This window comes from Ictidomys tridecemlineatus, chromosome 9, assembly GCF_052094955.1.
Source record: "Ictidomys tridecemlineatus isolate mIctTri1 chromosome 9, mIctTri1.hap1, whole genome shotgun sequence".
Taxonomy (NCBI): Eukaryota; Metazoa; Chordata; class Mammalia; order Rodentia; family Sciuridae; genus Ictidomys; species Ictidomys tridecemlineatus.
The window spans coordinates 120,129,039-120,201,127 of NC_135485.1; the positions used below are offsets into that span (position 1 = coordinate 120,129,039).

A 72,089-nucleotide genomic window follows, 5' to 3' on the forward strand; every position below is an offset into this window, starting at 1 on the left:
AGTAAGAGGAAATCTCTCAAATTTCTTCAATTGCTGGAGATATTGAACATTTTTTCATATATTAGTTGAGCGATTGATTGTATTTCTTCTTTTGTGAAGTGCGTGTTTAGTTCCTTTGCCCATGTATTGATGGGTTGTCTGTTTGATGTTAAGTTTTTTGAATTCTTTATATATCCTGGCAATAAACTCTCTATCTGATGTGCCATTGGCAAGGATTTTTTTCCATTCTGTAGACTCTTGTTTTGTATTCTTGTTTCCTTTGCTCTGAAGAAATTTTTAGTTTGATTCCATCCCATTTACTTACTGATTCTCAATTTTACTTCTACACTTTAGGAGTTCTGTTGTGGAATTCAGTTTCTAAGCTGAAATGATGGCAAATTGGGCCTAATTTTCTTCTAGTAGGCTCAGGTCTTCAGAGACAATTTTTAGGAAAAATGTCAACTTGGATTTTCCAGAAAAACATAACCAAAATGTTGATAGATTTTTTTGAAACAATAAGAAATATGAGAAGTAAAATTAAAGAAAAATGGGGGGAGGGGTAAATCTTTTCCAAAGTAGAAGTTTTGTCATATGAAAGGAAGATTAGACTGCGAATAGAATTAAGATAAATGCATAGAAATGGAGAAGCTTATTTTGATCACGAATGACAAATAAAATTGTAATAGAGCTGCCCAACAATGGAACTAATTCAGTCCATGTCATTAAAAGCTGTCAAACAGGTGTTTCCCCACATTGTCAAAGAAGTTTGTGTATCAAGAATTATATCATTCTATCCATGGCATTCTAAGATTTTTAACCGCACAGTAAAATCCTAGTTTTAGTGCAGATACGACTAGATAGTCAAAGTCTCTAAACGAAACATAATATTATTCAATTTGTCTAAAAGAAAATAGTCTAAACCACACTTTAAACTTCAGATTTATGCTCATAAGCCAGATGTAAAATTATGTTTCATTATTTCATTGTCTACCTTAATTTTAAATAGTAATACTTCGTTTTTTGGGTGGGCCCAAACTATCTATAGATTTAGATATTGAAACATAAGCTTCCTCAAAAAGCTTTTGTATTACTCATATCTCTTCAAATATTGCCTATTTTTTTTTACTCAAAACCTCCAATCCCAGAAACACATCACTACAAAATTTAAAACAAAACAAATACAAACAGAAGAAAGAACCAGAGTTACTGATAGTTAACATGGAAAATTGATTTTAACTAACAAATCAAATATTGACTATTTAAAGGAAATATCGTGTGGGCTTTGCTTACTGAAGGAAAGAGACACTGTAATACATATTGCAGGAGAAAAGTCTGTATAAAAAATTTACAGGGCACATTCTTTATTCTTTATCAATAAAAGAAAAAAATAGTTGGCTCTGGGTTGCATAAATATGCTGCTATAAAATGAGAAGTTGACATCTGGATCCAAGCCAAAGAATAAAAGCATCACCTTATAATATTTATGCAAGACTATCAAAAAGTTCATTTTAAGGTTAAGAAGCTTGCATAATAGAAAAATTTTATCAAAGTTTACTCTTAGATTGGCTACAGCATATGCATATAAAATGCCAAAAGCCAAAGACACATTAGGCAATGTAATGCCTTTGAAGTTCCTTAAAACACTTAGTAATGCCTTAGCATACATCATTGCTCGTTTTAAGCATGAAAAGCTTTAATTTACGTTATTTTCTTTCCTGTTACTTAATGGATTTTCTCAACAAAATTATATTAAATGATTAATAGGAATAATAATTATAGGAAGAAAGTAAATTTAAAATGAACTTTATTTTTATTCTCAGAAAGTAAATTTAAAATGAACTTTATTTTTATTCTCAGAATTCTCAGAATTCTCAGAATCCACTTACATTTAATTTCTTTCCTTCATTCTTTAATACTTGATGTTTCATTGTTAAAAACTGAAGAAAATGATATTTTACTTATAAGTTTTAATTTTTATCTAATTGTTCATGTTAAGATGTGAAACTATTTTTAATGAAAATTTTAATTTGGCTTGCGCAAAACAGAAAAATTTAAGAAACAAAATTACATCTTATAAAGGTAGGAAGAGTCTCTAAATAATTAATAAATGTAGGTGGAAACAATTCTCATGATATTCATGATAGTGCATATTTTAAAATTTTTCTATAAGGCATTTTTTGGCAGAATGTACAATAAGAGTTAATGTATATACACTCTGACTTAATGATTCTATTTGTAGGATTTTATTCTAAATTGATAAGTAACTATGTCACGTTTATTTAAGAATGCTCCTGAAAACTTGAAACCCCATCCATACTGATTTTTAAAGGACCATCCATACTGATTTTTAAATATGTATGCTTGTACATAATGCATGATTCAGTTTTTTATTATTATGTGTAAACATTAAAATGGAAAGAACTTGTTATAGAAAAAAAAGTGTGTTAAGTAAACATTTTATGTGCATGGAAAATAATTCTAATTGTTAACAGGGATCATAGATGAGTTTGGAGAAGTAGTAAAAAGTGTTGGGAAATGAACAGCTTATGTTGTCTTTCAAAAATGTTAATTTTAAAAAATATTTTCTTGTCACACTAAATGGTACATTTCTAAGTTAATAAGTTAAAAATCTGATAATTCAAAAAGATTTATTAGATCATTTTTAAAGTAGTCAAATTTTCAAAGTACATTTTAATCACTTTACAGAAAATAAAGTATCCTAAGAATAGTAACGATTGCATGCATGCTATATCCTGGATGGCAAATCCTTTGCTGCCATCTTCTGGAACTTAGATACTAAAGCATGCCATAGGATTTCTTCAGAGGGAGAAACAAGAGGAAGAGGAATTATGTTTTTACATGAGTGAACTGCTAACCAAAATCAGCTTTTATGCATAGTGTCAAATAATTTATTTCACTATCATGAACCTACAGACCTACAGTTGGGCTCTGGACTCGCCTTAAAATTCCCCAAATGATTGATCTTTTACAAAGAAAGTTCCAGTAAATAATACCTTGGTTTCCTTCAATGCTGGATTTTAATTCCACAAAATCTCATGTATTTAAAAATGCAAATAATGATAATTGATAAAAACCTAATGATTTTTAATCAATAGTAAACATGCAAATAAGTGATTATTCCTTTGTATCCTGAAGCCAGGTTCATCTTAAAGTGAAGGTTCCAAGGCAGGAGGGCAACAAGAAATTCCAGAAAGATCCATGAAATGGGGAGCTACATATGGAAGAACAGATGCATAAAAATCCCTTATGCAGTGTGTGCTACGAGATCAGGAAAGAAAAAACTAGATTAATCTCTCACACAAGAATAATATAGTTCTGTAAATGTGAGAACTTTTAAAAAGATTTCTTAAAACTTCAATAATATAATAAAGGCTATTAATCCATGTTGTCTGGGACATTTACAAGTGAAAATAATACTTTCTTTAAAACTATTTGTGTCCTAAGATATTACTGTACCTCGTTCTTTCCCTTCACCACTAACTTTCAGAGAGAATATCTGCTCTAGCCTCCAACTTCCTTATCTCCCTTTCACTTGCAGATAATACAATCTTGCTTCACCTCCCTTCTCACCCAGTTTAGTGCTGGTGAATGTTTAACTTTTGGGTGGAGGTTGGAGAGGCAGTGAATGCCTTGATTTTTTTGTGTTGTAGTATTTGCCAATTTCAAACAATTCCACACATGCAGTTGCTTCTCTATAAGGTGACTAATTAAATAGGATTGGCCGCTCCATTACTGGCAAACCATTCTCCTCTTTGGGTTCTCTTTCTATTTCTACAGCAATTGCTTGCCTTCCTGTGCAACCCACCAACCCTGCCCTCGGTCCAGTTTCCCAGGATTCCATCCAATGCCCCTCTTAGTATCCCAGCCTCACATCCACCCTGTATGTCACAGTCATCTCAACATTAACAAGTCTGTCCCTCTTTCCTCTTTCCTTCCCTAGAACGCACATATTTAGCTAAATTTTCAGCTGTATTATTTACACTGGTTTTTCACAGTATCTTTTTTTTTTTATTTGTACAGCCATTGGCTGATTAAGTGACCATGTCATATCTTTTCTGAGCAAATGCGTAGCTTTCTGGGTGACATCTTCTAGCTTCCTTCAAAGTTCATTTTCCCACCCCAATTCACCTCCCATCTAACTGTCAAGATTATTTTTATTAGGAAAATCCAGGCATAACATTTTATGTTTTTCCCCATCTTTTTCCTGAACATGAAATAGTAAGTGGACAGGCTGTGATTCTCCCTGCTTCCCTGAAGTGTGTAGCAGACCCCAACAGAAACTAGATGTATTAATATAAAATTGCCTATCTATTGCCTAGTACTTGTCATTCTGAACATCAGAATCTTGATTGAAAAAAGTCAGCCATTTAAAAAAAAATGAAGTATAACGTTTATATTTCCTGTTGCTGTCACAGCAAAATTACCACCAACTAGGTGGTGAATGACAATGGGCATTTATTCTCTTGTAGGTTAAGAGACCTGAAAGCTCACTTCTGGAGGCTTTAGAGGAGAATCTGTTTCCTAGACTTTTCCATCTTCTATGAGGCTGGCTGTATTCCTTGGTTATGGCCCTGCATCATCTGACCTCTGCCTCCTTTATAATATGCACCTCCCTGCTCTGAATCACATTCTCCTGTCCTGCCTTTTAAGGACCCTCCTGATGACACAGGACTTGCCCAGGTAATCCCGGATGACATTCTCATTTTGAGACCCTTAATTTAATCACATGTTCACAATGCTTTTGGACACATAAAAGTAACATGCAGCTTCAGGGAATCAGAACAATGACTTTTTGATGAATAGGCAGATTACTGCAGTGGTTAATTAAGAGCCGTGGCTCTAGTCAAGGTCCAGATCTTTTTTACTTAATAGCTAAAATACTTTTTCTAAAGTTTCATTTTATCACCTACAAAATGTGGATATAAAAGCACAATTTTCACAAGGTTTTATAAAGAAGAAATTAAACACTATGAGTAAAAGCACTAAGTATTATTCTAGGCTCAGTACCACTACCATTACACAGGTAATATAAATGGTGTCCATCCAAATCATGTATCTGATTAAAATACTATCTGTAGAAAAGACTAACTGAAGACATTACCTTCATAACAAAAATTATTTGCTTAAGATAAAAGTTCTGATTTAAAATGACTAATTATGTTTCTCTTGGTGCATAATTATTCAACTATCTCTACACAACAACCAAAAAATGCACACCATTTGTTTTAGTCAGCTTTTACATGCTGCGACTAAAAGACATGACCAGAACAACTGAAGAGGAGGAAAAATTTTTATTTAAGGGCTCACAGTTTCAGATGTTTCAGTCCATTGACAGCCAGTTGCCAGAAGCAGCTCACATTGTTGATCAGCAAGGGGAGAGAGAGAGAGAGAGAGAGAGAGAGAGAGAGAGAGAGAGAGAGAGAGAGAGAGAGAGAAAGGGAGAGAGAAAGAGAGATCCCCACTCTCCAGATATATAAAAAAAAATATCTCCAGATATAAAAAAAATTCCCCCAAAGGCATACCCCTAGGGACCCAACTCCTCCGGCCATACCCTACCTGCCTACAGTTACCTCTCAGTTAATCCCATCAAGAGATTAACAGAGATTAGGCTAAGGTTCTCATAACCCAATCATTTCTCCTCCAAACCTTCTTGAATTGTCTCACACATGAGAATTTGGGGGCACCTAATATATAAATCATAATACCATTATGACTGAGGTGTCAACCAAAATAAAACATAGAGGGATTCTCCCAAAAGTAATGAAATTTACTTGGTAATAGCAGAACATTGGAAGAATAGAAGAGTATTGCAATGGGAATAAGCATGCCATAGTAAATGATGCATATATTCAAGGAAGTTAAAGAAAAAGGAAATTTTTAAAGACAAAAAAATAAAGAAGATTTCATCAGATATTTGGAAACAATAATCTTTGGTCACAATGAGTAATAACAGGAGTGGTTTTATTCTGAGGTTGAACACACAGTTTTGGGGCAGGTGTGCTTGTAGAAATTCTTTTTACATAAGATTGTGGTGGCCTCTACAATGATGTGGTTCTGACTGTCTTTCCTGGAGTTAATATCAGAAGATCATGCATAAGAACACTTCCAGAATCTAGGTTAACTTCCAAGTTTTATTTACTTTGTTTGTTTGTGTTTAGATTAGGATTGACACAAGGGACTCCATTTTGGTTCTGACAATTTTCATATTTCTTTGAGAGTAATCATGCTGTTTTTCCTCACTTGTAAGAAACTATACTCTTAACCAATGTAGTTGATCATGTGGGTTTGGATATTTTCTATCAGTCCTTTCTTATAGAAGTTCTCTTCCCACATGTCAGCAATAATCTGTGTACTTGTATATGGGCTCTTACTCTCATTCTCTTTTCTGACATAGGGGTTCAGTGCTTAATTCAAGCACAGTCTTTATCATGGACATTTGTGGAGACTTGTTGTTTGTAGTATACTTCTTGAAATTCTAGTTAGGTGCTTTAATTATTCAGCTAATTCTGGCTATAAGTTTAAGATCCTTTGTCTCTATTTTTTTGTTTTTAACCTCTAAGGTGCACTGCCGGCCACAGGATCATAACCATTGTCCTAGGTAGGGACTTAGTCTGTTTTACCTTTGGACTCAAAATATGACCCTCAATATGTTATTCATGTGGGTATACTAAATGAATGAATGACTAAGTGGGTGGAGACAAGGCAAAGAAAGGAAAAGGTATTCAATTCAAAGGATGTATAAAATATATATACATAAAAATATATACATAAAATCTAGAGAAAAACGTTACATAAAATACTGTAGAGTTTTTTGTTTTGTAGTACTTTAATTATTTTTAACTGAGCATCTAGGAACTTCTTTTGTAATGCTGTAAAAGTATTTTTAATTTAAAGTGCTATTCATTTATTCATGAATTCATTCATTCAACAATTATATTCAACTACATATAATATATATTAGTATATTATAATATATATTCCTAACTATGCTTTATATAAAATGATACTATTGATTCAAATATTATATAATGTTACCATTAACTTATACTGAAGATGATTGAAAATATTCACATAGCACTTAAGGTTATGCAGCTTTAAAATAAGAGAATAATGGAAAGATATTGTGATTTGAATCCTGTGGAGTAATTAACCATTTCAGATTAACTGTTTTTCTTTACTGTAGCTTTCTATAGCATAACTTTACATCAACTATTAATTATTATCTTCTATTAATTACTAAGTTGAAAATAAAAATCCAGTTTGTTCCATAGAAAAATAGAATGTTTTCCCAAGGACTCTTTTTATTAATATTTTTTGAGTTTTATTCCTTAAACCATGTCTAAGTGAAAACTGTATTGGTGAAATGAATAAGAAAGAAATGAAAAAGCATATACTTGTACATAATTATAATTATTTCAATACAAGCAAATTAGTATATCACTTTTAAGGAAAGTGTGGATGCTGTCCTCTCAGTGTGGGCATAGGTACCATACAGGAATCATATTTGTCAGTTAATAATTTACATGGGTCAGAAAATTAGCAGTAACTAGTGAAAATGAAAAATCCTTCTTTTATGCAGATATTTACTCAGAAATATTTAAAAACATCAAACCTAAGCAAATGTTGATCAAACTGAGTTTCCCAAACAGTAACAAGTGGACCGACATAAACTGCACATTTCTTCAAAGGTAGATCACAAATATTGTTAAAAGCATTATTTTTTACTAAAGTTTTTACTTCTTTTATGTGCATTTTTTAATGATTTTAAAGTCTATATGTTAATGTGATTTATTTATAAATCATTTTTGAATAAGTAAAATGTTAATGTATTGCAGAGATAAGGAAAAATGCCAAGTTTAACTACTAGTTGATGAATTCATTAGGCAATTTAAACAAAACTGAACTCTTTAAAAAATAAAAATATAGCATAAATAGAAATAAACTAAAATAGCATGAAATTTATGCTATTTTAGAAATTTTAAATATGTGTTTTGGGGTTTTATTTTGTTGTCTTTAAAGTATAACCAATGCTAATTAGATAATGTTGACTTTCCCCTTAGTGACACCCTCTCCTCCATCACTTTGTCAACTGATTAGATTTTAACCAGATTATACACTAAGTATACAAAAGGGAAGCTTTAAATTAAAGCAGGATCTGAAATGGGCTCTCAGGTGTGTGCACAAGAGTTGACTTCTATCCAGGCCTTTTGTGGCTTAGTTGCATAAAGATCATATCTAATATCGACTGAATGCAATTCCAAGCCCTCTTCCAAGTATTCCATCTGTATTATTCTCTCCAATACAGCAATCCTTCAAGATGGCTATTATTATTATCTCTTTTTCTTTTCTTTTCTTCTTTTTTTTCTTTTTTAAGGAGAAACTGAAGTATACAGTCGCTTATTTGCACAACATCCACTTGCGTAGGGAAAGGTCATCAATACTAAAATGTGCAGGTGACTGCGGTGTGCAAACGTCACTACTCTGCTAGTCTGTCACATCCGGTCACACTCTACTCCTACACGGATTCACAGAACTTCATGTCCTAATTCCGGCAAAACTCTGTGTGTACGTTGCCTCAGGCACAGCTGCAGATTTAGACCCTCGCTCAGCAGCAAGAGCAAGGAAGAATCCCTGGAGCCGGGGCGAATCCTGTCTCTAGGCAACACAGTAGCGCGCAGAACCTCTCCTCGAAGACCTAGACAGGTGATGTCACTTCCTTAGTCTAGCCGGTTGCCCCCGGTGACGCGTTAGGCGGAAGGGCGGTGCTGGGTACCCAAGAGACCCGGCGTTGTAGAAGTCACTTCCTCCCGGGGACGCCGTTGCCTAGCAACTGCCTCCCGCCTACGTCTTTGGCCCCGCCTCCTTGCTTAGTCCGGGTTTCCGAGCGCTGCCAGGCCCAGACTGAGGCTAGAACCTCCTGCTCCAGGCGAGTGGCTTGGTCCTCCAGGTCTCTGGGAGCCCGCCGTGCGACTGGCGTGGGTGGGTGCAGAACGCGGGACTTCGGGGTCGCGACGGATGGCGGCGGTGACAGCCTCGGGTTGTGCACAAGCTGGGCTCATGCTGGGGGCCCTGGCGCGTGAGCAGCGGGTGGGGACCTGGAGGGCACCTGGCCCAGCCAGGTGTGGTACTGGGACGTGCGCTGATGCGGGTGATCCTGCGGCCCTGGTCTAGGCCTTCAGCTTGGAGCTTGAGCAACAGCGATGTTAATACAAGCATCGCGGAAACCTCGTTTTGTTTTTCCCAGCCTTGTTAATACTTTCGTGAGGGACAAAAGTGGCTTGAAAAAATATCGCTGGCTATTTGTGGTTAAGCATTATGATATATATATATACATATATATATATATATATGCATAGAGCTATAATGCAAGCAATTTGTGTATAGGGCTAGTGCTTTTATAAAGTATACAGTCCTCTTGGTGGACTTAATAAAGCATGACTCATTCAAAAATGCTTTGCTTTTTTGAATGGAAAAGGGGAAAAATAGGATGTTATGTATTAATTGTCAACTTTTATTTTTATTAACCAATTTGCAGTCATTTATTTGCTCATCCTTAAAAATGCAAGACTATTTAAGATAACTTCCACTGACATTTTTCTTTTCTTTTTTTTATTTTTTAGAAAGAGATTTGTGATGAGAATTTATTTCTTTACAAGAACTCCACATTTGTAGGTGAAGATGTATTCAATGTTCATATGATACTTTTTAAATTTGATTTGGCTATTTTTTCTTCTTGTTTAGTTTATTTTTTATGTTAAATGTAGTAATAGAAATTTTTAAGCATGCAAAAAGTCTGATTTGGTTTTCATCTCTTTCAGCCACCATCAGAGGTTGAGTGAATTGCTCCAATTATTTATTAGCTATTTGATAAAGGTAACAAGAAAAGATAAAGTATGTCCGATGAAGTTTTTAGCACAACTTTGGCATACACCAAGAGTCCAAAAGTTACCAAAAGAACTACTTTTCAGGTAAAATATTTTAAGGCATTTTGTATTGATTTTGTATTATAAATGTGGAACTTGGTGGTTATAGTAAGTAGTCCTTTATAAAGCAGGAGTAAGTCTTCTGTTCTTTTTGAAGTTTTGCAGGTCATTTATCATGTTTGAGCACCAGTATTACAAATCCTCCTTTGTGACTTTAAGGCCATCAAAATAACCTTAATTGTAGGTTCTTACTAAGTTAAAAGTTAAAATGCAACTTTAAATTGTTATTTTCACATAAAAACTTTTTTTTTTTTCCTATTGTAGCACAGTACGAAGTTTTTTCTCCTGGGTCATTACAGTTTTGAACTTAACCTTTAAATTTTCACTATGGGTTATATATGTTTCTGCAGTATGCTTACATAAAGTACCAGTTTGGGGCTGGGGATATAGGTCAGTGGTAGAGTGTGTGCTTAGCATACAGGTGGTCCTAGGTTCAATCCCCAGTACCAAAAAAATAAATTAATAAATAAACAAGAAAAACTCAATAAACTCCCAAAACAAAACCAAAAAAAAGTACCACTTTCTTCCAAAATGGCAGTTTGTAACAAATCCTATATAAATCAAGTCCCCTCTTACCTATTACTATTTATCTCAAATTATAATCTGCAATTAATTTGTTTGATATTGTTGTCTCCTCCAGTTTAACAGCAGGCACCATGAGGGTGTGCCCTTGGTGATGGTGATTTGCATTGAGTCTCCTCACTCAATTGGGTGCATGGTACAATGTAGGCTTAGAGTTAATGTACGCTAAATAAATGCAACTTGTTTGAAAGAATTATTTGTTTACAAATTAATTGTAGATATTATATTCCATCCTACTTGAATGGAAATTGATTTTAGTTATCTCATTTCAGGATGAGCTAATAAGAGCGATTACAGCTCGCTCGGCCAGACAGAGGAGTTCTGAATACTCAGATGACTTTGAGAGCGATGAGATTGGTATGTGAGAGCATGGAAAAGTAAAATATTATTCTGTATGTTGCTTCATTACATTTAACCCACTCCCCTCCGCCAAAAAAAAAAAAAAAGACTTGTGTTAAAATAATGCCTTTGACTTCATTAGTTTTAGATTTCCAACTTTTAATGGGTTAGAGAGCCAGTCTTAATTTTCAAGAAGTTTTTTGATTGTCCTTGATTGTTTGTGAATATGTATTTTGAATATGTAAATTAACTGACACCAATAAAATGATGACTGGGGGTAAACTACATGGAAGAGGACAAGTTCTTCCTTAAAGTTAACACTAGGAGGCACAACAGCTAGTTGGTAACTGGGGTACAGAAAGCTAAATTTTAGTGTACCTCAGAAGCACTTTTATAAATGCTAGTTATATATCAGGTCTTTGGACTATAATAAGGTGTCCTTTTAAAAACGACAGATTATTCACATTGTATGTATCAATACCATTTTGATATAATTTGCTGTATTTTAATTAGGTAAAAATATTAATACTTTAGGCTTCATTCAAATATTAACTCTGTACCCATACAGAATTCTGAACTTGAAATTCAGTGTTCTACTCCTTGATATATATTCAATCAATAATCAATGTTCTCTGTAAAAATAGTAAATCACTGCTATATTTTTAAGTTAGCATTCTTTATTATCTTTGTTTTAGTAAAATCTAATATTTTTGGTATGGATGCAGTTGCATTTACAACATTTATGTGGAAAACAATCTAGTTAAACTCTTTTGCTTACAAATATTCTTGATTTTATATGATGAAATGATTCACAAATGAAGATTTTACTCTCCAAAACGGAATCTGAATGTCCCAAGACTGATTGTTATTTTTTGGAATCTTTGGATGGCATTTCCCAGAGTAAGTGCAGTACTTGGCACCCTGTGGGCATTCAATAAATACTTTAAATAAATTAATGAAATTGAAAATTTTATTACATAAATTTAAATTCAGAACAGACTAGATAAGCTGTTTTTAAGAGCTGCAAAATAAATTTGCACTTAAACATGATTATAAATTTACTTCAAACCCTTTCTAGACTTCAAGGTAATCTTTCTTTTAAAAAAGATTAATATGACCTTAAGAGATTTAAAATATACTATTGAAAACATTTTTTTTTTGGTCTGTTTTCAGTTTCATTGGGTGATTTTTCTGATACCTCCATAGATGAAAATTCTATTAAGAAAAAAATGAATGATTTTCATATATCAGATGATGAAGAAAATAATTCTCCAAAACTATCTTTTTTGAAAACCAAGAAATCAAACAGTGACATAACCAAAGATGGGCCAGAATTTTCTGTCAAAAACAATGAAGATGTGGCACTTGATGGTTATGAAGACATGGTGGTAAATTCCTCATCAGAATCTCAGGATAAAGATCAAGATGTTGAAAAAGAAAGAATTAAACTAAAACCTAAACCCAGAATTTTTTCGCTCAAAAGCACATCTTCAGGTAGGTTGTTAGATACTACAATTGTATTTCTTGAAAATTTATTTTAAGACAAAATTTCAAAAATCTTTATATGGTAGGTAGTATATAGTAAGAAAAAAATAAGTCATATTTCATTTACAGTTTTATAGAAATAAGACAATTGAACCACAGAGAAAACTCATAATTCTGATATCCAGTTGTATATTCTGTCTTCAATCTCTTCTGGTGCCTAATAAAAAGCCAAAGCACCTATAGTTATATGTAGCTGCAGCTCCCAAAACACATATTCCCATAAGCTTAAATTTTGTTCTTAGGGATGGAAACACAATGGAATGCTTTCTTATTCACTCTATAGTCTCAGTACTAAAACTGTCATTTCCAGAGCTGAGTCGTCATAACTCAGTGATAGAGTATTTACCTAACATAACATGTACATAGCCCTTGTTTCAATCTCCATCACCACAAAACAATCATTTCTAAACCAATATTTTGCCAGAACAGTTTTTTGGCATTGATATATTTTAAGTGTCACTGCTATTTGTTTATCAAAGTTTCCAGACACTCCTTAAGAAAACAGAATCTCCATTTGATCTTTGATAGCATTGGAAAATTTACTAAAATTCAGTTTTCTGAAAGGAAATTCTTGGTGTGATCTGGGAATACAAGAGTTCTCCCAAGTATTCTACTGAACTCCAAGCACAGTGGATCAAAGGTGGAACAAAGCTGGAACCCGCCCCTTGAAGTCCTTTGGAAGATGCACAAAAATTTGTGGATGCAAGGTTAAGAGTTTGATATCTTTTAGTCTTGTTCCTTCCATTTTATAAAGAAAATTTTAGTTGATGCTAGCCTTAGTAAAAATCTCATCAGTAAATACAGTGCTGGTGAACATTTCATACTTTTCATGTTAGATATCACTGATAATATCAGACAAACTTTATTTCAGGCATGCATTAGGGAACTACTTCCTTTTGCCCAGCACACAGAATCCCACTAACTTTGAAAAGAGGGAAAGATGCCAAAACAAAAAACCCTTTAATAATGTCTAAGACACTGAAAAACAAGCCATCATAAATTAGTTATATCTGACTTCAGCAAATAGGTTAAGTCTCACTGTCCTCATAGGGAGAAGAAAACCTGCTCTTCCTGTCCTACAAAATTGTTTTGAGAATCTAATGAATGAGTCTCATAAACTGTAATGCACTACAAAAGTGTAAACACAAAGCATAATGAAACCATTAACTTACTGACATGCTTTCCCAGGGTAATGAGTGAAACTGACAATGGAGAAAGGGAACATACTTGACCTTGGTTATTTAAAAAATATGAGCATTTAGCATGAAAAAAAATGTTCTCAAACACGTGGAAGAATAGAATTAGAAATGAATGGTAGGTAACTAGCAAAATAAAAATTTACCTATCTCATGTTAAAAAGCTGCAGTGAGTTAAGATAAACAAAGACATGTATTTTAGCCTCAAGGTGGCAGCATGACTGCAAATGCTCTACTTAGGCATCTGCAATATTATGATCAGTATATGTAACACAAAAATAGTAGCTTAAGTAGAGAACTTAGATATTTGATTATAAATGTTAAAAAGCATTTGGAAATGTATAGACTTTTTTCTATCTTAGAAATTTTTAGTACTTCTGGAAGAGGAATTTTAGTATAAGATATATTAAAAAGTCATTATTTTCAGGTTTTTTATGTTAAAGAATAAATTTGAAAATTTATTTAGTGTTAAGAAAAGTGCTGTATAGAATTCTTTAAAGACCTAAATGAATATGTGAATGATTCATTCATGAAAGAAGGACTATGCTTTATGAGCTTAGCCTTATTCTTCTATAACTTCTTAGACTTGAAGTGCTTACAACAGTATTGGAATAAATTAAGCATTCTATTATTATTTAGCATCTGTCTATAAGCAAATCATTTTACTTATTCATGCATATACATTGAATATATTATGTCTCATCATACTAAAAGCATTGTGATGGTAAATAAGAATGCAACATTGAAAAGGCTTAGTACCAATCATCTAAGACTACAATTTAGTAGGAGGCATAGAACAACAACAACAACAAAATAAGTTAGTAATGGTGGTGGTAGGGCACATCATGGATCCCTACTTTTCACTGACTATGGTAGAGATATTTGTTAATCCACCAATATCACACAGATGGATTCATGGAGAAACTGCTCCAAAGAACACAGGAGTGATTCACAAACCAAAAGAAAAAAAAAAAAGGCTAAGAAATGTTTACCACCATTGTTCATGTCACTGAGCACTTGTGATATGTCTGGCACTGTGTTACATACTATATATTTTCTTGCCAAGAACCTATAAGCACTTAGAAAATTTTAACTGATTTGAACAGTGGGAAAACTTCAATGTAGATAGAGGTCAAATAATTTATATAAGGATATATAATAAGTGTCAGAGCCACGACTCAAATAAGAGGTATTTAAACTAGGCAAACTTATAGAAACAGAGTAGATTGTTGGTTGCCAGGGTCTTGGAGGAGCAGGGAATGGGGAATTGCTATTCAACAGTTTCAGTTATATCAGATGAGTAAGTTCTAGAGATCTGTGTTCAACATTGTGCCTATAGCTATCGCTAGTACTGTATTACATGCTTAAAAATGTTAAAGAGGGTAGATCTCATGATAACTATTCTTACCACAATAAAATAAAACGTTGACTTAGTACCTTCTTTTAGTCATTGTCCAATATTCTACTTAATCTGAGGTTCAAAAGATAACAAGCATCTTTAGGAGGAGAAACCAGAAGTGGATGTTTTAGGCAGATGAATCAGCTTAGGAAGAGATTTGGTGACAAGAAAGTTGTGTAGCCTGTGTGTTAGTTCACTATCCCAGGAACAGAAATTAGAAAATGGGTGTGCCAGCAGACAGGGCAGCAAGGCACTCAGGGACACACCAGGAAAGCCTTTCATTTTATTCAAAGCTCATTGAGTTTTTATTCTATAGGATTAGATGATGGGGAGCCCTTGTAGAATTTTGTGAAGGGAGTGATGGGGTCTGACTTACATTTTATAGATATCCCTGAGGCACTGTCTAGAAAGAGGAGATGAGGAACTAACTTAGGGATGAAGAGCATAAAATAAAGGAGAGAGATATTTATCAAGTAGAATCATTGGCTGTAGTGATTCTTTGGTTGCAGGCAAAACGGAGGGAGGAATCTAGGAAGATTCTTTGACTTGGGGATGAACATTTGACCAGAGTTTTAGATATAGCTAAAATTGGCAAGGAAGCATTTATAGTGGTACCAGTTTGACAAGATTGTGGAATCCTCTAACAACATTCATAAGCCCTTTGGTAGGTAAAGAAGAGGTATGTGTTAATTAGCCTAGTTGTAAAGTTTTAGAAGAATACATTGGTAGAATAGTGAAGAAGTATGTGTAATAGGTAAAATTTAGGCAAAAAGTATATAAATGAAGAAAAATCAGTGCTTTGAGGGCTAGAAGCATACCAGCATACTGGTTCTTATTTTAAACTGCAACTTGGGAAAAGCAACTGTGAAATTTCGTTCATTTATTTTTTCATTTGTTTGTCTTTGTGGTGCTGGGGATAGAACCTGTGGCCTCCTGCATGCTCAGTTGTGTGCTCTATCACCAAGCTAAATCCCAGCCCTAACTATACAATTTTAATGGACTCAAAGAATGGTAACTCACTAGTCATGTTTTTTCATTCATTCCTCCAGTGAGAGGGTAAGACTTCTATCCCTTGTGTGCCAGTGTCATCATTTTCATGCTTGTAACAGCACTTACCTTTGTCTTGTCCTTGTGTTTGTCTAAGAAGACCAACAATCCCAGCTACTCAGGAGGCAAAGGCAGAAGGATCCCAAGTTCAAGGTCAGGCTCAATAACTTAGTAAGACCCTGTCTTAAAATCAAAATAAAAAATAAAGAACTGGAGATTTACTCAGTGGTAGAGTGCCCTTAGGTTCAATGCCCAGTTAAAACAAACAAACAAAAAACCTTTGCTATAAATGATCTCCCTTCCCAACCTGTTAAGTCCTTGGACAGGGCCATTGTCATTGTTATGTTATGAGGATCAATAGTGTGTACATAGCTTGGCTTCAGGTACTTTAAGATTTGATGCACGGACCTCCTCATTTTATTGAGGCAAGGTTTTATGTTTTTTCAAATGTTTTGAATATTATGAGAGTTCATAAAGTTAAAGAGTTAACTTCTTATAAAACTAAAGTATACTGATTACTTTCAGTATACTTTAAAGTATCTGATGGCAACATTGTTAAAAATTGGGGGCCATGAATTATTCCTTATCTGGGTCTTATTTGAGCTTATGGATAAGGGTGTGGTCTTCATCTGGACTTTCTAGGACATGGCACTGGAGGGAAGTTTGGTGTCTGGGGCAGTGGTCAAAGCCAAAGTGTTTTTTGTTGTGTGTTTTTTTTTCCTCCCAATCATCTTAAAACATTTTATTTTTTAGCAGAAAATAGCAGCAGCCTTGAAACAGATGACCATTTTAAGCCTTTACCTCTGCCAAGGAGCTTGTTAAGAAAGAGTAGGCATGTGGAGGAGAAAGAAAGACTAGGAGAAGATAAAGAAACTGCTCTCAGTGAAGACTTCAATTCTGCACCTTCCCTTCCAAGTCTGGATGGCAGACAATTAGAAGCTGAGGAAAAAACATTCTCTGAAAACCTTGATCTTGAGGTTGGCACTACTGCTGAGCTGTTGAATTATGTTCTTGAATTCAGGCATTTGCCTCTGATTACTAGAAAAATAGAAAGAGAATGAATTGTGTGCATGCATTTATGTGTATGTATGGGTCTTACATGTTTGCTTCTACAATTGATAAGAAAATAATTTTAAGCTTTTTTTTCAATAGACTATATTTCACTGAGTCCAAATCTCCATCAATTATAAGACATACCATTATTTTAAATACCACTAAGAAAGAGCGAGATACTTCCAATTAAGCCATAATTTGTTTTTTTAAGATTCTACCCATTTCAGAGAAAGTAATGTGTTAAAATAATTTTGATCTAATGAGTCTACATAATAGTGTATATAATACTGTATATCTCTAATAATAATGCTGATATATATATATATATATATATATATATATATATACATATATATTGAATTATACAATTTATGGCTAAGGACAATATTAGTGTCATTTTATGCATTTGGTTTTATTCATACAACAAAGTACTGAATGTTCATGACACTGCTTTATATTCTTTGGGATATGCCAAAGTGAAGTTTAGATATGACTTTTTGGGTTTTCAGGAGGAAGTCTGCTATGCAGCATTATTAAGGGAGAACATTTGTCCCTTCCTTTTATATTTCACTATAATGAGTGAACTTCTTTCTTACATTTTGAAGGAGAAAGTATGGGAAAAACATTCATCTTCCATAATCTGTGTGTGGACAGATCAGGGAAAAAGAACTAGACATTACCTGATCAATCTTACCTCTTTTTCTTATCACCTACCTGCCATCTAAGTATGTAAGGATGCACTCTCTGGGGGTGGTGCAAGAGGAATCAAATCAGGATACTGATTCAAATTTTGCTCAGCATTTCTGTGCTGTTTCTTAATTTGTTTTAAAAAATCAAGAGAAGAAACCCAAATAAGTATTTTGTATTTAATTATCTGATCAATTGAAAATTGTATTCATTTCTTATAGACCATATAACAAATGGCCACAAACTGAAAGATTTAAAACAACATAAATTTACTCCCTTAGTTCTGAAAGCCAAAAGTCCTAAATCAAGACCCAAATCAGCAAGACCCTGTCCCTTCAAATGGCTTTAGGAAATCCTAAAATTTTCCAGAAATCCTTGGCATTTCCTAATTTACAGCTATATCACTCTGATCATTGCCTGCATCACCACATGACCTCCTTGTTTCCTTTGTGCCTCTGTTTCTCCCTATTCTTTTCCTAAAAAAGATACCATCAGACATTGGGGATCTAATTCAATGGCTCATCCTAACTACATGCAAGTACCTTATTTCCTCTTAAGGATTTCTGGATAACCTGTATTTTGGGGACACACCATTTAAACAGGAACATACCTAACTTTAAGTGATATTTTTAAACATTTTTATGCCTCTCTTTGATTAAGAAAAAGATTGCTAAAATTATTAAAGTTACATTATACTGTGAGAAAAAAATTAGCAGAAAATATCCAACTATAATCCCACGACATAATAGCAATGAAGTTTACTATTCTTACCCCCTTTAAAGCTGTTTTCCCACATTTTTGTCACTAATGTATCATCGTAGTCTGCATCATGTTTTGTGTTGTGCTTTTTCTATGTCTCTTAGCATTAGGTTCTGAAGCATTTCCATGTTGCTGGGTGATTTTAAGACCACATGCACATTAATGTCTGTAACATAGCCATAATGTACAACTGTTATCTTATTGCTAGTTTCTTCTATATTTAACACTTTAAATGTTTCATATTTTGCAACATGAATGTCTTCCTAACTGTGCTGTAAGACCACTATCTCAGGGATTTCCCATCTAATTTATCTTTTTTTTCCCTATGTATAACAACTTCTGGCTCCTCATGATCTATTCCATCTACATTGAGTCATGCTCTAACTTCTTTATCTTTGTATAAACACTCAATTGAAACTGCACCTTTCCTTCTGCCTTACAGTCAGTAACAAAATACCTGAGATAATCAACTTAAAAGGAAGGAAGATTCAAAAGTTTGGGGAATTTAGTCCTTGGTTTCTTGGTGGGGTTGCTTTGGGCTTGTGGCAATGAAGCGCATCATGGTGGAAGTGCATTGTAGAGATATGTTCACCTCATGGCATCTGGGAAATAGAGAGAAAGTGAAAGGGCCAAGGTCCCAGTATCTCCTTTAAGCATACACCATGAATGATCCAGCTTTCTCCTGCGAGGCTACCTCCAAACGGTTCCACCACCTCCCCATAGTACATGGGCTGTGAACCAGTATCTTAACATATGGGCCTTTGCGGAACATTGAAGATCTCAACTATAGCATAATCCTGCAGATGTCACAATCAGATACTCCAAGGGTGAGCTGTGCAGGCTTCCTCACTGCATCCTTACCTACTCCTACCTTTTCTCTGTGTGTTTGCGTGGGAATGATTGAGGATCATTTTTTAAAATGACCTAGCATCCTAGAATCAACTCTGTTGATCAATACACAGTATTTTATTATAGGATTTAATTTGTTAACATTTTATTAAGGTTTTTACATAAATATTTATGAAGTCTGTTGGTCTGTATTTTTTTTTTCTTATAAGGTTATTATCAGGCTTGTGTGTCAGATGAGTTAGGCAATAACTATTCACCCTTTATTTTCTAAATTTGGTAAGAATCCTTGAGGAAAAAGAGTCACCAGTTAAATGATCTGGGCATAGAAATTTCTTTGCATTAAATTTTATTTTTTATAGATATATTGGTATTGAGATTTTTCATCAGTTTGGTAATTTTTTTTTAAATAAATTTGTCTATTTCACCTGACATGTTAAATTTATAAACATGCTTTTTCTTGATAGTCCCCTGTCATTTTTAAGATCAGGGGTCATCATATCATTTCATCTTTTATTTCTGACATTTAATTTATGATTTTTATCTTTCTTTTTCAATGTTGGTAGGCATTGTTTAGCTTTATGAAACTTTTCAAAGAACCAATTTTGGCTTTGTTAATTTTCTCTATAGTTTGGTTTCAGTTGGGCTAATTGTCAATTTTTATTTCTTCTCTTTATTTTCTTCAATTTGTTTAATTTGTTTAAGCACAGGCTGATTTGTTTATGTTTGAAAATTTTCTCTTTGATTTTTAAGTCTTGAGTCCTCTGAAAACCACTGAAATCTATACATTTTTTTTTATACAGCTGAACATCTTACTTTTTCAATGTCCTTTCTTTCCATCATGATTTTCTTTAACCTATTGGTTATTTTGTGACGAATCATCATTTTTCCCAAATATTTGGGTCTTCTCTAGATTTATTGTGGTCCAAAGAATATATCTTATATGATTTCAGATTGTTAAGAGTTGGTAATGGCCCAGCCTAAGTGTATCCTGTGTTAAGTGCCGTTTGTATTAGCAAAGTACACTTGTTTTTCAGGTATAGGATATAATATTTTACAATTTCAGTTTGATTAAGGTGGTTGTAGTATCACTCATATCTTCTCTATCCTTACTGATTACTTTAAGTGAATGTCTTATAATAACAGTTTGAGTCACATTTTTTTTTAAATCAAATCTGAGAATCTATGCATTTTAATTCTGGTGTTGTGTCAATTTATGAGTGTTTTCTCCATTTGCTTTTAACATAAACACTGATGCAGTTGGATTTAAGACCAGTTTGTTACAGTTTGTTTTCTCTTTGGTTTGTTATGTTATTCGTCTGTTACTCCCTTCTGCCATTTATTTGTGTTTTTATTTTCCATTTATTTATTTATTATTTATTTATTTATTTATTTATTATACTGGGAATTGAACCCACCATGATATATTCCTGGCCCTTTTGTATTTTCGACAGGGCCTCACTAAATTGCAGAGGCTGGTCTTGAACTTCAGTTCCTGAGTCACTGGGATCACAGGAGCATATGCTCAGCTCTGTTGAACTTTAAACTGTCCCTGTTTGCACTATGGAGTTGGTTCTGTATTTCACATTCCATATAGAAGCCTCGTAACAGTTCAGTTCCTTGTAGTGCCTCGTCTATTGTGCTGCCTTTGGCATGGATACTATGTCTACATGACACAATTCCCACAATGTCATGTTATAATTTTCACTAATGAGGCTTTTAAACTTTGTATCTTAGATTTTCAAAGAATTAAAAGAAGTTAAGAATGAATATTTATAATTTTCTTTTATATAGTGATTCTGAGGCTCTTCTTCCTTCCTATATATCCAGATTATCACTTCATGTTATTTCCATTTAATGTTTTTATTTTTTTTTTCCTGAAGGGCAGATTGGTCAGTGATAGGTTTTCTCAGCCTGTGCCTACCTTGAAAGTGCTTATTTTATCTTTATTTTTGAAGGATGAATTAGTTGAACATTTTGACCGAGATAGTTCCTTTCTTTGACCCCTACCTCTTTATCAGTTTCCATTGTTCCTGGCCCCTCCTGTATCTGTCAAGAAATCAACAGTCACTCATTTTATTATACTCCTATATAAAATATAGGAGTTTCTACCTGTTTTCAGTATTATTTTCTGCCTGTTTTCAGTATTATTTTCTTTCAAGATTTGTTTTTCTTTGAATTACAACAGTTTGATTATAAACACGTAAGTCTGATTTCTTTATATTTTCTGTGTGAGGTTAGTTGAGCTTTTAGGATCTACAAGCTAATACCTGCCATGATGGGAAGTTGGTTTTTTTTCTTTCTTCTTCTTCTTTTTTAAATTTTGCTACATTATTTTCCTTTTCTTTCCTTTTGGGGCTACAATTGTATATGCATACATTGAACTTTTTTGATGAATCTCACTGATCTCAGAAGTTCTATGTGTCTTTAATCTTTTTCCTGTTTCTTTAATCTTTTTTTCCACTTGTTTTCCAGATTGAATTTGCATTTCTGCAAATTCACTGATGAAATTGAAACTTGCATTTCTCCAAGTTCACTGATGTATTCTTCCATCTCTGATCTGCTGTTAAGTCTCTCCAGTTAATTTTTATTTCAGTTATTACAGAGTTTAACTCTAGAGTTTTCATGGGTATTTTTGTATTTTCTACATCTCTGTGATCCCCATCTGTTCAGCTGTCATTCATACATTTTCCTTAAAGTTCTTGAACAATCTTATAATAACTACTTTAAAGTCTTTGATAATTTCAACAGTCAGGTTATCTCAAGATTGGTTTCTTTTTACTATTGTTTTTTTCTGTCTTATTTTATTTTCTTTTTTGCCTTCATGAGTCTATGTTGTTGTCTTCTTTCTTCATCTGCTTAGTGACTTTTAATAGAATACAGGATATTATGAATAATGTGTCGTAGAGATTCTAGAGTGCATTGTGTGCCTGTGAGCATATATTCTGGTAAGTAGATATTGTGTCTAGATACAAGTTTTTACTTCTTTCTCCCTTTCAGTAGATATCAGTAGGAATTCCTGCTCAGTTCTTCCAATTTCTAGCTTCTGTGGTTTCGTAAGATCTTCTGAGGTCTTCTGAGGTCTTCTGTATGCCATGTATAGATGAGCCAAAGGTTTTAAAAGAATTCTGCAGATTCCAAGCCTACTTCCTCCTCAAATGTATTGACTCTTCTGGGCTCTCAAGCCAGGCTACTAAGTCTGTAGCCTTCTACCACTTGAACTCTACAGGTTGAGATATACCATAAATCCCAAAGCTACAAATGTGCAAATCTCTTCAAGTGTAACTTTGTCTTTCAAGATGGACTCTAGCATCTCAGCCCTTCTGACATTTTCCCAAATGTTTTCTTCTTATTGCTTTTGATATATAATTTCCTATGTGCTCATAAAATATTGAAGGAAAGAATATTGCTATTTATGCAACAAAAATAAAATTCTTACATTATAATATCATCACCTTTAGGCTAGTTTATTCTGTAGAGAATTGGGGGTTTTGGAACACAATATAATGATTTCTTTTCAGATTTTGAGTAAAGTTCATGTGCTTGAAATTTATGTACATTTTTCACCTGTAATATTTGGAAGTAGCTGTCTACTTGGTTTTATAGGTTGCTTTCATTTGGACTACTAGTAATAATTGTTTGAAACTAAAATTTACCAGGCACGGTGGCACGCATCTGTAATCCTAGCAGCCTGGGAGACTGAGACAGGAGGATCATGAGTTCAAAGCCAGCCTTAGCAACTTAGCAAGGGCCTAAACAACAACAACAAAAAGGCTCATTGGTTGAGGGCCATGGGTTCAATCTCAAGTACCAAATAAATAAATAAATAAATAAATAAATAAATAAACAAATAAATGAAGAAGAAGAAACTAAAGATTTTTCTTTTGTCTTGATACTGTCCTTGAAAAGAATATTGGAGAAAGAGACATCAGGATCAAATCTTTACCTTAAAAATACATAATAGATTTGATTTTAGAAGAGCAGGAGTTTTAAAAATTGCTAAAAACAAATTTAGACATAACATTTTGATACAGAGCTACAATGACTCTTTTAGTGACCCCTTTTACTGACCCAAACACCAAGGGAAGCATTTTTACCTCTAGTGGCTTATGCTTTTTTATGTAATTTTTAAATTTATATATGACAGCAGAATGCATTATAATTCTTATTACATATGTAGAGCACAATTTTTCATATACACATAGTATATTCACACCAATTTGTGTCTTCATACATGTACTTTGGATAGTAATGATCATCACATTCCATCATCATTAATAACCCCATGCCCTCTCCCTTCCCCTCCAACCCCTCTACCCTACCTAGAGTTCATCTATTCCTCCCATGCTCCTGCTTCATGTCCCACTATGAAGGCTTAATGCTTTTTGAGGTTTCAGCAACAAACTTCTAATAATGCAGATTCCAAAGTTATAAGATGGTTTTAATAATGCTATGATGTCCATAAATACTCGGAGTGAAACTTACATGTTAAATACATTTTTTTATTAAACAGGATCCATTGTTATCAAGTTTATCGTCATCAGCTCTTAAAGAAAGTCTTGGAAATTCTTTTTCACTAGCACCTGAGGGAAAAGCATCTATAGAAGGTAATTACATTCTAACTAATGTGTATTATTTATGAACTCTGTGTTGTTTAGGACACTGTAAGAAAAATGATACTTTTCACAATTACAGGGAAAATATATATTTGTGTTTCCCTGGTTTTTCAATCCTGACTGCATAGTTGACTGTATGACTTTAAGTGCAGAAGTAATCACTCAGTGCCTTAGTTTCCCTAAATCTTGCCTGTCTCAAAAGACTATTGTGGGGCTGGGGTTGTGGCTCAGTGGTAGAGCGCCCCTCTAGCACAGGCGAGGTCCTGGGTTCAAGCCTCAGCACCACATTTAAAAAATAATAATAATTAATTAAAGATATTAAAAAAAAGACTATTGTGAAAATTAAATGATAGAGTACAATTTAGCCACTGGCACTGGCCTACTTCTAGGCACAAATGGAATGATCACTTAAAGTGAATTATTATACTATGCACATTGCTGCAGTGGTCTATATAGTATACATAATGGCTAGGTGGACTTCCAAGGTTTAACCTTGGTTTGAATGTAGCACCTCTACATGAGCAAAGTAACAAGCCTCTCTGACTTTGTATAGTGTTTTTTTAAAGTGTGGATAATAATAATATCTACCTTATAGGGTGGTTGTGAGGTGTAAGTAATAATAATAATACATGTAAAGCCTTGAACAGTACCATAGTAAGCACGTAGTAAATGTGAGGTGTAAGTTGTGAATGTGGTTTGTTTTCTTAGGGCTTAATGAGAGCTAAAAGTCACAGCTGTTTCTAGGACTGGGAGGCATAACTAACATTTATTAGGTGCTTACTATGTAGTATAATTTTTGTCATTTTACAGAGGAGAGAAACTGAGGTGCAGACATTGGGAAACATAGCCAAGGTCAGTGCTGGAGCCAGAGGTGGAATCTTTGGCTCCAAAGTTCTTGTTTGTTTCTCCAAAGAACCCAGTAATGAATTGAATCATGTGCGCTTTTCATGTGAATATATGACTGTAATGATAATGGGATTTTAAAACCCATTTACCTCTAAATAAGTTCAAAGGGGAAAAAGGGCCATAATGAAAGCCCTAGAATTAAGACTTTTAATGATGAAAATACAGTTTGGGCCTGCAGGTAGATCCTGGTAGAAATGAAAGTTGGTGATCCCTACAGAGAACACTGATTTCTTTCTGTCAAGCATCCTGAAATGTGGTAGAATCTGAATAAAAGACACAATTCTATAAAAGAACAACCAAGTCCCCTCCTGACATCCCCCTGAACCTGTCCCTGGGAGTACTGAGGGAATAAGGAATAGACCTACCCTTGGTGCCCTTGGGTATGGGTCGGCGCACTGCAGCACTGCATCCTGGTGGGCCTGAACCTAACTGGACTGGCTTTATTCTCTGCATAAAATTACATTCACTCTTGGTTCTCTCTGCATGTATACAGCTAACCTGTGATGCTAGTAACTGCAGTGGCATGCAGATATGTGCCTCCTGTTTTCACAGTTTGTTGTTCCAGCCAAGAGCACACAGGCTTTAGAACTGAACAGATGTTGCCATCTCAGTTACTTGGTTTATATATCAACTAGTTTTTTTGATGTGTGTCGGTTTGGGGTAGTGATTCCATTATAATTATGACTATGCTGTTTATTCAGAGTATTTAGTTTTGTTAAGTGTTTCATTAGATGAAGAGTAGACATTTTTTTTTCGTAGAACACTTTGGGGGAAAATATCATTATGATCATTTTTTTCATATTTTATTTTGCAAGAAAAAAGAGTACATAGGACTGGGGATGTGGCTCAATGATAGAGCACCTGCCTAGCATGCTTCAGGCCTGAGTTCAATCCCCAGCACAAAAAATTAAAAAAATAAAAAATAAAAAAAAAGGAAAAAAGATGTTATATACAATCTTCATTTAAAGGAAGGTATAGCATCTGCTTATCTACTCTTAATTGAGGAGAAGATTTTAGTGTTGTTATTCTTCTCAAAATAGATCAGAATGGAGAATTTCCTGAAAACCATAATTCCTTGAAATTAAATGAAAATGAAGAGAATTCAGATATGATAAACTGTGTTACTGCTGAACTTGAGAAACCCCAGGAAATTCAAGTGCCTGCTGACAGCCTTGAAGAAGAAAAGGAAAAGGCTGACCTGGTGACAGATGGTGACTCGACAATGGATCCCTTGCTATTTCAGTCTCATACCAACACAACAGAATCTGCAAAGGTATTTCTACAAACTTATCTCTTTTGTGCTACAGCTTGGAACTTGAAAAAGGGCTTGAAAGTGTTGTGTCTTCTGTGTTCTATACTTCTGTATTACTTGTGGGAAACTCATCTTTTGATAGCAACATGATGTTGTCAAATGCTTCCCACTTAATTCAGTAGAACTTTATCTTCAAGAAAGATTTTCAATTAGTATAATGAAACCCAGTGTTCTATTAAAAATCAATAGTGGTATGGTCATAATGTACTTTATAGTATCTCAGAAATACCTATAACTGTATATGTTTCTATAAGTCTTCCCATTATAAAAAATATAGCTATCTGGAACAATTTTTGAGATTTTTGAGATAATGAAAGCTTTTTTAAACATTATTATTAAAATCTTGAGAAACAGATTTATGGCACACAGAATTATGAGGGACATTATTATTAAAGTTATCATAAGGAACATTATTATTAAAATCTTGAGAAACAGATTTATGGCACACAGAATTACTTGTTCCTACAATTAATTGTACCAAAGTACTATACTTTTAAAATGAATAGTATAGCATTTTTACTCTTTATTTCTCCTGAGTTTAGTGTTTATCTCTTATTACTGCAGTTTGCTAGCAGCAATGCTTACATTACTAGGGGAGGAAAGTAGTTCTGGCAGAACACTAGTGACTGAACAGGACTTTCATAATATATAGGGTTTTTTAAAATTAAATGTATGGGAAAGGATCTTAAGTCACGTTCCAAGTATATTGTCCTTAGCTGCCTTCCCTAGAAAAAAACTACTGCCGAGTTAGAAATGTATTCATATCCATGTTCTTATTTTACTGCTAGCACCCACCCACCCATCTGTGTAAATAGAAATTTTTTTTTTCTTAAAAGAAAGGATGGTCTTAGCTGGGCATAGTGGCACACTTGTATAATCCCAGTGACTCAGTAGGCTGAGGCAGGAGGATTGCTAGTTCAAACCCAGCCTCAGCAATTTAGTGAGTTCCTGAGCAACTCAGTGAGATCCTGTCTCCCTCTCTCTAATAAAATATTTTAAAAAAAAGAGCTAGAGACATGGCTTGGTGGTTAAGCACCCCTGGGTTCAATCCCTCATACCAAAAACCAAAAGAGATAGTCTTAGCCAGGTGCAATGAGGGTACACTTGTAAGCCCAGCTACTAGAGAGGCTGAGGCTAGAGAACTGCAAGTTTGAGGCCAGCCTTAGTGATTTAGCAAGGTCTTAAGCAACTTAGTAAGAACCTATCTCAAAATAAAAAGGGCTATGGATGTGACCCAATGGTAAAGTACCTCTGGGTTCAATCCCTAGTATCAAAAACTAAAAAAAAAAAAAAAAAAAAAAATTTAAATAGTGTACAGCTTATAGGTGGAGCCCTTGAAATGCCTAATAGAAGCAATTATAAATTAGAATAATCAATTTACATGCTTATTGGTATAACAAGTAAAATTATAACATATTTTTTTGGCTAGACTCTTGGCTTTATTCTCAGTCTCTACTAAGTGAACTTTCTTAGGTTTGAGTCTAATCACCCCCTTGTTAAAGTATCTTTGTTGGATCCCCATCATGAGAATTAAACCAAAACTCCTCACCACCACCTAATGATTTCACGTGAGTCTTCTCTGACCACGTGTTCCTCCACTCCCCCCGCCATTCCCCAGGCTTCAGTACCACTGACTTCTTGTGTTTTTCAAAAATCACTCTGGAGCTCTAAGCACTTCTCCTTTTATCCCACAGATCATCACGTGAGCCCTTTCCTCATCAGTCTCTAATCAGCATTACAGCAGCCCCTCAGCCCCTCTCTAGTCACTCTGTTATTGTCCCACTTTCACCTCCTTCGTGAGTCACATTTGTTTATGATTATGGCCAGTCACTCCTCTCTGAAAGTTAGTATCCCTGAAGGCCTTTCATTCACAGCTTTGTACCCAATACCTTCTGTGCTTGACACATGATAGATGCATAAAAAGTATTGCTTTACTAACAGTTTCATCTCTAAGCCTAACCGTGATTGTTATGGTGAATAATCCACCTATGGATTATTAAAATGATTAAATCTTCTATTTAACAGAAGGTGATCGAAGATAAAAATATGAAGAATAAAAAGTCCACAAACAACAGAGCATCCAGTGCAGGTGGCAGGTAATTAAGTCATCAACATACCTCATTCTTGGGTTTCCATTCCAGCAAGACTCATTTAAATTTAAATTTTATAAGGTAAATTTGATTTGGCATTGTGGATTTTCTCTTAATTTTTTTCACCTCTCAGATGATTGGAATAGATACTTCATTATTAATCCCTACAGTGGATTATATTCTTTTATAGCAAATAATAAAAATAATAAAATGTTTACATCTATTCCTGATTGTTTTAAAGCCTGGAATATACATAATACATTCGTTCTCCAGGATCTTCCCTCAAAGGACATTTTTCTTCTTCCTTAATGTCATTGCATGGCTCTTAGAATAGAGCTTCTTCTGTTTTTGCCAAGATATTAGATATAAAGTGATAGTAAAGCTGAAGTCCAGCATTATTCTTCTCTATAAGTATCTTTGTCTAACACATAAAAAATTGTACCTAAAGTCTCTGGATTTTATGGACTAAGTGGGTTTTATGGACTACAGTGACAAGAATTGATACAGGTTCATATGTATTGCTGCTGATGACTATTGCTAACTTCTCTGTGCTAATCAAAACCTTCTGCATCTTTTATTCAGATTATGATTATAATTAGTCAAGTAGAGCAGGGCCAGCCAACTTAGGTACATGGCTATTAGGTACTTTTTTTAGACACTGTAGGCAGTTCAGTCCCTGTTGTTAACTGCTCAGTTCTTCCCCGTAGCAGGAAAGCAGGACTTGCCCATACATAAATGCAGGAACAGATCTGTGGTGCATTCAGCTTTATGTATCAAGCCACAGGTTGCCCCGATTGTCTCCTAACCCCTGACAGAGGATACTATATTTTCTAACTTTATATTTAGAATGGTTTATGTAATAGAAAGTATTATAAGAAATTGTTAAAAAATGCTTAAAACCCACTTTGTTAATATTATTTTCTCTGTATAACTTGAGATATGACCCATTTTTAAAAATCTTTTAGTTGTCGATGGACACAATATCTTTATTTTATTTATTTATTTTTATGTGGTGCTGAGGATCCAACCCAGTGCCTCACAAGGGCAAGGCAAAAGCTCTACCACTGAGCCACAGCCCTAGCCCCCGTGGTTTTTTTTGTTTGTTTTTGTTTTTGTTTTTGTTTTTTAAGAGAGAGTGAGAAAGAGAGAATTTTTTTAATACTTATTTTTTAGTTTTGGTGGACACAACATTTTATTTTTATGTGGTGCTGAGGATCGAACCCAGCGACCTGCGCATGCCAGGCGAGCGTGCTACTGCTTGAGCCACATCCCCAGCACCTCGACCCCGTATTTTTTTTTGAAAGCTTTTAATTGTAAACACCTAAAAAGTACAGCTTAAAATGATATCACTTAAAGTTATAAAGTTTAAGTCAGATTGAATAGCACTCTTCGTACACTAAGAAAGAAACTACTTTTTAGCTATATCATTATGAAAGTAATTATAACGTATTAAATAAATTACAATAGTTTTGAAATATAGGTGCATGTATTCTAATAGATCTCTCTTCTATCAATCGCAATTGAAATACTTTATCTTGATTCATTTGAAATTTTTCAGATTAATGACCTCTGAGTTTTTAAAGAAATCCAGTTCTATAAGGAGAAGTCCATCAGCAACTACCTCTTCTCACTATCTGGGGACTTTGAAAGTCTTGGACCAAAAGCAGAGTTTAGAACCTGACAGAGCAGATAACATAAGGGCAGCTGTTTATCAGGTAAAAAGAATTAATAATTTCCATATCAAAGAATGAAAAGACTTTACCAGAAGTTTTGATGCTTTGGTGGTGGTGATGTTGTTCTTGTTTCGGTCTTATAATTTTTGATTTGTGTGCTTGAGGTTGAACGCAGGGCCTCACAAATGCTTATTGTGCCCTCTACCACTAAGTTGCACTCCCAGTCCCCGAAAAGTATGGTTTGATACTTAATTTGGGGCAGAGGAAAGTTTCCTTTAAAATACTTAAGCAAACCAAAGCTAGTTTACTCAATTATTAGTTTCTGTGCTTTTTTTTCTTTTAAAAGATGATCATTGTCATTTCTAAGAGGAGAAACCATAATAATTTATAGAAATATAACAAAAGCCAAAATATTATAAGATATATGTTTTATCCTTTCTCATCCTAAAATTTAATATTGTTTATGAACAAAAGTAGTTCCTCTTCAGAAATATTGTTAATTTACACAGAAAAAAGATTTTCTCAATTTTTTTCAGTTTCAGTAAGAGTCACTTTTTTGTTTGTTATACAGAAGAGTATACTTTATGAAATGGTGCAAGTAATTTTGAGGAAAACTTTTGATATATTTGGCCACTATATTAAATATTTGAAGATAATATTGTTAGTAGTAATTTTCTTGAATATCCTCAAGTTTTATTAGGAAAAAGAAAAATGATACCAGTTTAAAATTTATGAACTTTATGTTTTGGTTTTTAAAGCTTTGTCAAATATTTTGAATATAGTTAAGATTTCTAATTCATTTGGTATACTTGAATAGCATAGAACCTTTTCTTTATTCTAACAGGAGTGGTTGGAAAAGAAAAATGTATATCTTCATGAAATGCACAGAATAAAAAGGATTGAAAGTGAAAACTTAAGAATCCAAAATGAACAGGTATTTGTGAAATAAAGAAGTCGAAAATGTTCTGGACTGTTATGTCAGTAAAGTATCTGTGAATGTTTCTAAATCAAATGTTTTTTAAATGTTGAAATACGTTGTATATAAAAGACTTGATTTCTGATTTTATTTCTCTGGTACTTTATATAATTTTAGTTGGTCATAAATAGAACTTTTTATATACAGACAGATTTTTATTTTATTTATTATGCTTAGGATAGATATGGCATAACTAATTTTGAACTTCTTACTGTTTGTAACCATCTAATTCACTTTTAAAAATTGACATCAGTTAGCCAAGAATTCAAAGGGTCTTCAGACATCTATCTTTAGTTTTCCTCTTTTCGCTCTTGAATTTTAGGTGTGTCTTCAAGACTCTACCTGAGTTCTTGACCCACGTTCCATCCTGTGGACCCAAGCTGGACTCTTGTTCCAGTCCCTCCTGAACTTTCAATCTCTTCCTCTCACTCTTGCCTAATAGGCCACAATGCTCAGCTCTTTCCTGTCTTCTAAAGTAAAAACTCTGAAAAACCCCTTCATTGTCTGCTCAATACTAAAACTGATTAAGAGAGATGTTTTCAAATTGAACAGCACTATGACAAATCCGTCTGTATGAGCAGACCTCTGTCTCTGGGCTGTGTACCTGTCCCCACATTGGGGGAATTACACAGCTGTGGGCAGTACTGTAGCCCTTCACACTGTAGCTGCACAGTACTTTACTTCTTAGTTGAGTTTCCTCCATGATAAGTTTTATGTCATTTAATGATACTATTCTAAGTCAACTATTGGATATTATGTGATAATATCCTTGTTGTAATAACCATCACATACGTATTTTCCAGTCTGGCATATTTTCAACATTTAGAATATGTTAATGTGGTATGTCTTGATATCATTCAAACCAAAAATCTGTTCTTACTATATGACTTGGCCTATTTACCTTCCCCTTATTTATAAGCCTATAATTTTCCAGAATTTTTTGACTGAACATTTTTATAATACCCCTTAACCGATTAGAGTTTATTTCGATAGCACTTACTTTGTGCATTTCCAGAAATAATAATTTTCCTGCTTCTAATATTAAGTTAGTTTCTGAGAAATGTTTTTAGAAAAAGGATGTTTTCAGCCCCCCCCCCCCCCCTGTTTTTGAGACAGGGTCTCATTAAGTTGCTGAGGCTGGCCTTAAATCTTCAGTTCTCTCACCTCAACCTCCCAAGTTGCTGGGATTATAGGTGTGTGCCACCACTCCTGGCTTGGATATTTTGGGAAATAAATTGCCTGAACCATCCTAAATAAATTATCTACTTTGGAACTTAATATCTTTATGTGATGATTATCTGGGAATTAAAGAGAAATATACATATATTTGTATATGTATGTATGTTAAGATTTGTGTGTCTACTCCTACATTACCTGTATACCTATTATTTTTTCCAAAATAGAAAAAAGCTGCTAAGAGAGAAGAAGCATTAGCATCATTTGAGGCCTGGAAGGCCATGAAAGAAAAGGAGGCCAAGAAAATAGCTGCCAAAAAGAGGCTTGAGGAGAAAAACAAGAAGAAAACTGAGGAAGAAAATGCTGTGAGGAAAGGAGAAGCCCTACAGGTATTCACAAGCTTTAAATACCTTTCTTAGTTATCTTTAAACATATGAAACCAAAATCAATGCTTCACCATGTTTTTGCTTATTTTATAATATTCTTAGTAAGAAATTCATTCTGAACTCTTTTCAGGCTTTTGAAAAATGGAAAGAGAAAAAAATGGAGTATCTTAAAGAGAAAACTAAAAAGGAGAAAGAATATGAAAGAGCAAAGAAACAGAAAGAAGAAGAAACTGTTGCTGAGAAAAAGAAAGATAATTTAACTGCTGTTGAAAAATGGTAATCTAAAATTTAAAAAAAAATCTTCTGATAGATTTAATGACACTTAAGGCTTTTCTAAAATTTATTTACTTAATATTTTAGTGAGCTTTTTTTGCTTCAATGACCAAAAAGACCTGACAAGAACAATTAATGGAGGAAAAGTTTATTTTGGGTCTCATGGGAGTCTGACTCCCTTCTTTGAAGCCCAAGGTGAGGCAGAACATCCTGGGAGAAGAGTGTGGTAGAAGAAGCAGGAAGTGGCCACCAAGAAACACCTAGAAAAAGAGAGCTCTCCTCACCAGGGACAAATAGAAAACCCCAGAGGCACACCCACAATGACCCACCTCCTCTAGCCACACCCTATCTGCCTACAGTTACTAACAGTTAATCCCTGTCAAGGGGGTTAATTCTCTGATTAAATTAAGGCTCCCCAACCCAATCATTTCACCTCTAAACTTGTTTGCATTGTCTCACATCTGAGCTTTTGGGGGACACCACCCATTTAAACTGTAGCTCTTGATATGTACTAATGCCTCTCAATCTCATTCTTTGCCAGGGCTGTTTTAGGGAATCTTTATTATCTATTTATTCTCCTTTAACTTCTGGTGTATTATATCATCCTACATAGGAATGAAAAAAAGGAAGCTTTTTTCAAGCAAAAGGAAAAAGAGAAAATAAATGAGAAAAGGAAGGAAGAACTGAAAAGAGCTGAGAAAAAAGATAAAGATAAACAAGCTATCAATGAATATGAAAAATGGCTGGTAGGTATTTGTTAAACCACTGGTGTTTTTTAAATGCCCTTTCTGTGCCTTTTCTCTTCCTAAATCCTTGTACCCCATACCTGTTGACTGTTTCTCCTGGAACTGCCTTGTTGACTCCATTCTCTCCTTCTTCTATTTATCATTTTTGTTAATGCTTCCACTGCTTCCTAAAGCACCCAGGCTGAAACTCCAGTTACACTTTCTGCGTCACTGCATTCCCATATTCAGTCTTTTACCAGTCACTCCCATTCAGGTTATTTTAGGTGAAAATTGATTATGACACATAATAACACTAATGGGTGAGGAAGTTATTCCATTTTTTATTCTTTTTGTTTATTTATTTTTATTTCTGATAATGTCAAGAAGAAAGTCTTATTTGTTTTTAAATGAAAGACAGTAAGTTTGAGGTTTAGAAGGAATAGTATCTAGCTGGATTTTAATATAGTTGGTTTCAACTTACTTTCTGTTATGAAAGTTGCTTTTTGTTTATATCAAACTAAATACAGTTTTTTATTTTAAAATGTAAAAGATTATTTTATTAATCAATTTTAATAGATAATGATTTTAATAGCTAATGTATTCTCATGGATAGTACTTACTGAATGAAGGAAACACAGTTTTATGAACAATTACACATTCACCTGATGTGTCAGTAAAAAATTTAAAATTCTCCACATTCTATCTAGTAGAATTTCAATGATGCTCTTTTTGTTTGTTTAGGGGTTTTTGCTACTGGGGTGCAAGGGGTGTACTAGGGAGTGAGTCCAAGGGCGTTTGACCACTGAGCCACAGCCAACAGCCCCTTTTTTGTATTTTATGTAGAGGCCTTATTAAGTTGCTGAGGCTGGCTTTGAACTCTGGAATCCTCCTGCCTCAGCTTCCCAAGCCTCTGGGATTACAGGGGTATGCCACCATACCTGCCTATGTTACTCTTTTCAAATTCTTCTGCTAGTTAAGAAATGTCACCATGGGTCTTTTTTATTTGTATTTCTCTGATTAAACTTGAACATGTTTTCATTTATAGAAGGGTCACTTTTATATTTTTCTTCTGTAAATCATCACTTCATGGACAGTACAAATTTCTGTTAGATTTTTGGTCTTTTTCTTATTGATTTATAGAAGCTTTTATATGTATTAGGGAAATTTGCTAATCATTTCTGATATAAGATGCAAATATTTTTCCCACTCTATTGTTGGCTTCCCAACTTTCCTTATAGTATTTTTAAGCCACAAAGAATTTAAGTTTATATTTGGGTCCCAGACTTATCTTTTTTTTTTTTTTTTTGACTTCTGGATTTTAAGCATAGTTGAAAAGATGTTTTCCGTAATTTGAGGTTAATCAAAGTTCTCTCATATTTTCATCTGATGACTTTAATATCTTAATGTCTTAACATTTGTTCTACCTAGACTTTATTCTGATGCATGGTGATAAATATGATCCCAACTTTATTTATTCCAACTAATCTTTTACAGAGTACCCCAATTTTTGCCACTGATTAGAGTTGCTATCTATTATCTGATCAATTCCCATATTTGAGGGTCTGTTTCTTGACTTTCTGTTCCATATATGTATCTTATTAATAAGCTTCATATGTCTAAATATTTGTCTGGAATAAGCTCAAATATTTGGTTCTTCTCTCACAGTATTTCTGACTATCTTGTTTATTTTTTCATGTAAACTTTTAGAATCAACAGTAGTTACAGAGACATGAGATCAAAGTTAGCTTTTGATGATAGGATAAAAGACACTTAGGAATAAACTTAAGAAATATGCAAGACTGATATAAAGAAAACTTTAGAACTCTCCTGTAAGTACCCAAATGAAGACTTAAGAAAATGGAACAAAACTGCACTCAGATAGAAACACTTAACCTTGTCATGTGGTTATAAAGTTATCAGCTCTCCCCGATGTAATACAGTGTGATCCCATTTTTAAGGAACCAATAGAATTTATCATTATGTGTTGACTTTTGTTCCACTTTATGATAATTCCATGCAGAGAAGTAGTAATAAAGTGATTGAAATTGATTTGATATCTGAATGAGGAAGGTGGTGTTTCCTGGTGGCTTCCTTAGGTTAAATTCTTGTGCATTGTTCTCAAAGATGTTTAAAGTCCTTTTATATTAAGAAGATGTATACTAACTGCTAGTAGCACAGTAAGTAAATGTAAAAGTTTCAGTTTTTAGTTTTATCTCTGTATTTCCTAGAAAATGGACAATGATTAAGTGATGATTAGTCAACACTATTTTTGATGTTTGACTGTACTATTTAGTCACTTGCTCATTTTCATCGTATTCATTGATATTAAGAAAAATAATTGCCTATATCCTGTCTCAGCTTTTCAGCACCCTACTAATTAAGATCAGACTTTTCTCAAGTTTTTCTCCTCACCATTTCATATTAAATGGAATAGACACCCGCCCCCCCTCCCCCAAAAAAGGGCTCATTCAGTCAATTTCTGTGAACACAGACTGGTCACTGTTTTACCCCCACCTAGGAGGATGATCTACCTCTCTCTAAAGTACTAAAATGACTAAGGATGTTTGGACTCCATCTTTTCCTTTCTCAATTAAGATTCTGAAAGGAAGTTTCCTCTTTGCTTTAGTAGGATTAGGAAGCATGCAAACATTCTATGACATGGTGCCAAGACATGGATGTTAAAGACTGAAAAGGACCACCTCATTCATACCTCTCTTCATGTCTTTTTCTGTGTGTGAATAATAGTATGTGCATGGATTTTGCATCACCTAATTGTTCTTGAGACATTTATTCACCCATGTATGTACTGATGAAAGATGCATAGATAACTTATCACAATGCCTCTCTTCCTAAGCTATCAATCTGCAGAGGCAGGGTTTTCCAAGGGTTTCTTTGATCTTGCTTCTCTTTGAGGAATATGAGGAAATCACCAGTAGGAAGAAACCACCAAACTTTGTAGTGTTAGCAAGAAGTAAAGAAGTGGAGAGATAATGAGTGGAAAGACCAAGGTTATTAACATTAGGTATAGGGAGATAAATGTTCAGTTTTCATACTAATCCCCAGAAACTCAGCTGTTTCGTTGAAGATAATATGTGCAGTGAAATAACAGTTCTATAATTCATCTGGTATGATAAAAAGGCAAAAATGTGAAAGATAACATTTCCAAAATAATATGAAACTGAACTCTTCCTCAGTCAAGCAATAAAATACAAACTTACACTTACACTCCTTTGCGAAGCAGCATTCTTTCTACCCTCTGCAATATTCCCATTATGTGGTAGGATATGTAATCGTAAATAAAAAATCAGCTCTCAGCTTGGCATTTCAGCCCAGCTCTGGTCCCCCATTTTCTGCTTTTCTTCATGTCTAAACTGTTAAAGTTTTGCACCACTTCCACAATGCTACTAACCCTTTTCAGCCTCATCCATTCCAGTCTTGTCTCTGTCTCCATCACTAAACCAAGATCATGCTTGGAAAGTCATAGGTTTTCCAGTGCTTCTAGCCAATCTAACGTTTGCTTTCCTGTCCCCATTTTCCAAAACTCTCAGTCTGCTACATGGCTGTTTACTCCTCTTCCTCCTACCTCCAGCTCCAGCCCTCCCTCTCCCAGTCACTTGTTGCATTTTTTTTTTTAACCTAAGTTCTAAACACTGACATGGCCTGCAAAGCTCCATACGATGTTGTTCATCTCCCTTTTTTATTCTCTTTGGCTCCCCTCTCCTTTATCTAACCAAGTTTGGTCTCACTTCTAAGTGACTTTCCCTAAATCCCCTTTCCTTTCAAAGTAAGTGCTCTCTTTTATTCTTTATCATAATACTTATTTTTATATTTCATAGAAATTCATACAATTTGGAATTAGGTGTTGTGTATTTACTTGTTCATTATCTGTACATTTTGAAGCTTATCAGGATCAATATCTGTGTGTTTGGATTTTATAATCACTTTATACTTGACCCACAGAAAGAGCTATCCGTGTTTACGATTGACTGAATAAACAGAAATCGAGGCAGCATTGTGCTAATAGAATAATAGACCTATATGTTACCTCACAACCTGACGTATGTTAGAATGTGATATAAGCATCAAATGATAAGCATCAAATTCAGAGTAATGATGAATTCAGTGGAATAAGGGGGAGAGAAAGATATGATGGGGACCAGATTCAGAGAATTTCAGAAATATTGGTCATATTTCCTTTTCTTTAACTGTGTTTGAGTTTTGAAGACATTACCCTTTAAATTATTTTCTATGGTTGCAATATTTATTGATGCCTTTTTTTTGTAAAGTTAAGGGCTAACAATGGTAACACTGACTTGGCCTGCAAAAATATTGATAAAATATTTGATGAAAAGATAATATTTATTTGAAAATACACAAAGTATTAAAATGAAGGGCCCCAGTGCCCATACAGTTAGATGGGCCAAATAATCAGACAGAAAATTCACTCAACCACTATAGAAATGTTTGAATATATACTTAAGTTCAATTAAGAAATATTGAAAATTGAAATATGAAAATTGAACTTTCATTTATTGGTAAAAAATATGGAGGATCTCTTGCTATGCTGGCACATGCAAGTTTTCCATCCAATAAATTTACTTCTGAGCATCTGTTCTCAGAAAGTAATCACCAGCTTCTAAAAATTATTGTTTTTCAGCTATAGAATTATAGGTGTGTTTTTCCCATTTTGCAGAAATTTTAATATCATCATGTTTAATATTTACAAAGATGGTGTGACATAAACACCTTTTGATAGTATACAGATATAGTAGCAATATTCCCTAGCTTCTGTTCCTTTATAACCAGTTAAGCCAGGAAATAGTATAGAAGAATTTTAAAATGGATTATTTTGTTCTTCAGCAAGCAGCCTGATTTAAAATAATGTTCACATATGTGTCTAAATACATAGTTTTCTGTTTTTTTTTTCCTTTAGGAAAAGAAAGAAAGACAGGAAAGAATTGAACGAAAGCAAAAGAAGCGCCATTCATTTCTTGACCACGAGGCACTTCCTCCATGGAGCCCTCCCAGTAGAACTGTGTTCTCGAAAGTCTTTTGACAATCCTTGTTCTTATTTACCAACTTGCCAATTTTAGTCACGGGTTTAGAACATTCATTCAATTACTTATAGTTGGAAAAATCTATTTTAATTAAATGGTAGGCCTTTCTGTTAAAAATGAAAAAGATACTTTGGACTTTAATCAGTAAAAGCATTTTTGAACTGTAGATAAACTGCCTCAAATGAAAAGCTAATAATCAGGTTGCTCTTACTATGAAAATGCATAAAGCTTTATATGTCCTGATAATTCTGAAAGTGGAATGCTCCTTGATCACTTTCATTAACCTCTGCACGCAATTTAAATATGTTAAGCCCAATAAAAACAAGGAAACCATCTAGGTACTCTAATCATAGAAATAATTGGAATCGTCGATGATCATGCATTTGGATTCAGGTTTTTTAATGAATATATGATGGGGAGTGTGCATATATTATTTCTTCTAAAACTGATGTTTAGCTAAAAGCAGTTGCCTATGCACTGTGCAAGTTAGAATTTTGGTCAATTGAGGCCATTGTTCAATAAAACTGTAATCAGTGAGACATTTTATTTATTTAAGAATTTTACCTACTATTTAATATGTGCATACTTTACTCCAGGCTTAAATGACAATCATAGGCACTTTATAATGAAAGCTTTCTCTCTAAATTCTATCACTTTATTTACTAGTTCACAGATACCAAAAGACAGCAATTTCATGGTAGTGATATACTTACACATTAGTTATGGAAATTCCACAGAAGTTCAAGGTCATTATCATATAATTTTCTACAATAAAGCCATAAAAGTTATGAAGGTGACACTTGTCCTTTTCACTAATCCAGACATAAAGTCTGTATTTAGAAAACAGCTAAATGAGAAAGTAACTTTGTAAAAAATATCCAAAGAACTTTTATTCATTTCTTTGTTCTCTACACATCCTTGTATTAACTAGTCTCATACTTGTCCTGGTCTCAGAGTTGAAATGCTGCTTTAATCAATAATTCAGTGCAGAGACAATGAATGAAAATAAATAGTTACTATTTATAGAGAACTTACATCATCTCTGCTAGATCTTTACAAATGTTATATCTCATCTTCACAACACTTATTCAGGATAGGTATTATTAGCTTCATTTTTGCAGATAAAAATGCTTAGACTTTGAAAAACCAATAACTTGCCATACATCTTGCATAAGACTTGAGTCCAGACCACACTGATTAAGTATCTGAGTATGCAGACATACTTATGGGCTGCAGAGCCCTCGTACTGTTTTTCACATGTCCATGTTACCTCAGAAATTGTAGGATCTATCAAAACCTCCATATTCATCAGCACATTTTTAATTTTCAGAGCTTAAAATCTTGTATTGGTATCCAGAGATTGTCTTTTCCTGAAGAAAGAACTGCTAGCTATTAAGATGATGGACATAATTAAATCTATAGGATGAAGTAGGAATTCATAAGATTTAAGGAGTTACTTAAACCTTTTTTGTCTAATATTAGAGTGTTAGAAAACTCAGCAGGTTATGTAATGCAAGCTTTGAGATTTCAAAAGGAATTGCAGGGGGTTTCATACACTGAGCACTAAACTTTCTGTAGTGTTTGTACAGGATGAGATGTCAAGGATCACTTTGAAGGATCATATGTAAGTAAACAATTTCTTAGATAAAACTAGAAGACTTTTTATACTACTAGAACTAGAATACTTCATGAAATTGAAGTAATAACCAGTAGTATGTATTATCAGCAAGGGATTTAGGACTTCTCATTCAGCCATGTGGCCCCCTGAGTACCAAACTTAATTCCTACCAGAATAGATCGTTAAGTGTTTCTAGTATTGAACTAGATATTCAGAGCTAAAAAGATTTGCAACATCTAGGGAAATAACATCTGAGATAGGATGAAATGAGAAATTGAGATGTTTGTATATTCCCAGCAAATCATTTCCCTCAAATATGTCTAGAGATTTTTGTTTTACTATAATAATATGTTATTTTCTGTTTATAGCAACTAGTATTGAAATCAACTAGATGAATGAAATCACCTCTTGAATAGCAGAAATAATACTGAGTTTGGAGAATTAAGTAAAAATGTAGTACTAAACTATTACTTACTTTCTAAGATCCAAAGGGAACAATCAACCCTGATAATATTCCCTTGAATATAACTTTATTTAATGGTATAATTCATTCCATATTTCCTTAGAAAATATTAAATCTTATAAATATTTACTTATTAAGTTTTCATTAATATATAAAGGAATATTTAATTGAAATTAAAGATACAAAGATTCTACAGGATTTCATATGATTTCATATTAAATGATCAGCCTATGTCATTGCATTGATCAGCCCAGTGAGTTGGCCCATGCCTCTAATCCCAGCCACTCTGAAGGCTGAGACAGGAGTTGAAAGCCAGGGAATTCAAAGCCAGTCTCAGTAACTTAGCAAGGCCCTAAGCAACTTAGTGAGACCCTGTCTCTAAATAAAACATAAAAAGGGCTGGAATGTAACACACTGGGTAAGTGTCCCTGAATTCAATCCCCAGAACCCCCAAAGTAAGTAAATAAATAAATTGATCACTTGAAGAATGTTAATATAAAAAAATAGGAAATTTTTGAACATTATTGTTTTATATATATTTTATGAATATTGTTATATTATTGAAAATAATAAGTTTTCTCAGAAATCATTTGTGAATAAGTTTAAATATATTAAATAAACCTTTACATTGAATTTAAGTTTCTTAATGACCAAGAAAATGGTAACATAAATAATAATGCAATTTTAGATCAGAAATAGCATAAATGAAAATTTAAGAGCTTTTCCTAAAGATAATGAGCTATTCATAGAATAATGATATCTCAATAATTTATATTTACATCACACACTTTGAAAATGTGAGTCCATTTATTGTTTTAACTTGAAATAAAACCAATATTTTTCACTATTGCCCAAGTTGTACATAATGGTAATTAGATGTCTATAAATTGTATATGCCTTCTGTAGAACCATCCTTCAAATAAGCTATTTAGGTACTTACACTGTTATTGAAAATGTGTAAAAATAATAAAGTTTCTTAAATCCTAAGTCATGGACTAAAATAATAAAGAAAAGGGATTTCACAAAATAAGAGAAAGTGTATGTTATTTAAAATCACTGCCCAAAATAAACTAGTACAGGAAATATATATCCCTAATTTAACCCTTACTTTGATTTTAGTAGTGTTATATTAAAAGACATTTAAACCCACATGCTTCCATTTTGCACAAAACAATTATCAATTCTCTTAATCCTAGCTAAACTGGTAGAATATTAAAATGACGTCTAAATGCTTGATTGGAAGGCTTTTAAGTTTTTTTTTATTTTAAAATGCCCTATATTCCTGTTATTTTGGAATATGTATGTTATGTGTAACTGTATAATGTTGATTTCAATAGACAAAATTCTTAGTGTTGAATTTAGGATGTTTTTAGGGATTATTGGGGGAGATGTTTAATGTATGCTTTTTGGTGGAACATTTTCATGTAATAATTTATTAAAGTCAGTCATTCAGAAATTGTTTTGTTGAGTGATATTTATTCGCTGTGTACCAAAATTTTATTTCCAATGTTAGGAAGTGTACTGTGAGTTTTATTTGTGGGCTAAAGATAAAAATATATTGTGCTAATATACCCTTCATTAGAAATGACTGAAAATTTGTATATTAAACTGTTCTAACTTAAAATTTAGGTATGAAAGAGGTTTTAACTACACAAATTTTAAAGATAACATAATTACTAAATAATTAGAAAATGCAAATAATGAAGTCACCTTTGCTCCTATCTCCCCCAAATAATTATTCTTAACCAACTTCTTTTGCTCTTCTAGTTCTTAGTTTCTAGTGTATTTTCCAAATTAATATGAGAATGAAAGAAGAGAGTGTATCTATTACTATTTCTCTATTTCTGTTTCTCCCGCTGTCTTGTTCTCCTTCTGTCTCTTCTGTGCTACATGTATTCGTGTGTGTATGGGTGTAAACTATCTAAAGCAAAAACAATGAATATATTTGAATCCATATATTCAAACATACAAATACCTTTCATCTTTGAAATAAAAATAAGATCAAATTTCATATTTAATAATCAGGTTTCTCCATTTAATAATATGTCATATACATATTTCCATGCTAATATCAGTTTTTAGTCATTTTGGGGGCTGCAATTGTAATTTATTTAACCTATTCTTGAGTAATTTGTTTCCTCACAAGTATTTACTATAGGAAATGATAATATAACAATACAATTAAAGCCAATATCCTAACTAAAAAGAGTGAACTTCTTTAAATCTTTGAAATTAAATAAGAATTCATAACATTTAAGGAGTTATTTAAACATTTTATTTAGCTCTAGAATATAACCTCAGCAGGTTATGTAGCAAAGTTTGGGATAGTCACTCAAGACGTTTTATGTACAGGATCAGTCTTGGTGCAGTGACCGTGAAAGATAAAAATAATGTCCTGGGTCATTTCATAAAGTCCCTTGCTAAATCTGTAAGCAATTTAGCAAGATCCTGTCTCTAAATAAAAACATAAAATAAAAATAAAAATTTAAAAATGGGATGAGGATGTGGCTTAGTAATAAATTGCCTCTGGGTTCAATCCCCGGTACCCCATTCCTGAAAAAAAAAAAAATGAAAACCAAAACAAATCACTTCCTGATTCTTGGGAAAATTGCAGTAACCAAGTACAATAATAAAATCTGTTGATTTTTCCATAGGTATGATGATCTCAATCATAATCCAGAGGTTGACTCATATACAGTTAATATTTTGTATACATAGTCATGTTACTTTGAAAAAGAAGTAACCTCATGGTGATTATGATCCCTTTTATGAAAGTTTTCAGTGACTCCTACTCATCCCACACATCCCAGAGTAACTTATTCACTCTCTTCCCTCTCCTGTTTCCTTGCCCTGAATAACCATTATTGAAGTCCTCATCTTTGTAAGTGTATTTTCTCAGCTTAAATGAGGACTTTGTGAAAACCGAAATCATATTTCAAACATCTTAGTATTTCTACATTGTCTATGGGCTTTGGATAAATGTTCTTGGCTGGTAGAATAGCAAGCTAAAAATAGAATATTAACTAGTACAGGAGTTATTTGTAATGAATACATATAATATGTATAAACAAGGACTCTGATAAAATTACAAAATTTTATAAGTATTAAAATGGCATTACAGGGCTGGGGATGTGGCTCAAGCGGTAGCGCGTTCGCCTGGCATCCGTGTGGCCCGGGTTCAATCCTCAGCACCACATACAAACAAAAATGTTGTGTCCGCCGAAAACTAAAAAATATTAAAATTCTCTCTCTCTCTCTCTCTCTCTCTCTCTCTCTCTCTCTCTCTATCTATCTCTTTAAAAAAATGGCATTACAAATTATAACAACCCTTACAAATAGTTTGAAATTCTAGGTGATACATATATTTTTTTTTAGTTCTAACTAAATTTTAAATAGAATACATGCTCTGTGTGTGTGTGCATCATTGCATTAAAATAAGTTCACATTTATTCTGTGCTGAGGGCCATTACCAAGTAGGAATGACGCATCGAAATTTCCTTGCCAAGCGTACCCCATGCTGCTTAGAGGACATTCGATGGGACATTGCATGCATGCTTTAATAAGGTGACCTTGCTCAAGGACCAAGGCGGATCCGGGTTTAGAGCTGATCAGGTTTGAGGAAGTAACCGGCTCCTTGAGTTTAAGGCGTTGCCAGTTTAAGATAATGGGTTTTAGGGAAGTTGGAAGTTGAAGATTATTGCTGGGATTAGGGTGTTCCTGCTGCTTGTTCCCGTTGAGTTCTCGTGAGATTAAAATGGGATTTGGAGATAGCCTCGTGGAGTAGGTGAATTGTGCGGGTAGACGGGAGAACGTGTTTGCCCCTGGACCTGTGTGGAGGCGGTGTGAGAGCGGGAATAAAGAATTGCTGTTTGAATCTACAAAGTGTGGTGCCTCCTGAATCTTGTGCCAAGCCGAGACTTTGGCAATTCTGATATACACAATGAAACAAATTGAACCCTATCAAGAGAATTATTTTCCTCCTTTCTTTGTATATTTCCTATGACTATACTAAATAACAATAACAACAACAACAACAACAACAACAAAAGCAAGCCCAGGGCTTACTGGTTTATTCAGTCTAATGGGTAAATCCTAGATGGAAGTATCTTTTGACTAGAACTAGAATTCAAACAAACTCAAGTGCAGATGCTGAAGCCAGACTCTGCAGTGATGACTCAATCCTGATGAATGGATTGCATGGTTGCCGGTGGACACTTTTTATCCTATCACTAGGTCTAGAGCTCAGAGTTATACCTTTAAAGTTTCTGGTTGTGATCTCCAAAATTACAACCTGATGTCAACTCTCTATATCAAAATCATTAGTTCATCAATCAGTGAAGAGTCTACCATGTGCCACACTCTCTGTTGACCCTTAGGGATACCATAATAATAGATATTCTTAGTCCCTGCCCTTAAGGAATTTATCTTGGGGTTGAGTGGAGACAAACGAAAGTCACATGAACAAATATACAAATAAAATGATTTCAGTTTCTGGTAAATCTATGCAGGACATAAAGTAGTTTAATATAATCTAGCATCACCAGTCTTTGGAAGATTGCTTTTTTAGCAATAAGATTAGTGGGAGTCCCCCACAAGAAATAAAATTGTGACCTGAAATAATGAGGAAGCAACATTTTGATTACTTGTCAGAAGAACTGTCTAAAAAGAAAAGCTCATTTGAGTGCAAGGACTTTGAGAAGGGAAAAAAAACAACAATGGCTCGTAGTGAACAAGGAGCAGATAAAGGGGAGATATGAGGTCAGAGAAGCAGTAGGTTCTAAACTACACAGAACGTCAGAAGCCATTTTTAGACATTTGGATTTTATTCCATACAATAAAAGGTTTTAAGGAACTTGGGGTGATCTGAAATACTCTGGATAGTTCTTTCAGATAACTGAATGGGGGATACACAATAGGGGCTTCTTTACTAGTCCTGCTAAAGACTGATGGAAAAGTTGAAAATGGCCAAAGGCGGGATTGGAGATAAGTTAGGAAGAGGAGCAAATGGACTTTTCTAATGAAATCGTGAGTAGAACCTATGAAGGTGAGACAAAAATCAATAGTGACTTCAAGTATTCTCATAGCCCAAGTGAATGGATGAATGGTGATACTCTTGTTTTTCAGGTAGATTTGAAGGTAATGGATTTGGGACCAGGGATGCAGAGAGATGATAGTTTCGTAGGGAATGGTCCAAGAAGACTCAATGCATGGAGTGGTTAGGGGAAGGAGATAGTGATTCTCCCAAACTCATGTTTGATGCTGCATGCTTCTTAATTATTGCATACTGCACAAAGCCCAAGACATAGTCACAGTCCTAGAAGGCTTAGGTCAAGTGCACTTCAACCTGGATCATAATCTATACCCGGAAGCAATCAAATTCCTGTGCTGATGTTGGACCCAAGCACCACTTCCTCCCCTCTGTTGTATTATTCCTTTCTGCCTTCTCTCAGCATATCCCATAGGTGCCACTTCAGTATATCATGACGATAGGTTAACAAAAGAGTTGTCTTTCTACTTCCCAGGAGTCACTTGTCCTCTGTGCCACTTTTCTATTTCTTTTCTCAATAACTTTTGAATTCTACATATCAACAGATATGTAGGAAGATCTACACAGACATCATATCCTATTCCAGAGTTAATAGCTTAAAGATTCAAGAAGTACTGAGCTTACAAGACTTTGTATGCAGTAAAAAATATCTCCCTTTCTTGCCCCATCCCCCCAGATCCTTTCCCAGGAGGAAACCCTTATTGCCAGTTGCTATGTTTTGGGTCTGAAAGGTGCCCCAAAGTCCCCTCTGCTAAAGGTCTTGTCCCGAGTTTGGTGCTATAGGGAGGTGGTGGAAACTTGAAGACATGAGGCCCAGTGGAGGAAGTCACTGAAGCTGTGTCCTTGAAGGGAAGAGTGGGAGCCTGATCTTTTCTCTTTTGTTCTCAGCCATGAGATGAATGGTTTTGTGCCACCATGCTCCTCTGCCATGATACACAGCATCACCACAGACTCAAAAGCAGTGGAGCCAATAACCATGTACTGAAAACTCCAAAACCATGAGCCAAAATAAATCTTTCTCCTTAGAACTTGATCATCTCGGGTATTTGTTACAGTGACAGAAAGCTGAATAAAACTCCAGGTTTTTGTCTTTCCAAATATATTCTCTGTATCAAAAAGAAGTAATTATTTGTTCTTTTTATCTCCCCAAATGATAATATCCTTCATGTACTGTTCTAAGTATTGTTTGTATCTTATAAAACTTTCCAAATTGATGCATTTAGAACTTTATCTGTGTTATGTATAGCTCTATACTGTTACATTATATGCATCTATGATACTTTATTTGTCCATTTCCCTTATTAAGGACGATTTATGTATTTCCAATTCTTCAGCACTGTCAAATAATAAATCAGAAAGAGTCACATGAAGATGTTATTTTATTTATGAACAGGAGAAAACAGTAGCTTGATTTTATCTAAAACTTAGGAGGAAAGAAACAGGATTTATATAAGAGAAAGAAGGTAGAAAGAAAAAGAAGAAAACACTGACTGTGGCAACAGGACCTGTTCTGTACTTGGGTAAATTGCTGATTAGTGAGCAGCTTTGATGGATTGTGACGTTTTTGGCGTATTCTGCTTTTGGATGGCTGGATAGGACATCAGGAAAAGACAACTGCTGTTACTATTGAGTCTTTAAAAATTCCTGCACCATCAATCATAAAGTTTACCTGACAGGCTATTTCTAGAAAATTGCTTTCAGCATCTTTGTCCAGCACTTCCACTTTCATCAGGCCTCAACTGGACCATTTCCCCTACCAGAATTTCTCCCAGATCACATTGCAGAGAATAATCTTGTGCCTGCCATTTTACATATAAGAAATATAGAATCAATGCTCACAACTGGAATTGCTAGATCAAACAATATGTGCATTTTAACTTTGAGAAATTTTACCAAATTGTTTTCCGTAGAACCTAGGCCAGCAGTGTAGAAAGTTAGCACACCTTTGCCAACAAAATGCTACCAAGCTTTCCCTCTAAATCACAATCAATTCTATTCTTTCCATACAATATTTCCTTGTTTGGAACACATGGGAGTATTTTCACTTCCACCCAAAAATATGATTGTTCCTATTTTTCTTAAAAAGTGAATTTGTCTCAATCATCAGAATTAACACACAGGATTAAAAGAAATATTTGGCTTTATTTCTGACTCTACCACAACAAATATTATTTTAAGTGTTTTGATAAAGGCACTGACACTTGACTCCTATACTGAGGAAGCAAATGGAGGGGTGAGGATGATGAGGAACTGTTAATGCAGAGCACAGGTCTTCCTACAGAATTTCTTTTTTAAAATACCAATAATTAAAACAACAAAAAATGGGGAGAAACTCCCTTAAAATCAACACTGGCAGGTCCAAATGAAAGAGATCTGCAAGGTCTCCTGGTTGTTTTCTTTCTTGGAAATTCCTGTATGCCCAAGGCACCTTCATGAGCGGAAGCACACTTTGAACCTGGATGCTAAAGGTATGTCCCTGTCGGGGTAGTCAGGGAAGCTGGGGACAGAATCCCAATGGAGTCAGTCACCTCTGGCTCCCAGAATGGTGCCATAAAGGGAATTGGTCTTTCTGATTTACCCCTTTGTACCTGCAGGTTACCTCAGCCGTAAAGATCCTCAATGACATAAAATCCACTGTGGTAGTCAACTGCCCAGGATGACATTTTTCACCAGTAAGCATCTGTGAGCTTCAGGAAACGTTAATTTCTTAGATGCCCAAGCACCACAGCTATGGAGGGAAGCCCAGGTAGGACCAGTAGAAGTTGAGTGAAGCCTGGAGCCTAAGTGGAGTCTCCTGAAGGGTACAGTCCTGTCTTTAAGCATAGACTGCCTTTAACATTTTGTGTGAGCTTTTTAGCATAGACTACTCTTTACAGTGCTTTGCTAATAAGGAACACTCAAATGTGCATAGCGGGTCACAACTGAAGAGATGTGAGGGTCAAGGATGGGTTTGTTTTCCACATGGAAAAATTTGCCAGGTCCAGTGGTGCACACCTGTAATCCCAATGGCTTAGGAGGCTGAGGCAGGAAGATCGTGTGTTTAAAGACAGCCTCGGCATCTTAGCAAGGCTGAGGGATAGGGATGCAGCTCAGTAGTTAAGCCCCACGGGGTTCAAGCCCCATTACCAAATCATCATCATCATCATCATCATCATCATCACAACAACAACAACAGAAGAAGAAGAATTTGTAGTTTGTTTATAATTCTTTGATAAAAAGAAAATAAAATAATGCCTTGTGTGCTTTTACTGAAAGAAAAAAATATTAGCATTTTAAAAATCAGCTAATTTAAATGAAAAGTATCACCACATTCTGACAATATTAGTCTTTTCCCCTTGTAGCAAGCAATATACAAAGGAAAAAAGTCTTAAATAATAAAGTGAAAATGTGATGTCTGTGTATCATAGGCATTATGTGATAGCTGCCAAGTTCTTCCAGATCTTTCTTGCACATTTCTGCCCTTGAAAAAAGAAATATGTTGACCAGCCATAAAAGTTGGCAGTAATGAATATTTATTTGTATATTTACAGACACAAAATTCAAAGGTTTTGATAAGGCTCAAACTTCCCTAAGTAACAAATGTATTTATGTGGAAATGCACTGGGATAATTATAATTATTTATATTAACATGCAATCACAGAAAATGTATTATGGAAATATATCCACATATAACTATCCCTATGTTGCAAAGAAAATAAATAGAGCCTATAAATACTATGGTTATATAGAGAGCACACTAAAATTGTCAGGAGTTGCTAAATGTCTCAGTTTAAACTACCCTCACATCAAAAAAAGAAATAAAACGTCATCCTTCAAATAAATGACAATTATTATCATTCATGAGTCATGACAGCAAGTGAAATGTGTCATAAATATATATAAGCAGATTCCAGATGTTTCTGCTAGGCAAAAGTATATGTTTTATTTATGAGTCATATAGTAGAATTGCTGAATTAGAAACTCTTGGTAAAATAAACCAGAAGTCAATGAATGCTCCATTGCAAATATACCTTCAAACTACATCAGAATATTATTACCTGATTAATCAAAAATCAAAAGTAAATTAAATTGAAATGTAAAAATGTTGTTAAATATACCAGTACATGGGAGATATTGAGATTTTAATCCAGACAACTTTAAAAGAACTCTCCTTTATCTTTATTTCTCTGTTACTTCACAAGTATCCTGTAGATACCATGTTTCCATCTCTTTCTCATTGCTAAAGAGTAAAGGACTTTAATACAGAACTGTGTTTTCAGGTCTCCATATGCCTTCCACGTGAAAGCATAAGTTATAAACATGTTACAATATGTAGCCTTCTCTTAGATATGATTATATCTGTTAACTCCCAGTAATCAATAAACACATATTTCCTCCTGGCTTTTTCTGGGGTTTTATATCCTTACATATACAAATACCTGGAACCAAAATCAAACCAGTTAGATTTCATTATCATTGCTGTAAGTTGCTGCCAGATGCTGTCAATTATCTGGTCAATATCCATCCCTCAATTCTTCCTTAATAATGGAAATATGGTTATATCTAGACCACAGGATACCCAACTTTGTTAAATATAAGTTTTGAATTCTCCTGTGACCAAATGACACATTCCTTCTAGTGTACCATGAGTTGCATGCTGAAAGTTTTAAGTAGGCTTTTAGTTTCTTCATAAAAGGAGACGGATGCAATGAGCTTTTCTACTTTCTTCTGCCTTGACCATAGACCGGATGGTGGGAGCTGCTATAGCCATTCTAAGATCATGAGAGAAAAGTAAGAATTATAGATCTATTGGCTATTGAAATAAGGTAACATCTGCTATTTCTGCACTGACATTTTTATCAGAAAAATAAGCACCTAAGTCTTAAAGTTGCTCCCAACCGATTTTATATTATGCTTAACCAAATAAAATTCAGAATAACACTCTCATTCTATTAATATATTCAGCGGAAACATGAAGCTGACATTCCATAATATACACCATATCTGGATTCATTAAGTAAAGTTAATTAATACAGTTGGCAAAGTCCTAAATTTCAGTGGCTTCAGTGCAATAGAAGCTTATTTTTCATGTACATAAATATCTGGGAAGCAAAATATCTGGGATGGTGATGACAGTGGTGACACTCAGTCACTGCAGAGACCTTGGTCCTGCCATTTTCAGCAAATAGGTCCTCTCCATTAGCTGGAAACTGGGAAGCAGAACAGGGAGAGGAAGGCTTTGAAGAAGTTCATGCCAGACTAGAAGCAGAGAAGCACATCCCTTCCATGTGTTCCAATGGCAGAAGCTGAGTACCTGCCTCCCCTTTCTTACAGGGAGGTGAGGAGGGAGATGCCAACCAGCTGTGAGACAGGAAACATGGGAAACATCTAGCAAATTCTCAGCAGTCTCCACCACAGTAATAAGTATAGATTTGATGTTTACCTCTCTTATTTTGTAAAATATTCATGTTATTTTTGAATGTATACACATATACATATATAAACACATGAATACATGTGTGTATAAATACATCAGATTTTGACCATTTGGGGGGTATGGAAATATTGTTTACTTTATTCAAATCCCTATGCTAAATGTTTTTGTGAGCATTTTATCATTAGTACTTTCAAACATCCTACGAAGTAAGCACTACTATTATTCATGTTTTACTGATGGCAAAAATGAGTTTTGGTAATTTGCCCAAGAAAACAAAGTCAATAAGTGTTGAAACTAAGAATCTTCCTAAGTTCTGGGACGTATCTTTATATTTAAAGAATACTTCTGAAAGTATGCTTATCAGTGATTGTGTTGTATCCATTAACAGGCTGGACAACAGGTGTTGATGCCATCTATATAAATAGAATAAATGTCAACCTCCATTTCTTTCTATAACTGTCTCCTATCATTGGCCTTTTAGAAATGCAGTGAAAATACCCTTATTTCTAAACATTTTGTACATAAGCAATTAAATGGCTATCTGAATTATTTCATAGGAGTTGGGCAGTCCTTGAATATTATACCTGATCCCCTTTACCTTTCTGCTTTCTTCCTCTGCCTGAATTTGCTGTGTATTCTCCTAATGATAGGCATTATTGCCCTTGGAGACAGCACTGTCCTTTGGTCCTGATGATAAAGGACTCAAATGTTCTCCTGATCTCATAAGCTTGCAATTGATGCCAATCTGCTACCAGCATGCTGAGGCACTTTCTCCCTTTCTCCCAGCTGTCCAACTCAAAAAAAAAAATTGCTTTCCTGTTAATAACAGCAACACTGTTGCATTTACATAAATTAAACTCCAAAAAGGTTCTCTGCTTATAAAAAATCAATTATGCAAAATAACAATGTCCTGTCTATTCTTTTATGTAAACCCTTCATGATCTCACCTCTCCAAAGGCAAAGTTGAGCACAAGTAAAGTAAGAGCCATGGAAAAGAATGCTGACTTTCATTTTCTATATCAAGTTCAACTACATAGCACAGAAAGAAAAGTTTTCTTTTACTAAAACTTGTTATGGAGATCTTCAATTAATTTATTCTCCAGATAGCCAGTGAATTTGGTTAATATTTTTTTATCTCAACTTTATTTGTCCTAAACAGAATGAAATAGATGCTGAGTAACTTGAAATTAAAGTTATTAAGTAGTCTTGGATTTAAACTCATAAAACACATTTTGACTCTTGTGTTTTAATTTTGTCAATAGAGATTATAATTCATGCATGCATTTTCAAAATTTACTGATGAACAAGATGAACAGAAATTAGAAGAATAAATTTTAGTGTTTTTAAAAAATTCATTTGTAACTGATAACGTGAAAACATAGCACTGTGCATGTTAATTTGGTATCATGTGATGTTTTAATACATTTATTTATTCTGTAATATTCAATCAGGGTAAACATATATATCTCCTTCAACACTGATAATTTCTTTTTGGTGAAAATATTCAAAATCCTTTCTTTAAGCTTTAAGCTTTTTGAAATATACAGCACATAATTATTATCTGTATTCATCCTACTGCTTTAAAAATATTTTCTGTTGACAGTTAGTTTACATAAAATAAAATGCTCATATCTTAAGAATTTCATCCAGTTGGTTTGAAAAATACATACTCTGCTCTGGATACCCAGACAGAACATTTCCACTATCCTAGGGCCCCCTTGTGTTTCTTGCCAGTCAAGAGCCTTCCCAGCCTGTGATTTGATGTCTGTGATGTCAATGTCAGTGTTGCCCATTTCAGAAAGAAATGTAAGTGGAAATAGTTTGTATTATACCTGTTTTTTTTTTTTTTGCTTTTTTCACTCAACATAACATTTTTGAGATTCATCTATGTCACTACATGTATTACCAGTTTGGTCCCTTTTATTACTAATGAAATACTACTGAGTATTGTATTGTATGAATATATAACATCTGTCTGTTTTCTGGGCTTGGTGATTATGAATAAAGCTTTTCTATAAACACTTTTACTTAAGTCTTATTTGGACATTTTTTTTTCATTTCTATTGGCAAATACCTATGAATAGAATTGCTAGGTCACAGGACCATACGTCTCACCAAACGGTCAGCAATATTTCCAAAGTGCTTGTGCTGTTTGCACCCCTTTTATATCCACTCAAAGCTATCAGCCTAAAGTGTCATCTTGGAAATATTTTAGCTGATGCATTTATTACTTAAAGTAAATATGGATGAGCTTGGATAATGTCATAAATAAACCAAGTAGCTAACTCAGTGACTATTAATTTGTCATTTCATAGATACCATTGCCTCCAGCTGTCATGAATAAAATACTGCAATATGTTAATAAAATATTGTCTACATATAGGTCACAAAACAATCAAGATTAACACAGAAGATAATGTAACATCACTGAACATTTAGATTTTTGCCTGTTTTCCTAATGGCAGATAATTTCAAATTGGGGTTTTGGCACTAAAGAGGACAGCTGCTATTTTAATGTGTAAGATCGTTTAATAATATACCCCAGTATCACTAACAAATTGGCCAAAGGGGATGATATTTGGTTTCACAACAAAATTTGAGCTGTTATACAGAGGATGCAGCGAATTTTGCAAATTTTCTTGCCGATATTGTTTATTAAGAAAATACAGGCAAGGTCACTGGTGGGACATGTTGAATAGCCAGAATTTTCTATTTAACATATCTTTCCAGGTCAATAAATTTGTTTCATAGCATTAAAATATCTTAAGTGAGGAATTATTTCACAAGTGTACAAATACATAAATGAGTACTCCATCCAAAAGAAAATGCAGTCATTTAGGAATCTTGTTAATATTAATTCCAGTCAAATTGTATCATAAATTAAAAACATTATAAAAGAAAAGAAGCAGTCTTTTTTTAATAAAGTGAACTTGAAATTAATTAAAAAATAAGCTGAAGTATTAATCAAATGTAATGGTGAAAGAATTGAACTGTTAAAAGGTAAAAATAAAAAACACAAATTTGAGATATATATTGGAATTTTAATATTTCTATCCATCTTTAAATGGACTGGAAAGAATTTAAAAGAGTTAAGTGACCCCTTAAAACATAAAATATTTTCCAGGCCAGTCTGAAATGTAGCCATTGTGTTGAGTAAGGAGAAAAATGCTTAAATAGTTCAATTATGTAATTTCAATCCCCAGTGAATGAGTCGTAAATATGTGATCTGTTCAGTATTTTCAGTGTCATTTTTTGGTGGTGACATTTCTCTTTCATTATCAGAAGACTAGTCACTACTTTATACCTATCTCTCTTTCCACTTCCAATTAACATGAGAACTACCATTATTTTCAACATTCATATTCTGCCCTATCTCCCTAATAAGCACAGTGGTAGCATTAATTCTATAATTGAATGAATACGTAGGTGAAGGATAATTCTTTTTGCTATCATGTCTCCTTTCATTACTTGGTTTTCTCAAGTTTGTCCTGTGATATTTTCTTTAAAAGAATGTTGATGAAAGCCATACATCTGAGTTCTTATATGATCAAAAGATATAGGACTATGTCCCTTTTACTTGAATGACATTTTTGCTGGGTATAAAATTATTGGAATTTTTCTTTTCATTTTTTGAATTCTTGTCATATTTGTTATAGGTTGTTATAGGAGCTATATTTATATATCTTTTTTCTCAATTTTATTTCCTTCTTCTCTTGCCCCATTAGAGGTAGTAGAAGGAGAGTGTGTGTAACCTGTGGTGATTGTTTTTATTTATTACTAATTTTGAAAGATCTAAGTCAATTCTGGATTTTAGGAAAAAATCTGTGCAAAGGGCCAAACAGAAAAAGCTACCAGGATATTAGTCTTAATCACAGTGAAACTTTTTATGTCACAGAATTGTATATGAACTTTCTTAGGATGTTTTTCTCAGCACCCAAAAGTGGTTGACAGGAGGAAACTGCTCATAATGCAGTTTCTCTCTACTTTTTTTTTTTGCCATCTCTATACCACTTCATGCATTCTAATATTTTTTATATTTTTTCTCCCTTAAATCCAATTCTGACTCTCTAGAGAACCACTCAGTTTTCAGGAATAATTACATTATTAACATTCACACTTTGATTCATATAACTCCTTAATCCAAAAAAATTAAGATTACTGAGATTTTACCTCAGTACCAATATTTTTGTTGAAAAACAATGATATTTCACCAGCTACTTTGGGCTCTATAAAACCATGTACCCTAGTGGCATGGATAAAGGATTGTTTGTTTGTTTGTTTCACCCCAAGGTGATCTTTATTTGGTGGCCATTCCTTATATATTTTTGTTTAGCCAGAAAAAAGATTGGCATTTTATCAAGTATGAATTTTGTACTTTGGGGTTTTTTAAATTGGATATTTGATTATTCTGAGTTGATTTTTCTCAAGAAGAAAATGACAGAGATGTCTTTCCCATGTCATTTTAAAGTTTGAAGTATGCAGATATACTTTTGAATTTACATATTTTTATTCCTTTGCTATCTCTTCAATAAATGTGTAAGCAGGATGGATCCTAATGTGCTCCACCTGTAGAAATTTTAAGAGATCCCGAGATGCCACCAGATGATGTAGGTAGTTAAAATTCTCTTACCTTCATTGGACCCACTTCTATCCTCAAATTCAGTATGAAAGAGAACAGAGAGGAGCCTCCTTAGAATATACAGGAGAGGGTGCTCCAGGAAGACTGAGAACAGATACTTTGCTAAGGGAGAAAGTACATGAGGACTCAAGACCAGATTTCTTAGCACAGTAGCTCAAAAAGAAGCCCCTGTTAGAACCACACAGAGGAGATTTATAGAGGCCGTTCTTTCTGCAAGGACTAACACTACATTTTATATGACTAGAAATAGCTATGAAGTAACTCTCAGACAGCAAGTCAGCAGAGCATAGCTTGGGAGCCCCTCTGCTCCACTCTAGGGACGCAGTTTATACCAATTATGGCGTGACCATGGATCTAGGCCATCCTAAGTCTTTTGGAAAATCTGACACTTTCCAATAGGAAGCCTTTGCATTCATTTTATATAATTGCTATGAAGATTTTTCACAATTTGACCACTTAAAGCAACATAAGTGTATCTTTTTATAGATCTGTAGGTCAGATGGCCTATGTGGGTGCCCCCGCACTAAAGTCACAGTGGTGGTGGTAGACTGTGTTTTCTTCTGGAAACTCTAGGAAAGGATCTGTTTCCTACTCAGGTTGTTGTTGACCAAATGTAGCTTCTATTCGTTTTATTACCAAGCCCTGCATTTTTTTTTTCAGAATTTCCTTAAGTGCCATTGCTTCAATCTGGATCCCACAACATTTTTGGATTCGCATCTCAATTTTTCCACATTCAAGTCAGCAGTGGTACATACATTCCTCTCAGTGTCTCATCTTTCCAACCCACACTACCACCTCCTATTTTCAGAGCCAGTGTGATTAGATTGTGGAAAACAATATAATCCAGTTAATTTTCCTATATTAAACTCAACTGATTAACAACCTTAATTACAAATAAACTGAATTCCCCTTTGGCATGTCCTAACCTAGGAACACATTCTCAGAATGATGGCTTGGACATCTTTGGGGACAGTGTGCTTCCTTCACTTGCAAGCAAAGGCACAGAAACATGTAGAAGAACTGATTTGCATTGGAGAACAGAGTGGGCACAGGGCACAAGAAGGCTAAGAATAGGTTCTGAGTGGAGAGAGGATGCGGAAAGATGCAGAAAACTGGGCAGCATCACATAAAGGCCTGTACAAATCAGGACCAACCCGACTCACCAAGCCCCCCAGCTTCACACCGTGCTATTCACTTTCACTGAAAGCTTCATCCCATGTCACCCCCATTTGCCTACCAAACTCCTACTCATCCTTTATGAATCAGGTTGCAGTTTCTTCCAAACAATGCCAATCTTGTTTAGCTATTTACCTCTACACTTTCATCTCATCTTGAAATATCCCTAGACACCTACACCCAAAGCATAAGTTTAGCTTTTCTAATCTCTTGCTATTATATAAGGTTGAAGAAGGTGTAGAAGTTTGTTTTTTTTTTTTCTTAATCACATTTCCTTTTCTCATCACATATCCAAGCTCCTAGAACTTGCCCAATACATATTTGTTGAATAAAGGACTTAATATATAAGGAATAAATCAGATGAAGACCCTGGTCTTTAGTGTTCTTTTAAATGAGTTTTCCCTGATTTCCTACCAGAAAAAGGAGACAGTAGAGTTTTTTTTTGTTTGTTTGTTTGTTTTTTTGTCAAGAAGAGCCAAGCCTTGATGAAACAAACACAGGAGTGATTTTATAGTCTCAACAAATCTGGATGAAGGTCTGAGCCAAATAATACTCTTATTGTAACCAGAGTTTGGATTTCCTCTAAAACCATAGGAATTGGAAAAACCGATTACACACGTTCGCCACGACCTTTACAGACAAACATGACTTGGGGCCTCTAGGCTTGCACTTGAATCATGACCCTTCCAGGGTTGTCAAACCCTGAAATCAAGTCATGTAACCTTCATTAAGCACTGACTTCCACACAGCGTTTTCTAAAAAGTGTTTATAAAGATTCCTCCAAATAATGTAAGTATTATTTTTTACAATAATGAATAAGAGCTCCAGGTCATTGTTAACATTGGGAGGACCCGGGAGTAATGAGATTATCTGAATGGAGTGATCTCTCTCAAGCTATCTGTACATCTGCTTGGCGCCGATTACCGCAGTGTGTGACTGCTAGGACAGACACATTAGGCTAAATTAATTACCCGGTAGTTAGGAAAAGGCCAGACTTTTTCATTTGATCTGTGCTGAATCATGAGGGAAATAGTTCTTTCACTTTTCAGATGCACTGTGCCAAGAGCTGGTAGGGTGAGGGGGTAATGAGTCTAGAAGAAGAGCTTTCACTATCTCCTAAAGACTGTGGCATCTGTGCCCTATCAGAAGTGAAGACTCCTTTCACTACCCAGAAGCAGCCCTCTAGAATGGCCCTGCTATCGTGCCCTTCAGCTTCTGCCCAAAGACACAGCCACAGAATGTCCACATAATGCAAAATCATATCAGGTTGTAATGCATTCACTTAGGAGAAAATAGAGCAAGTTTTTAATCTATAAGAATTAACATCTAGTTAGGTTTCACCAAGACTACTATGACTGAAATGATCATTCAGAAAGTATTTGTTGTCTTTTTTTTTTTTTCAATTCTTAGGGGCACATTGCACCTTTTAACAATCTAGTCAAATTATTTTAAGAATTGTAAATCTACAGAAATATTTAGAAAATTTTATTATCAGGGAGATTCTGGGGCCTGAGAAACTGACGATTAGCAGGACAAGACACGAGAATCTGTCATTTCCAAGTGATTCCTAAGTGATGCTGAAGTTTGACCAGCATTGTACTATGTGATCTCTTATGGCCTCTTCTCCCAGTGAGATTATATTATTCTATGATGCCAACCAGAATAGACACATAATTTTTTTCTTTCAAATATATACTTCTAGGGTCAGGGTTGTGGCTCAGTGGTAGAGCACTTGCCTAGCAAGTGTGAGGCACTGGGTTCAATTCTCTGCACCACATATAAATAAGTGAATAAAATAAAGTCCATCAACAATGAATAAAAATACTTTAATATACACCTCTAATGCCTATCTCTTGTGATAGAGAGTTTTACACTTTCCATCCAAACAGTGCCATGATGAGAATCCTACTGTTATGTGGAAGTGCTACACAGTGAAGAAGTCATAGGGGTTTTATCTCCTCCCATTTGAGTAGATAAAAGCCAAGGAGAAGAGGGCTCACAGCCTCAGTTGACTCATGGCAACAGCAAGACTGAACACTCTCAGAAATGTACCAGCCACAGCCCCATCTCCATTATTGCATATTGGATGCACCTGTGTCCACACAGAAACTTGTGTTTCCACCCTAAAAACCTCACCCATCTACAGAAGATATGATCTAATCTATTAATATAATCTATTCAGAATATATTCTAATTTGAAAAGGTGGGTAATAAATGCAATAAGTTATGATCTAGTTTTTCAAAGGGATGTGGCCCTATTGTTCCCTAAGCCATGAATTAGAATCAGCTTCACAGTGCAGGTTGGGTGTCACTTATCCAAAATGCCTGAGAAATAAAGTGTTTTCCTTCTCAGATTTTTGCAAACATTATAATATTTGCATATACATCATGAGATATCTTGGGATGAGATCCAATCTAGACACAAAATTTATTAATTCATATACATCTTATACATGCAATTTAAAAGTAATTTTAAGCAATATTTAAATAATTGTTTGCATAAAAAGTTTTCTTGTTTGGAATTTCCACTTGAAATATATATCTGTGCTCAGAAAATTTTACATTTTGAAGTATTTTGGATTATCAGATTAGGGATGCTCAATTTGTACAAGCATACAAAAGAGAAGAGGGAAGAATTTTGAGTAAAGTGGAAGTAAAATTTATTTCTGTGTTCTATTATTTTACTTCTCCATATTAAATTATAATTATTTAATCAGAAAAAAACTCTTAAGCAAGCAAGGTAAATAGTTAATATTCAACAAATAATATGAATTTTGCCTATGGTACTCTGTTTTTTGCAGTATTCTTATTTCCATAAAAAAACAGTTTATAAAGCCACAAAGACATAAAACAAAACAGTTTATAAAGCCACAAAGAGAAATAATAGCTAGTAAAATTGTTCTTCTTAATGTTGAAATAAAAATGAATAATTGATACCATTTAGTTTTTTCCTTAATGATATACTCTTGAAAAGAACATTTTAATTGAAAGCTGTAATAATTATTAAACCCCATGAGAAACTCTATATTAGAAAATAGTAGCATTTTTATATGTTTTTTTCCCCTGATACCATTACAGATGCCTATTTTGTCTATGAAAAAATATAACACATACTATTTATATGTTACTTCCCTATCCCCAGGAATAAAACTTGATTGGTGATAACATGCAATAATGGAAACAAAAGTTTCAAAAAAAACAGACTTTGAAATTAGAATGACCTAGGTCTACATCTCCACTCTCTTAATACTTTTGTGGTTGGGAACAAGGTCTGTTTTCTTTGCAACTTCTTCTTAGCTATAAAACATAGAAGCTTTTGTAACATTTTGTGAGAACACAAAAACCATCGGGATAATATAATGGCATAGAGTTGCCCTGCTGGAGATTAATCTTGCTTTTCAGCTAGTTGCTTTGCCTGATTTAGCTAGTGGGAGAGATGCTGAAAAAATCTCCTTGATTGCCCAAGGGGGAAAATTACTTTCCAAGGTGCTGAAGCGGCCTCTCTCTCTTTTGGAGATTTCATAAAAAATGCTATTATCCAGGGAAAAAAAAAAGTATGTGGATTGTTTGCATTTAGGTTTATCAGGCAATTAAGTCATATTTGGAAAGGGTAAATACTGAGATGGTTGAAATTACTAAGGACAACCTCCTGAGGATAGTCAGATCTTTAGGTTGAAGGTCTAGCAATGTGGAGTAGGAGGAAGATGGTCATAGTCTATACTTGCCTATTTGCTGACACCTAAAATTGAAAATGTGCATTGGTAATAAAGGCTGCAAAAGTTCCAGGATCAGAGGTAGGACAGAAGATCTAGCCTGGCAACATATTTTCTAGTAAAGACTATGTCAGTAGTTATGTTTCTGTTATTAAAAGATATTTTTTCCCTTTTACTTTCAACTAGTGCTCTTTAAATCAAGAACAAGAGAGTTCAGACCTCTGTTCTACATTTGAACTAGAACGAATCACATAAATCATGTAATACAGCATTTTCCCCATCCCAGCACCCATATTCTGCTTGATTTGACATTTGCTATATGTTATTTTTTAAAAAATTTTTAGGTGTAGTTATATACAATAACTTTATTTATTTATTTATTTATTTTTATATGGTGCTGAGGATCGAACCCAGGGCCTCACACATGCTAGGCAAGTACTCTACCACTGAGCCACAATCCCAGCCCTGCTATATGTTTTTGTCTCTCTAAATGACCTTAATGTTCTCCTTACCCTAACTAAACCTTAGTCAGGTTTCTTCCTGTCTACAGATGCCTAACGTCACTTTTCTTAAAGTGATACTTTAGAAAAGTTGCAATTATAAATTTTTATTGCCCCTTTCGTAATAAAAAATAACCAACACCGTTTTGGCACCATTATGAAAATACAAATAACCAGGATGGAAGCAGACCTCAAACGGTTCAGCAAGCTTTCCTTCGCTCTGCAGCAGAGTCAATCAGTCAGGCACTGGAGGGTCTCATTTTCTAGGTAGGAAAATGGCCCCTGGCTATAGAGGGACTCTGAGTTTTATAGTTAACAATAAGGGTGGCTTAATTATTGGAGACCGAAGCAGGATCGGTCAGTTTGGGTAGTCAGGAAATAAAAACTGTAAAAAGCCCCAAACTCATTGTCACTGGGAAAAACTCAGAGCTCAGTGTTCACTGCATATCTTCTTTCTCTGGGATTCCTTGTTTCCCAAAACTTCATTGTTTGCTTTTCTCCTTCCAGGCCTCATTGGCAATGGGAAAGGGTAAAATTCCAGTGCCCAGCGTTTTACTATCTGCCTCTGCCCTTCAGGCCCCATTGTGGCTGGGAAGCAATGAATGTGGGCTTTTGGTGGAGATGATGGGGATGAGCTTGGGAAGGGATGAAAGTTTGCTTTTTTCCCCCTCTGGGCTCATTGTTTCTGGGAAAGGATTTACTGGGAGAGAATTAATGGTGGCCTTCCTCCTCCTTCTTCCTGTAGGTCAGACAGTTTTGGGGGTTGTCATTTCCCTGTCCTGGGGGTTGTCATTTTCCTTATCCTTCACCTTTGAGATATAAATCTCTCAGCCTCTTGCCAGTTCAACAACCAAGGACTCAGAAGCCATTCCTTTGTAACATAAAGAAAGATGGAAGGCCTATTCCCCAGTCTCTTTGGGAATCTACTTAATAAGCACCATTAGCAACTACCAATGTCCTGCCTACATTTTCCCCCTATTTTTTCCCAGTATTTTTCCACATGATCATCCTAGAACTTAAAATCTTCGCAACCTTTTGTTTTAGGGAATTTGAGTTCAGTCTCTCTCCCATATTGTAATAGCTTTGAATAATGTCTATTAATTTGTCTATTTAATTTGTCTGGTACAATTTTTTTTATTGACACCCCAGAGGAATGTAACCTCTGTGACACCAGTGATCTGTTTTGTTATTGTTGCATCTCTAGGTACTAAATGACTATTTACTGGATCAAAATGATGTATAATAGCATCAATTGGAGTAAGTTTTGCACCCTGTCTTCTATTAGCTATGTATCCTTGAACAAATTGCTACTCTTCTAATTTTTTTTTTCAAATTAAGCAATTTAATGAAAATCAATAGATTAGCATTTATGACCAAAGTGTCAGATTACTTTTACATTACCAAATAGCCCTGCTCTTTGAAGAAGTTAGCTTCTAGATCCTGGCCAGAATGGATGTGCACTATGGTGAGGAGTGCTACTCCTCTAATTTGAATCTACCCTTGGTAAAATGGAGGGATATAAAAGTACTCTGATATCATAGATTTAATACAAGGATTACATTAGTGTCAATAATGCTTTAGAATATATAAAACTCTTGGTACTTAACTATTATATTTTATATATTGCTATTATATTTTTATCTAGTTAGACTATTAGACTGTAATACATGGCCATTTAAAAATTCATCTTTTTTTCAAAAAGATTGCAAAATAGAGAAAGTCCAAGAAAAATTAAAACAGAGAAGTTGGTAAAAAAAAAAATGCTGAGATTTACTTGTAGGTTTTAAAACAAAGACCAAAAAAATAAAATGAAGAGTGAATGATATAAAAGGGTAAGTGAAACTCTGGGGCAATATTATGCTTATTTATCAGGTGGACTGGGACAGTGCATCTCTTTGCCAACTGTTACCATGGATTGGACCTTGGACTCATTGAGAAGTATGGGCAACATTTCCAGAAAGATGTCCTCCTCAGCAGTCTGAGTGGTCCAATAATGGCTTCTACATGTTGTCTCTTTGGGATCCATCACAAGAGTGAACAGCACCAACTCCATCTCACCACTCCATTCTCCTGACACTTGGTTCTTTTGCTGCCAAAAAAAAAAAAAAAAAAAAGGTCTCCATAAGAAAAAGGGAGAATCAAGTGCTGTGTTTGATAGTAAAACATGGTGTTGCAGTCATGGGTAATGTTTAACAGTATTATGAAGAAGAATATTTTTATCAGTGAAGTATGAGCCAGTTTTAGTTCAGACTTACTCTGGAAATATTTCTCTAACCAAAAGTGAGGAAGGAAAAATTCTTTCTTTCTACTGTAATACCTGACAGAGGAACCTACAAGACACTGACCAGAGAGATTTGAGCATTTAAAAAGAAAGACAAGAATGGACAAGCCACTTTTTTTTTATAGGTCAGTTCTCCCTGAGGCAATGAGCAGGCCGAGAGGGTTTCTGAAGAAGAAAACCCATGGAAGATCAAATTATATGCATCTATGTGTGCAGGAGCAGCAGTGATAAGGTTTCTAGAACGACATGAAGGGATCGACCTACAATATGAACTATAGACAGAAATATTGAAAAATTTCTGCAACTGACATAGCTAACAATACAAAAATGTGATATTTTCAGACTCAGAATTTGTAAACCAGATGGTGAAACACTAATAAAATACAAACTTGGCGAGATGGAGATTTATAGCCAGATGTAGCTGAGGGTGGACCACTTGCTTCTAGCAGTTCTTTATGTGAGTATGTTTGGGGATAAAGGAAGAAGGAAAGGAGATGGAGTGTTGAGGATTAAGGCCAGAAGTACTCTGCTTAGTAATTACGGCTTCTGTATATACTTTATTCTTAAGTCATTAGTCAATTGTATGTGGTTTCATTCAATTGTGTAGTTTCACTTATTTTTAATTTACCATTTTATTTCCTTTACTCAAGAAAATGAACCTCCCCAGGGCTTTGTATATGTTTATATCCAGACTAAGTAGACGCCAGGTGCCCATTTCAGCCAAGATGATAATGCCCAGAGAATTAGCCTTTATAGTCATAATCTCCCCACCCACACCAGTTGGACAAAGCTTATTTCTCCCTTACCCTAGATTTCCAGACGCTCCTTAAATTTCATTATCAAAGAAAGTAAAAGTCATGGGATTGTGACTGTTCCCCAGGGTCACATCTTCCGTTCTGTATTCACTCCACTCAGAACACGACTCTTTTGGGATTTCTTCTAAACCAAATCATTTGTTTCCTCTTACACATGGACACCTACCACATATGTCCACATCCTCCTTTTGATCTGAAGGTCTGCACAAACTTTCATGCCTTGCAGTATCAAAGCTCACTCTTCCCTTCTAATGTGATAGAGATTTATAATGCGTCTGTTGGACTCACCAACTCTCCATACAGATAAATCTCTGAAAAAAGCCATGTGATTTTAGAAATTAATTTTATTTTATTAACATAAGAAAACATAAAACCTTGTAACATTCTAGACTATTTATTGAGATATAGGATTCACAGTTATCTATAAAGATCTCATTTTATAGTTTTGCCTCACATTCTTCCTCTTATGTACAAAAACACTCCCGTCACCAGTTACATCATTTTTTGCCTTTAAATCATTGCTTCATTCCTCAAATAATTGCGGAATGCCTCCTATGTGCCTCATGATTCTTCTACTTGTTCAAGCTGCTCATGTAGCTTACATTCTACAAAAACAAAAATACAAATAAAAAATAGCTCTGAGCTTAGCCACTAGGTTAGCAATCTCCCATATTCTTATTAGTTAGGTTTAATATAGCCGTTCTAAGAGTTTGTTGGATTAACTTAATAAAATATTTTGGCTTATTTATACAGTGCCCAATGATACAGAAGTATTGATATACTGCAATAGCATATCTTGCTCATGTTCACACAAGTACTTAATGGCACCCGTTCCTGTCAGCAGTAGTTTAATTCCACAAGGTGCTTCAGCAATTGAGGTCCTTCCATTGTGTGTTTCCACTGTCCCCATGACATCTCACTGTCTCCTCCATTCCACAGAAGGAGAAAAAGAGCATAGAAAAAAATCATATTCTTTTCAGTCTTAGCCTGAAATTCACCCAAGTTTCTCTGTTCATATTCTAAATTAATGACATAGTCCCACGGCCCCAACTAAAGGTGAGGAATGGTCCGTGGATAGGCAGCTGTTCCCAGGTGACAATTCTGCAATGTGGAAGGGGAAACAGGTATTGTTGTACATGGTAAACAGTTTCTACTATAATTGCTACTGTAAATATAACCTGTTTTTAAGATCATTCATTTCCACATAGGACAAGCACGTAAGATATATTAACTTCAATACATAATAGGTTATTGTTGCCATGAACAAATATTACAATATGCAGCATTACTTGAAAATTTCTCACAACATGCATAAAATACTCAGTACAATGTTCTCAGAAAGATGTAGTAGTTATTTATTCTATTCCAAGAAATATCTATTGTAATATTTGATTTCATGTGTTGGCTTGACCAGGCTATTGCTATAGTCTGAATGTCTGTAGCCGTCCAATATTCCTATGGTGAAATCTAATCCCCAAAATGATATTATTAGCAGGTGGGTCCTTTGGGAGGTGATTAGGTCATGAGGTCATTCAATTCATTATTACCAAAGAAATCTAGAGAGTTTTCCCCAGAGAACTTCCTCCAGGTTCTTCTTCTGCAGACAGAAGACCACCATCACATCAGTGAACCAGGCTATCATAAGATATTTAATCTGCTGGACCCTCCAGAACTATGAGAAGCAACAGCAGCCCAAATGGACTTAAGACAACCATGGTGCCTAGCTGTTTGGCTAAACACCAGCCCGATTGTTGTTGTGTAGATATTTTATAGATTTAGTAACACTTAATTTGGTGGACTTCAAGTGAAGGAAATTCCTCTTAGTAATGTGTGAGCACATTACCAAATCATGTAAGGCCTTAACAGCAAACACTGAGGTTTCCAGAAGAAAGAGTTCTACATCAAGGCTGCAACATCAACTCTTACCTGAGTTCCGATCTTCCAGCTTGCCCCACAGATTTCACATCCTCAGCCCCCATAATTCTGCAAACAAATTCCCCCTCCCCCATGTGTATTTTGCTTTTCTGCCTTCTTGGAGAACCCTGACTGATGGACTCAGAATATGATTTCATTATGTATCATGTAAGATAGATGCTTGACGAACAGCACAGAAATCTTTTTTTGTGGGGGATGGGGTACTAGGGATTGAACTTGGGGACACTCGACTACTGAGCCATATCCCCGGCCCTTGCAGTACAATGATTCCTATAATGTCCTGAGAACCATTTGTTAAGAATATTGAGTTAACAAAACATAAGTAGATTTCAGGGCAAAAGAAAATATTGTTTTCTAAATAACTAGATAGAGTTGTAAAAATAAATAGAAATGTACACATGAGAATATATTCACATTTAACAAACATTTGACTAAAATAAACACCACACACTGCTGCTGTCACACCAAAAGAAACTTACCTAGACTTACCAGTTTGAAAAAGTAGATTTCTTCCCATCGGGCACTTCCTGGACTAACCTAGTTATATAAAGTAGTCAATGCTAAGTGAAGTTAGCCAATCCCCCCAAAAACAAATGCCAAAGGTTTTCTCTGATAGAAGGAGGCTGACTCACAGTGGGGTAGAGAGGGGGAACATGGGGGGAATAGGTGAACTCTACATAGGGAAAAGGGAGAGAAAGGGAAGAGGCAGGGGATTAGCAAGGATGGTGGAATATAATGGACATCATTATCCAAAGTACATGCATGAAGACACGAATTGGGTATCAACATACTTTATATACACGCAGAGATATGAAAAATTGTGGTATATATGTGTAATAAGAATTGTAATGTATTCTGCTGTCGTGTATTTAAAAAAATAAAATCAATAAAAAATAAAACCCTTAAAAAATAAAGTAGTCAAAATACCTACATTTAAGTTCCAGCTCTGTGACTTTTTGGGAATAACCTTAAGTAAGTTATTTAAAATCTTAAATTTCTCATCTAAATAGTTGGCATTATAGTAAGACCTAACATAATGAAAGATATGCAAAATTCAAAAAGCTTATCCATATGTAATTGAAGGATGTGGGATAACAATCCCCAAGGAGAAAGGGTGGGTCTTGGGTGGAAAAGGCAAACAATGGGCTCTGGGCTCTGGACTTTCATCCCAGGATCAATGGGTTTCAAGCTTTTACAGCTGTTTTTCTGATTTAGACTTCAAACCTGCACAACTAGTTTTTTGACTGCCCAAGTCTCTAATGATTAAGTCATATTAAACATTCTGCTATGATTAACTCTCATTAAAACCCCTATAAAACAGACACCTTGTGTAACCAGTGGTCATTTCTCCCCTGAAAATGTACCATTCTGCTGCTGCTTAATAAAGACAGGTCTGTTCCTGTCTTTAACAACAACAACAACAAAAAATAAGTAGGTTTCAGTGCAAAAGAAAAGATTGTTTGAGGTTGAGATCTGCTTTCATTATTTTTGCTTAGAGTAAGTAGATCTTCAATGCTTGTTTTTCTTACTATTGCCATTATTATTATGATGATTATTAGACATTAAATTTATTTTCTTTCCAAGGTATTTTCAGATTAATTGAAAGGATGAAGTGACCTGGGCTTCAGATTAGTGGATTAAAGTCCAAATTATCTAAATGTAACTTTATACAGGTAAGGTAAGAACAGCAGCTCTTTGTCACTGCAGCATAAAGAGTATCAGTAAAAATGCAAATAGGATGAAAGTAATAAATGCAAATGCTGGGAAATAATATTTCAATAGTATGATTGTGGTTTTAATATTTTTTGGAAGAGAAAAGAGAGCTCTGCTAATATGTTACAGAAGTGTCATTAAAATGAAGTGAATATTTCATTGTCTTTGGAGAGAGAATGAGAAGGACTCTTCTAAGTGATCTGCAATTCACATTATAGATGAAAGAAGATCTATGCCCTAAAACCTGCCTAACTATTGCTCCTTTAAAACATATTTTAAAGTTCTATGAATTTTTCGGAAATTAATAAAACAGAATTTAAAAGCATCCAAAAAGAATTTCCATAAACTCCCTTTATAAGGGGTGATACATGTCACCATCACCCCTCACCAGCTGCCCTACAGGTTCCCTGGCCTTCTACCTGTGCACCCTTATAGTTTGCTCTCAACAGAAGCAGCCAGAAGGATTATTCTAAAACATAGGTCAGTACATGTCGTGAAACCCACCCAAACTAACCAGGGGTTTCCCATTTTGCTTAGATTAAGAATAAAACCACTTACATAATCTGAGTAACCAACCTGCCTTCTCTCTTCAGCCACTCTGCTTGTCTTTCCCTCAATCTGCTCCAGCCACACTGGTCTCTTTGATATTCTTCAAACATAACAACCACCCTCTGTATTCCGGTCATTAGCAATTGTGTTTTAGACACCTTGTTATGTAATGTTTTCCAAAACTTCTTAGAGATTAATTTACACCTATATGAAATAAGAATAGTTAATATTCACATATTTTAAAACACTTTGTGTTTCTATTATTAAGAATGAAAATGTCCTCAAAATATCATACTGAAGTAGAAGACAATCCCTAGTGAAAAACTTAGAAGTATTGTATTTTATAGACTTTATTTAACAAAGTAAATCATCATTCTGATTCCTAATGAATATAGACAGGGTCTTGCTAAGTTGCTTAGGGCCTAAGTTGCTGAGGGTGGCTTTGAACTTGTGATCCTCCTGCCTCAAACTTCCAAGTGGATGATGGGATTACAGGCATGTGCCACCATGCCCCGCTTTCTCACACATTTTAAAAAAATTTTTTTTAGTTGTAGTTGGACACAATATCTTTATTTATTTTTATGTGGTGCTGAGGATCAAACCCAGTGCCTATAGGTGCCTATAGGTGTGAGGTGGGCCCTCTACCACTGAGCTACGTAGCCCCAGCTCCTCTCACAGTTTTTGAAGCATTGTCTGGCACTGAAAATTCTCTGTCTTTGGAGAGAGAATGAGGACTTTTTTACCCATTAGTTGAATGGACATATTTTAGCTATCTTCCATGTGCCAGGTCCTGATACAAGCATATAAATCTTACACCCTTAGTGTGAATACAATGCCTGCCATACAAAGTCAAAACCTAGTAAAAGAATTATAGGATATTCCATATAACTATCACTCAACTAGATGTTACAAATGAAGTCACACTCTGGATATCAAGAACTTTCCATCAGTGATCTCCTGAGATCTTTCAATCCCCTAAACAGGGAAAGAATTATTTATATTTCAAAGATTTTGAAGATAGAATTCAGGGGTGTTAGTTAATTAATTAGTTAATGCATTTATTTATTGCTGGTACTGGGGATTTAACCCAGAGATGCTTTTGAGACAGGGTCTTTGTTTAGGGCCTTGTTAAGTTGCTGAGGATGACTTTGAACTTTTGATCCTCCTGCCTTAGCCTCCCAAATTGAGCTTCTGGAATTATAGGAATGCACCCCTGTGTCAAGTTAAATATTTTAATGTCTATAAGTGAAAAGCCAACAACTACAATCCATAAAATCACTCCTGTATAATGTTGAGACTAATTCTCTGAAACTAATTTCTTATGGTTAGAATAGAGATGTGGGCCAAGATATATTCAAGGTCATTTCCTTTTCTGTCATTGATGATTTGGACACAATTTTCTTACTGTAGAATGAATGCAGGGACACTGATTCTTTCAGATCACTGAAGCAATGACCACGACTCATTTCTCTTTTCTCAGAAGGTGTTATAATTAAAACTAAAACTTTTTATTCAATCTTCTAAACACTTTTTAATCTTTAAAATACATTGACAATTTTTAAAATCAAGTACTTTTTCAATGAAAATTTATTATGAAGATAATATGAGGCTATGTAGGGAGATATATTTTAATTGAATTGTGTTCACTGAAACCAATAAATAGAAGAATAGTTATTAGAGACAACTACTATAAGGAGAAAACACAATTTACAATTTGAACAGCATATATCCAAGAACAAACTTCTGGTGTCTGTAACACCCTTATTCTTCCCATCAAATCCCATCTCTCCCAGTACAAATCATTTATTTCCTAATTCCTGGAAAAAAGTACAAATTATTAGACTTTTATTTACTATAAACTATTAGATTTGCCAACTTTATGAACCCTTTCTTTCTTTGGTTCCCAGACTAAGGTTTGTGTCCATGGTGTGAATCCTAATAAGACTGGAGATCTGTGAAGGCAAATGTGTGTATTCATTGTTTGCCACAGACCAGGTGTTTCTGGGATCTGGTCTCATACTCTCATGGTTTGTCTGTTCCATCTTAAACAACTTCTTTAGTCTCTCTCCAGTCTCAGTTTTTTTCATATCTACCAAGAAGGAAAGTTGACTCTGTTATTGTTTGGATCTGGAATATCCCCTCAAAACTCATGTGCTGAAGGCTTTGTCCCCAATGCAGCAGTGTTCAGAGGTGGGGATTTGAGGAAAGGATTTGGTCCTAAAGGCATGAGGAGGCAGAAGTAGGAATATCACTTGAGTCCAGGAATTTGAGACTAGCCTAGCAACAAAGCAAGATCCTGTCTTTAAAAAGAAAAGAAAAGAAAAAAACCCCATAACTGGTAATTAAATTATGATGTACTATTGTTGAGCTACTTTAAAAAACAAACATTAAAAAAATGTTTTTAGGGAAAATAGTCCATCCATGAGATTAGTGTGATTAGTTTCCACTCTGAGCAGTAATTAACTGGCATTTTCCAGATCCTTCAGCAACTAGGTCAGTAGAGAACTTTCAAAGGAGCTCTTCGCATACAAATCAAGATCAGACATGCAGCAGCATGTTCTCTGTCAAGCTTGTTCCACCCAGAAAAAGAGCCACCTCTCTAACCAAATGACAGGTGCTGGAAGAAAATATGGGCTTCCTCTCTAATAGGTACTGCACCCAGGACTGGTAGTAGTAGAAGCTAATCAGGATTCCGACGCTCCCAGCAACATGGCAGCATTGCCATCTGACTGGAGCACCCAGTGATACAAATGAAAGAAAAAAGAAAGGAAGAAAGAAAATGGAGAAATGCTTCAAAGAGGATTCACCCAGGATTCTCAGTGGTTCTCTATGAGTTCTGGAAGACCTGACCCCCAATATCCTGTATGAATGCCACAGGGAACCCAGCCAAGATGGCCTGAACCTGGCGCAAGTCAGGTGACCGTGGAATCTTCACGAATAATGCATGGTTTTATTCATAAGGTTTGGGAAAGTGTGTTAAGCAGTATCTAGTGATACACTTTTACCAGTCCTCCCTTCCATCTCTCCTGCAGGTTCTTGCTTCCTGGGCTCTCTTCACAGCAGGGCATATGACCCAGTTTGTAGGCTTCTGGGAAGAAGCCCGCCCTTTCTCCAATCTGTAACATTTTGTGGGGGGATGTGAAGCTTGATGCTGTCAAACTATTCTTTAAATAATAATAATACACAGAAGTACATGAAAAATACCAACCTCACAAGGAATTGAGAAGAATTGATATATGTAAAGTACTTGGGAAAGTACCTGGAATATAATAAATTCTACTTAAGTCTTAGCCTAATTGGAATGGATGTAAAGTGAATACACTATGTGACTTCATGTATATAAAGTTTAACCTGACACCTAGTTGGAACTTACTAATGGTAGCCACTACTACTATAATTAACAAAAATTAAAATTAAAAAATTAATTACTACTATAATTTAAAAAACTCTCGGAATTGTGAGTTTAGGGTATATATATTCAAATTTCATTTGCTTTGTGCAGATATCATTAATTATTAATTAATACTATCTGATTAATTAAGTTTAGTTTATTTTAAATAGTTAAATTTTGAAATCAATAAACATTCATGGAAGTAT

The 72,089-nt window shown here is 34.6% G+C and overlaps 1 protein-coding gene across 9 annotated transcripts; it reads left to right on the top strand.

Moving 5' to 3' along the window:
- The first annotated feature begins 8,799 nt into the window (after positions 1–8,799).
- Positions 8,800–42,163, top strand: Map9 (microtubule associated protein 9). Of its 9 annotated transcripts, none has more exons than XM_078021982.1 (15): positions 8,800–8,926; positions 9,621–9,672; positions 9,819–9,968; positions 10,838–10,922; positions 12,078–12,398; positions 16,845–17,068; positions 23,950–24,043; positions 25,999–26,231; positions 28,296–28,366; positions 29,919–30,075; positions 30,878–30,967; positions 32,413–32,574; positions 32,702–32,847; positions 33,458–33,590; positions 38,503–42,163. In XM_078021982.1, exons 3-15 carry the CDS (start codon positions 9,894–9,896, stop codon positions 38,623–38,625), a joined length of 1,914 nt encoding a protein of 637 aa, XP_077878108.1. In that variant the 5' UTR covers positions 8,800–8,926; positions 9,621–9,672; positions 9,819–9,893; the 3' UTR covers positions 38,626–42,163. The 9 variants fall into 9 exon arrangements, with proteins under 9 accessions (XP_077878108.1, XP_077878109.1, XP_021585943.1 ...); XM_078021983.1 differs by having other exon boundaries at positions 9,621–9,668; XM_021730268.3 differs by having other exon boundaries at positions 8,813–8,979; positions 9,621–9,668.
- The last annotated feature ends 29,926 nt before the right edge of the window (positions 42,164–72,089 follow it).

Bases quoted from the DNA above. Each gene is read 5' to 3' on its own strand.
- Map9 (XM_078021982.1), top strand. From the start codon at position 9,894: ATGTCCGATGAAGTTTTTAGCACAACTTTGGCATACACCAAGAGTCCA. The intron at 10,923-12,077 runs GTATGTGAGAGC...GTCTGTTTTCAG, and splicing joins CTTTGAGAGCGATGAGATTG to TTTCATTGGGTGATTTTTCT. The intron at 30,076-30,877 runs GTAAAAAGAATT...TTATTCTAACAG, and splicing joins TAAGGGCAGCTGTTTATCAG to GAGTGGTTGGAAAAGAAAAA.